Here is a 72089-nt window from a genome sequence, read left to right on the forward strand (position 1 = left end):
CAAGGTAACTGACTCCTCATGCGACTGCCAGTGGCCTGAAAACACTTCCAAAGCCTCCATGCACATCTAGGATGGTTGGTTTTGCTCAGTTGTCCAAAGCAGGCTGCAGGCTGCTCATATGAAACACTAAAGGCCAACAAACAGCCAAGAGAGCAATGTGTGCTCTGTGATCCCTCCTCTGCACCGAGACCCAGCCCCTCCCAAGAAACACAACAGAGGTGCAGGCAGTAAGACAACACGGCTAAGCTCCGTGGATTTGCTTACTCCATATCTGCAAAACCTATGCAGTCACACCTTCACCTTTTCTAAATGAGTCACACTTACTTCTGCCTTTTGACTTAAAAAAATATAGAAGCTCTATTTCATTTAGAAGTGAGTACATTTCTCAAATATTTGAGGTTTTTCACATCAGGATATTTATCTCTGAGCCATGGACCATTGTTTACACAGCTCTCTCAAAGTAAGCTGAGGACAGAAGCCCTTGCTATGGTGATGGGCTAAAACAGAACTGCATCTTGGATTCCCACCTTTCAAAACAGGGATGCCTGGACAAGGGAACCCACCCATCTTGTCACAATTTGAGACTCAACTGGGCATAGGGTGCCTGCAACACTTGAAATCTTTCATTCTGCCCTCCAGATGCTGCAGAAAAATCACATGACAGACTCTCACTTTTTCTTCTCTACCTGAATTTATTCATGACCCTTGGTGACTCTGCTAATATTGACCTTTAGCTTATGCTGTATTTTACTGCTCTGGTCTCCATAGTTTACTGCTCTGACATATTATTTCAGCAGAAGTCATACCTTCTCTTAGCCTCTATTTACCCAGCCTAAACAAAACAAATCTTTTAAGTGTTTTTTGATATGATAAGGCATCCATTTTGCAGATAATGTCAATCGCTCTTCTGTACACTGATTCTCTGAATAAACTGGTTGTAAAAACTGACAGTCTGTCATGCAAAGTGCTGACCATGGCTGTCATGAGGGCCAACTATGAGCAATTAACTATTTCCTTTACTCTGTAGTAAGTACCTGCATGTCCCTGGCTGCAAAACCCATATACCACTCTCACAGTCCTCATTTACATGGTACTGATATCCTCACACCTTTTTTAAAGATCAGCTGCTCCTCATTTCTTCTTTCCCTATTTACTATCCTTTTTCCCTGTCCTCTTCTCCTTTCTTTTCTGAATATCATGTAAGCTACAGACTTCAGATAAACAAGCAACTGAGCAATAGACTTACAAATATGTGTTTACAAATGTGTATTACAAAGGGTTTTATGTCCTCAAAGAACAGAGGTTGCTCCATTCTCAAGCAAAAGAAGACCTACACAAAGTATAAAGACATTTGTTTATCACATTCTCCCTGCTGGCTTTCTTGGTCAAAAGGTTATTTCTAAATCTGTCACTGATCTGTCCATTGGTTTTGATTAAACATCTGCCTTGTCTCATTCTGCTTCCTTATTTGTGAAATGGAGTTAAAAATAATTTAATAAACAGATTGATAGAAGTGTATTAACAAAATCAAGACTTTTTTTAATCTCTCAGAGTGGTCAGCTTTTGCTAGGATAGAGTGGTTGTCTTTATACTTTACATCATTGCACAAATCCACTTCCACCATTTCAAAGGGGCAGTACAAACACACTAATTTTGTTCACTTTCCGAATCGGTACGTTTTATGATCTAAAATACTCCTTGTAATATCTTGCTATGATTCCAGATTTGCAACTTAAAATATGCCCAGCTCCTGGCAACAAAAATCCCAAATTCACCAGTCATGCTGGTGGTATTTATCACTGGAGTCTGAGTCGCACAAGTCAAAATGCAAGTTATTTATAGGACAATCTTAAGATTTTGGGATGGGAATTATATGTCTAAAATCCTTCTCCCCTCCTTGAAAAGCTCTGTGAACATACAAGAGGAAAGAAAAAGAATTCTATGTGAGAACATAAGCACCATCTCCCTTGTTTCGAACAGTTTATGGAAACAAACTAGATAAAATATCAGGAAAATTGTATTTTAAAAGGGGTAAAAAACCCAAAATCCACTCCCCACCCCTGAAAAAAAAAAAAATCTCATATAGATCTTATATAACATGTACTAAAGAAACCCATACAGTTTCTTTCCAGAGGCTTACTCTGGATCTAAATTTAATCTTTCCATCTTCATTAGCAATAATGAAGCAGCTCAATTTCTCAATGTCATCAATAAGCACAAGCTCAAGTCTCATTTCTAAGCCAGACATATCAGGAGATTAATGCTGGCTGTTTAACAAGCTGTACTTCATCCACTTACAAATGCTGAATCAAATTGCTTTTAAAAATGCCTGCCATGGAACACAGAATAATAGGAAAAAAAGGAAGCCTTAATCACCCACTACTCCTTTCCCAAAGCACAAAAGTCTGATGTTAGCCTGACTTCCCTGTGAGAGCAGCTCACTGTTTTACCTCTTGGAGTAACAGCCCACTCACATTTTGTTGCTGCCAAGTCCTTGGGCTTTATCTCACTTTGTGCACTTGTAATGAGGTCTCATTTGAGCTGCCCCTGCAGTACCACCCACCTTAGCCATTCCAGTTTGGGCTGTATTCCCAACACTTAATCCCCTGGAATTTATAACCTATGACAGTTTTTCAGGCACAGACACTTTGTATCATTACTAATTCTAACCCTGACACAGAGTAGATGTTAAACCCTAGAAAACTGTGCCTTCCAGTGGGAATATTCCCTCGCAACTCCCTGTGCTGTGTGTGATTACTCCATCTTATTCCATTGGAAAGAAATACAGGAGAACGTCACACATCCTCAGGATAACCCACACCATGTGCAATTACACACAAAATTACCTCGTGAAATTTAAAGAAAATACAGCATAGTCTCTGACAATTTCTCAGATTATAAATGTTGAGTTCCTAGAAATAAAAAATACGTAAACAGGAGAACATGAAGTTAGTGGTCACAGTTTTGTGGATAGTCTACATTCACTCACTCTTCTAGGAGCTCTTGAATTATTAGAAAGACTAAAGCAAATTAATAAAAATTTAACTTCATAGGCTCGAATTCTGAGTATTCATAATTTTTTATTTTCCACATCTTGTCATTCCTGAATACATGTCCTTAAAGGGAATACCTTAAGACATCTCTGCTTGCTTTTCATGATCTTTGGAGGCAAACAGAGCATGATGAATGGGATGATCATTTAAAGAAGGCATAAAGGAGATCAGGAAAAGGCAGTTCCTAGGAAGAAAACTAAGCAGCACACCTCAGCTGGGCCTCTCCCTGTGCTCTCAGCAACTTCCATAGATTTTGTTACTCGAGGGAGATTGATTTTTTACATCTCACTGCTCAGCAGCTCAGGGCCAGCAAGTTCATAGTAATTGTTGTTCTTCCTGAGGCCTTAAAAGAGAGTCTGGGCTGTGACTCCACTCTGGGGAGCATCACAGGCCACACCAGCCTGCTGTATCCACATGGCATTCCCTGAGCCAGGCCCTTGGCTGACCCCTGTGCCACCGTCTGCTGATCCTCAGCCTCAGTGCTCCACTCATCAACAGGGATGGGAGGGTTGGGTTTTCTTTGGGGTTTCTATTTGGTTTCATTTGGGGTTTTTTTTATTCATATAAACTTGAAAAGTTTATTGGACTGAAGGATCCTACCTACCTTCCAAGTCCCCTGGGGATAAAAATTTCCCTCTGTCTGCATGAGCATGTAATACATTCATTACTACATGATGTCAATAAATCATTTAATCCCAAGGCAGGAAAAATTCATAGAACGATAAAGAAGTGGATTAAAATTGTTCAGAACCAAAATCTCTAACTAAATGTCCTGGGTTGCAGTGTAGGATGTACACAAAGTATTTATTCTATCAACCATCTTCATGAACTGTTGAAACCATGTGGGCTAGTGTTTTCCCAAGCCCCCTGCCTCTTCTGCTAATGGCCTTTGGGGTGTCTTCTGCTAATGACCTTTGGGGTGTCTTCTGCTAATGGCCCATTAACGCCTGGCCCATGACTCACAGGTAACTCCCTCCAGGGGTTATCTGTGTTAATGGGCCATCAAGGACCCATTTCACACCTCTCATGCTATTGTGAGATGCTCTGCCCAGGGGGAGGAGCCAAGCATTCTCACCTGGATATAAGCTGGGATGTGGGACAGTGCAGTGGGCACTTACCCACTGGATTCCCAGAGGACCAGAGCTACCAGACCTTTCTACAGGATCACTGCTTCAGGAAGAGCACCTCACCTGGACTGCTTCCACCATCCTGCTCAGGTTGTATTCTGACTCTGTCAGTGATCCTTTGTGTTATTGTATTTATTTTATTTTACTTTTACCTTTTTGCCTTTCTTCTTATTAAATTATATCTCTGACTTGGAGCCTCTCATTCATTTTGCTTTCAAACCACAACACTAAATAAACCTTGTTTTCCCATTTCTTGAAGGAAGAAAATATATTTCTATCAGCTTGGTCAGGAACAGGAATAATGGATGTATCACTTAGATAAACAGAGCATCTAAGAATGTTAAATATTTTAAATAGGTTGCTTAGTACAAATACTGTTGTTTTATGAGAATTAACCTTGGCACTGGAAAAAAAGATAGCAAGTGCTTGTTTAAAGAACACTATAGGGTAAATAAAACCACAAGTACACAAAATCCATGTTTCAGATGGGGAGCTTTAGTCCCATTTCCTGCATATTTTAAACTTGTGATAATATAAATATTAGAAAAAGAGGGTCATCATAACCATATTAAGGAGGATGTGAATCCAACAGTGTAGCTCTGAAGAGAAAGACAAATGCAATTTTTTGCAACCCAGTTGAAAAAAGGCAGCAGAAATTCTGCTGCATGGGAAGAATCTATTCTCCCACCTTAGGTTGCTATAAAGGAGCAGGAAAAAAACAGCTGTATTAGGTATTCTAATGTATTCTGTTGCTCTTTTTTACACAGAAAGCCAATGATTAAATTTCAGAAAGGGTTTGTTCTGTTCAGAGAGTACATGAGGAAAAGTTCTGCATTTGCTATGTGTATCTTGAGGAAAACTTAGAAAAAAACTGAAAGTCTTCCATTTTTTTGCTACATTTTCTCCTTATAACATCTTTGTTGGGTTCTATTACACCCTTGATTACACCATGCAGAATAGGAAAACTAAGCCCAAATCTCATCCAAACAAATTCTATTTTAAATTATTATTTCTAAGGAATCAAGAGGTAAAAAAGACAGAATATTAAGTAGGAGAGTTACTCAGGTTTTTGCAATAGAAGTATAGGGAAAAAATAGAATGTTACAAAAACTTGTATGAAAAGGATCTTTTGAAAATGGGACTTCATGCAATTTGGATGCTTTTATTTATATTCTGCACTCTCACATAGCATCTCCTCTCCACATTTACCCTGATGGATGAAAAAGAAAATATACTCTAAGAATCCATATCCATCAAATACTATGGGATATGCAGTCCAGTCAGAAAGGCCAGCCTAGTAATGAGAATAGAAGTAGTAATAAAGTTGGCTCTCAAGAAAAACTGCAAAATTATTTTGAAACAAAGTGCTTCAGACTCCTAATAAAAACTGAAAATATTTCAGTTCAGGCCCTTTAAACATTTCAATGGAATATCTAAATTTTCTATTAAAAGATGTATTTAAAATAATTACAAATCATCTAGTTATGTAAATAAAATGTTTCAATAGCTCTACTTATTCTAGTTATTCAATAACTATTCATGAAAATAATCACATTACATTTTTTCATTTGTCACAGTGGAAGCCATGCACACCAGTTGAAGATAAAAACTCCCAGATTAAGTGTTCATCTATATCAAGCCAGAATAAAGCAGAGCTTGTGTCTGGTACTGAATCTTCTTTGGAGTTTATGGGACATGTGCTTGCTGGATGGATTCACATGGCCTGCAGAAAACCCATCTTCTGTTCTCTCTTAAGCTCCTGAAGGAATTTGAAAACAACTGGACTCATGATCTCACACAAAGTACTTGGCATATGATCATCTTTCACGTAGCACTGTTGGAGCATTCCAATACTTTCAAAATAATGTATCTGTCTTAATTAACCTGAATATATTTACTCTTTTCCATATGAAATCTTGTGCAAAGTGGCACAGGATCCTTTCTCACTTTTAAATATTACATTGAATATGTCTCATGCACATATACTACTGGCTTGTGAAAGTCTTGCATTTCTATTTTGGAACAACTATTCCTCATGCATTCACTAGTTTCAACTCCAGGCTGTGTCAAGTGGCAATGCAGAATCCCAGCTGCAAAATCATTGTCCTACTTTTACTTGTCTTAGCTCAATGTTACAACTTTCTCCCACATCTCAAACTTGTCCAAGCCTTCTCACACCCAACCTCCTCTTTAACTCCCACCACACTTTCAAAATCTCACATTGCATTTCCCACTTGTCTTCCACATGAGCTCACTCACTCAAAGGAGCATTTCTCATTTAAGAAATAACTTTGAAAATGCAGTCCTGTTTTACTAAAAATTGTTCTGCTATTATTAAATATCTGCTTGTATTTTTGTGGGGGTATTTTTTATTTATGTATATTCATGAAGACTTTAGCAAGTCATGTATTTGCCTTTAGGTACTTGGGTTTTCAAAATACTAACTCAGATGACAATTTTACACGATGTTAAGGGTTTTCCTGTTTAGCCTTATTTCTTTTCCCTTATGATGCCCAAAAGATAGGCTGGAAATAAATCCCCACAGACGGATGTCCATAGAGCAAGTATTTGTTTATTTTTGGTGAGGGGGTTATCTCCACCTAACTCACCCACCCTTGTCAAGTGCTGTGGATTATTTTTACAGTAAGCATTGCTCAGTGTCACTGTGTCACTACATCATCTTCACAGACGCCCTGGAACTAAGTTATATTGTATGATCTCATGGTTATAAATAGTTCTTTTGCACTGTGCTTGCTCCTCCCCAATTCAGGGGTCATTGGGGGTCTTTGATGAAGGCTTCCAAGGTCTTCTTCACATCTGAACTTTTCTACCTTGTCTTTGGAGCACGGTACAGTTACAGTGTTCCTTGGTCTGTCTGGTCTTAACCAGCCTAAATTCTTCGTTTTGTGGCTAATTGGCTTTACAATTGGCTAATTGGCTTTACAATACTAATGAGAAATTTGCCAATTTCTCATTAGTACTGTACTCATCTATCTCTAAAGCTACCCACCTGGTGAGCTTTTTCTTGTCTGTTCAGCATTAAGCAACTAGTTAACCATATATGAGCCATTACATTGTATAAAAAGTTATGGTTCAGTTTATACAGGTATCAGGTTATATTGGTACATAAAAAGTCATGCCTTAGGTTGTATTGATATAACTCATGCTATAAAAGTACCTTGTAACTTTGATCACTTGGATGGCATAGTAAGACACTACTTATTCTTAAGTTTTTTGAGAACACCAAGATGAAAGGCACTCAGTGAGCCAGGACACTCTTTCAGAAACACCCAAGCAGTGTTTGAGTGCTTCCGTGGGGAGATGGATTGCTGCAGTAGCTGAGGGGATGACCCGGAATTCAAGAACAAGAGGAAATAAAACCTAAGGCCACCACACACCTTACTAATGCCGCTGTTTGGGGGAGCTGAGGGCACTGGGGCCGTTTTTCATACCATTTTCCCCACATTTTCTGCACTTGCTGGTTGTGACCTTGCCAGCCCCAGCGGCTGCGGGGATAACAGAAGGGGTCAGGTTGTAAGGGACCCCAGTGGGGCAGCTGTCCCTGCCCAGACGTGGTGATCCAGGAGCACAGGAGCAGCTCCGTGCCCCGGCGGCTCCGGCACACCAGGGGCACACCATCGGCACGGCCCGGGCACAGCCCGGCCCCGAGGCTCCCCACACGCGGCGCCGCCGCCGCCGCCTCACGCAGGACCCGACCCCCCCGCCCGGACGCCACTACGCGTGATGTCACACGGCCTCAGCCAATGGCGACCTCTGTTTAGCTGGGGACGAGGAGGGTCGTTGCGTATTTCACGAGGAGGGCCAGGTGTCTGTGCTGACGTCACGCTGCCGCAGCCAATAGCAGCCTCTGCTTGCGGGTGTTTATTGCATATTCATTTATGCACATTCATAGCCGCGCCCTGTCGGTGCAGCAGTGGCCGCGGGGGCGGGCCCGGCGCTCCCTGGCAGGAAGGCGCGGCCCGTGCTCTGCGGAGCCCCGCCGGCAGCGGGAGGCGGAGCCGGCCCGCCCCTATTTATGCTGAGCCTCGCCGGGAGCGGCGCCGTGAGTGTGGGGCGGAAGCGCCCGCCGCCTTTTTCCTCCCGCCCGGCTGCAGGCGACGAGGATGAGCCAGAGAGACACCCTGGTGCATCTCTTTGCCGGCGGGTAGGTGAAGCCCCGAGAGCTGCTCCTGCGCTTATCCCGTTCTCTGCCCTGGGCTGCGGGTCCGGCCTGGCTCCTGTGCCCGCCGCGGGCTGGCCTGGGCGGGGGCGGCGCGGCCTGGCCCGGCTGCCTGGGGACACGGCTGTGGGGGCTGCTCCGTGCCCGGGGGCCGCGGGGGGGAGAGGAGAGGCCGCCGCGCTCCGCTCCCGCCCCGTGCCCTGAGGCCCTTCGGGGCCGCCGCGCTCGGCAGGGCCCGGGCCCGGGAGTCGCGCTGTGCCGCGGGTGGGACGGGGCCCTCGGGAGGCGGCGTGGCGGCTTCTCGGAAAGCCAGGCCCCTCTATCTGCTCTGTCTATCTGCTCGCCGTTCCGGGGTTGTCCCTTATCTGGCGGAGAAGCATTCGGGGCCCGCTGTACGCAGAGCCTGCCGGAATCGCCTGTCGGGTTCCCGGGCCGGGAATGCCCCGCTCGTGTCCGAGGCCGCTGTATCCCTGCGGTGCCTTTTAACGCTCCAGCGTGTGCCGCTCTTCCCCGTGGGGCTGCGGCACCGTCGTGCAGCTCTCCGGACACAAGGGCACAAGAAATGGGAGGGAAGAATCTACTCAGAAATAAAGATGTAGCCTTAGTTATGTTCGAGGTAACTTTTTGCCTTCACAGCTATTAATGAAGTTTCAAAATGTACGGGCTGTATTTCTGAGGCCTTTGGTTGCTCCCCCAGCCTAAAAGGGAAGGCTGGGGGTCCTGATGGGCTTGGTTGTAATAGTTATTTGGGTAGTGAGTGTGAGTGTTCAGAAGTGAGAGGACATACCTTGCATCCCATGAGAGCTTGAAGGTGTGATTTCCCTTTGCTCCTCACTGACAATAATGAGCTTGCTGCTTCTGGACTGAGGTGTGTGAGGTGGGAGAATCAGAGCAAGTCTGAGTGACTGGGATACCTGTCAGTACTTTCTCTGCTTAAGGCACACTCTGAAGTATTGTACACCTGATCTAGTGCCCTTGGGAGGGGCTTTTTCATCCCCTTGATTTCTTGCACCCTGTTTAAGAGGAGAGTGGTTGTGCAGCAGGAGGGCCAGGATGGAGTAGTGAGTACTGTTTTTTTCAGACTTTGCATCCTTGTAAGCATTCAGAAAAGCAATAAAAGGAGCTCAAGAAACATCAGGAGCTGCTGCAGAGAATCCAGTAGAGGGCTACAAATATGGTGAGGGGTTTGGAGCACCTGTGTTATGAGAACAGACTGGGGGAGCTGGGGCTGTTCTCAGGTACAGTCTGGAGAAAAGACTGAGAGGGGAATCTCATTAATGCATATGAATATCTCAAAGAAGTGTCAGGAGGATGGTGCCAGACTTTCTTCAGTGGTGCCCAGAGACAAGACAATGAGCTGAGACCATAAACTAAAACACAAGTTTCACCTCAACATGAGGAAGAACTTCATCATATTGAGGGTGGCAGAGCAGTGGAACAGGCTGCCCAGGGAGGTTCTGGGGGTTTCCCTCTCTGGAGACCTGGACATGTTTCTGGAGACACAGACATTTATTTCCACCTGGATGTGTTTCTCCATGGTGACCATACCTTGGCAGGCACATTAGACAACTGATCTCCAGAGGTCCCTTCCAGCCCTAAGGATTCTGTGAGTGTTGCCTGAACATAGCCCTTCAGCTTGACAGCTCTGCACAGGGAAGATTACTGAGCAGAATTATGTGTTATGTCAGAAACAGGTTTATAAACATGAAACTTGAGGCCAGATGAAGATTGCTCAGCTCAGCTTGGTCATTCCTATTTATTACAGAGCAGTGTGATCGATGGGGAGGTGCTGGCCAGCTGGGTCAGGGGTTATGCTGCGAGGAAAAGGCTGCGTGGGAGGCACATGTTTCCTGTAACCTCAGTGCAGCCTGGCTGACACTCTGTGTTTGGTCACACTTGGCAGTAGGAGAATTTTTTGGGGTCATCTCATGACTTTGCCAGCACGGTGCACTACAGATCACCTGAGTGATCTTTAGTCTTCAGTGAAACTTAGAGGAAGGAAGCTTTGGAGCTTTGTTTGCCTTTAAGTTGCACCAGAGCCCCTGTGGAAACAACATGGTTATCTCTATCTGCTGGTGCTTTTTTTTTTTTTTTTTCCCAGATGTTCAAGTTCATTTTTCAGTTCCTGCCTTCTGTAATGAAGCTTTGACAGATGACATTGCTGATTTGGTAACATAAATGAGGCTATCCTGGGATTTCTCTGTAGCTGCCTAGGCTATATGAGTTTTTTTTTATATATCTTCTCTTTTTCCCCCACTAGTCAAATGACAGCTGTTGTCACTGTAGACATTATGTTGGTAGTATAAACTCAGGTGCTTTTATTCTAAACCAAGGATGCAGTTGAACATTCTTCATTCTTAAATTAAAAAGTCATGTGGTTGAAATGTGGGATGTAGAGTAACATTTTTAGCTCAAGTAGTAAGTTATGGTTGCTTTTTTAGTTGTTAGACTCTTTTTGAAATGTAGTAGAAAGCCTTAATGTTTTGCTTTATAGAAAAGATTAACATGTTTTGGATGTACTGGCTTGCAAGCACACGGTGAATATTCAGGTGTTGGCTACAAAAATAGTGTTCAGCTTTCGTGATTTATTCTCCATTTCCAGAAAGTGTATGACAGTAATGGTGTATCATGTAAACTTCCACTGAGAGCAGTGAACTTGCATGAGTGTTGCTCCCTCAGCAAAAGGAGGGATTTGGGTTAGGAGGTGGACAGCTGCTTTTCTGAGTTCACTGTTGGATAGTCTCAGGTTTTCTTCTTTTCTTCACTCTTGGTGTTTCTTGCAGAAATTTGGCTCTTTTCTAATTTAATGTGTGGGGAAATACAGGGAGGAGCTTCTTTATTTATCTTGATTGTAGAACTGTCTCAAGTTGGTCCGTAATTGTAATCACTCTGACAGAGGTTCTTAGCAAATCCCTACAGTGGCTAAAACAGTTCAGGTGCAGAAAATGTACTTAATGTAAGTGAATTCTCAGCAAGATCAGATGCTGTTGAGATGTATGAAGTAAAGGTAAGAGACCCTTGGGCTTTTCTGATTTCAGGAGATTGTTAATAATGCATAGCAGGGGCTGTGGTGATGGGGACTCTTTTACACCCTTTCAGGAAACAGCCACTTGAGCCGTAACTGAGTTGCCAAGCACTCAGCTCCTCTCTGCCCTAAAATACGTTCATGGCATAACCCTAGACAAATTTCAGAACAAGTGAGAAGGAGGTTAGTGCCTTTCTCTCCAAACAAGGCTATTTTTATATTCAGATACACTTCTGTGTGAAATAAGACAGTGTTTGTTTAAAGCTTGTGGTTTGCTCCATGGAGTTACTAAATTGCATGAAAATTGCTGTCAGTACTTGAGAAACTGTGCCACTGGTATTTTTCTCATATTTCTTTCTAAATGCTTTGAGCTGTTTTTACTTAATAGAAATGTTACTGTAAATATTGATTTACTCTGGCTCCTAATAGAAGCTACACTGTTCATGTTGGTGTTTGTTTTGGATAATGGAACCCAGTGATGCTTGATCCCCGGGTGGTGTTTTTCTTGTTTTCACTTGTAAGTTTCTATGTGGCAGCACATCGGAGGATTTTTTTTTATACTGTTCATTAGACATGGCAAGTTTGATTAGTATTTGTAGTTCATGGATGTGAGCTTACTTACTCTTTCCAGATTTCAGCAAAGAGACATAATTGGTGAGTAAAGTGATTGAGGGTTTGTGGCTGCTGGTACTCAAACAGTATAACACCAGGAAAACCCTGAACATTATGAGGGTTAATGAATGCTGTTTCTGAAAGCTGTACTTGCTAAAGCCCATCTGTACTGGCTAAAGACTGATACTGTACATGTAATAGCCAAAGCTGCAAGTTTGTTGATGTGAAAGTTACTCTGGTTGTAAAACATCTCCATGAAACTGCTGGATAGACTTGGGACCTGAATTTGCAGTGACTGATGAAGAGATAAAAAGATGTTCTGTTTGCAAGTGGTTTGGATACCTTTTTTCTTTGACAGAATTTTGAGCTCAGTTTACTTGCTGTTTCTTTTGACAGCCACTGTTTGCATGAAACGTTCACTTTCATACAGGAAAGATAAGTAGCTGGTAAAATATATGAATTAGTGTAGACCCAAGATAACAGGGTCAGGGTTTATCTTTAAGTCTTTGAGGCTGTGGTTACAAATACCATCAAAGGTGAATCTGAAACTAGCACTAGGCACCCATGGCTTTTATTTTCATAGAATTTGTCATTATCTCAAGGAATTAAAAAAATGTGCACTGACAGTTTTAGTTTGAAGTCAGCCTTTGGAATATCAGTCTGCTTTAGAGCATTTCTAGACAGTGCAGTGTCTGAATTTGAGACCCTCATCCATGCTGGAGCAGTCCCTTTTGCTGCTTGTAGGGCTGAAAAGTACCAGTAGAAGATGGTTGGCTGCTCTGGACAAGGGCAGTGACTCCTTAGCAGTTACCTTAAACTTGCAATAATAAGAAAAAACTTTGTCCAGACATGTCTGGAAGGGGAACCTGGGATTTGGATGCCAAACAGGTTTAGGTGTTTGAAGCATGTGCATATTTTTTTTCCTTGGAGTGTCACATAAATAACGCAGGTGTGTCTGAAGAAAATGGTTGACACCTGTTGAACAGTTGGCAGAATTTAAACCCCAATAGTTCCGGGTTTGTTTCTGTTAGACCAGTGAGATGATAGTCTTCTAAGTCACCAGTTGGGATCAAATTAAACGTGTTCTGGGTAGTTGGGGCTTCTTTTGTGGTTTATTGTGTTTTTTTTTTTTTTTTCCAATGGATACTTTCTGGAGTAGAAATGTTCTCCTTAGTTTAGAACATTGCTGTCTTCCTAGAATTGTTCAGTCCAAGAGATGTCAAGTAGACAACTGTTCTTAGTTTTGTTTTTCTTTTAGGTTTATCATGATCCTGCAGATGATAACTACATTTTGTGATGTCCATGTATCTTGTTTCACTGAATGTGACAGCTCTTAAATTGTTTAAGAAGTCTCAAGTTGAACTTCTAATTCTCTAGCTTGACTGTATTAATAGTAGTGGGATTTTAGTTTTCCTTTTTTAACCAGTTTGTTTATTATTGTGGATTTACCTACTCATCTCTGCTTTTCTGCCGTTCAAATTACTTAGGGCCTACAGGTGGATTTTCATACCCTTTTGTGTGTTCATACCCAAGGTGTTTCTGCTGAAAGTCAGCTTTGCAAGCTTTTTTTATACTCATGTGGTAAAGCTGAAGAAGGCTTGTAGTAAACATTGATCAGAGGCAAATATCATATTTAGGATTGATAAGAGGAGCAAGTGGTTTTCTGGATAGCATTCACTGGAAACTGCAGTGAGCATTCAGACACAGGAGTGCCTCAGGCCTTGCCAATCTTCAGTTCCCGTTTACACTGTGTCAGCAGGAGTGTGTTTGTTCACCTACTTACTCTAACACGTGAAATTCATCTAATCCTGGAGAAAACGTTACACATTAGTAAATGTTCCTACAAGTCACAATTGTTGGGGCCTGGTGCATGCATGACTGGAGAAACTCAAGCCCAGAGTGGTTTTAGGTAGTAGAAATTTCTGAAGTAGTTTACAAAATCCCACCTGCATTATTGAGAAGAAATCTCATATTTTTCAAACTGTTAAAAAATAATGTTTTCCTGAACTGTTCCTTGTTCCCAATTTGTGTTAAAGCGCAAATTAAAGGTATTCCCCTTAATTTGAATGAGTGAAGGGGGAGCAGGAGAGGTGGCAGCAATGTCCTGGCAACTTATAGAGCACTTGTTGTAGGCTGGAGCTGGTGGCTGGCTGTTAATGACCTGCCAGGCCTCCAGCACAAAAACATTGCTGTCTCTGATGGTACTGATGGTATTCCCAGGAGTGTGTCAAATATGCAAGGCTGGAAATACATTTCTAAGTAAAATACCCTGTCATTGATGCTGTAACAGAACAGCTGCTATTCTGCTTAGAAGTTGCTTATTTGTACAGAGTGCATATTTTTGGATTGTTTCTCTTCTTTGTTTACCCACAAGCTCTGTTTTGTCAAGCCTGGAGGTGTTTATCTTAAAGGTCAAGTGAAGTAGACAAGTCAGGGTAGTTACTGGATTATGCCTTTGTTTAGTAGTTTAATTCAAACTCAGTGGATCTTGTGACCATTGAGAAAGTTCTGGCTCCTCAACATATCAGGGTGTTTCTTTCACTCCTTCAGTTTCAGATGTTGTCTCTATTATATGAGGCTTTTTGAGGGCTGGGAAAGTGAAGTGTTACTTTGACAGAAGTAGAAATTGGGGATTTTGCCAAGACTCACATTACAGAACCACACAGCACTGTAAAACTTCTCAGCTTTCATCATCTGTGAGAAGGAATTTGAGATATTGAAGATCGGGGGCAGAGAAGAAGCTTAATTCAAACTATCAGTAGGTAGTGGAAAACATTGAAAATATTCTGGGGTTCAGTGGAGACATCCTAAATTGTTTAAGAAAAGCCTAACCAAAGAAACACAACAGCAAGAAACCACCAAGGGTGTTGATGATTTGAAATTACTTGAATGGCAGAATGTGGTGCAGGAAAAGGCTCCTAAAGGGAGGCAGGTGAATCTGCTGCTCCTTTAGGATGCATGTGAACATGGTGCTGGTGTCACTGAGCCGTGCCTGCTGTAGACAGAGCGCCAAGCCCAGAGTAGCTGTGTCTCAGCCCCTGAGTGAAGGGTGTCTGCCCCATCCACCCTGAATATCTGCTGGAGCTGCTGCACTCAGGCATTCCTCGTGCCTTGGGTGTGGTGCAGGGGAGCGTGCAGGGCAGGAGCTCCAGGTCAGCGTTAATCTTCAACTTTGGAAAAATTTTCTGCTCTAATGTAGCATGGAATGGGGGCAATTGAGGACTCCAAACTCCAAGCCCTGTTCAAGAATGCAGGTCAAGTTTTTTTGTCCACATTTATTCCCTACTTCCATAGCGCTTATCTCGTTAATATAAATAATATCTTCTGCTTTCTCTTGTGATTACTGTTGCTTGAAAACAAGTTCTTGTGTAACCTGTCCAAAATCAAATGCAGAAAAATTTTCAAGAGACTGAGCTCAAGGAGAACAAAAAGAAGAGTTGCAGGAAAGGAAGTAAACTCTAAAGCCAACTTCCTTCATTGCCTGCACAGGCATGTTACCACGGGCTGGGGTCTGTTTTGAACTGCAGGAAACACAGACAACTTTCCTTCTGTCTGTCTCAGAGCTTTAGAGCTTCAGTAGCTTCATGACAGATTGTTTTGGGAGCTGACGTACCTGTGCTTCTCACATGCTGTTCATGTCTTGAACCTTTATATTACAGGCTCTTACCATTTTCAGCCCTGGCTAAAATAAATATTAGCACATCTACTCTCTTTCTGCAACTCGTAATTTTAAAATAAGTCTATTTGTAACTGTTAGAAGCAAGTGAATTGCTCATTCAGAGCAGGCTGCTCTAATGTCTGTCAGGCTGTAACTGCATGTGTGCAGCACACACTGAAAGACTGTCTTTCACCATCCTGTTATAACACTTTATCCCAGACTGGCAAAGAAACTCGATATCTTTCCTCATTTAAACCTTGAAAGAGAATAGACTTCAGTCTAATATTGGAGCTAGGGACAGGCAGGATGCCTTTAGGCTTAGTAATAGGAAACCTCTAGGTCACAGGGTTTAAATGGAGTGTTAAGTGAACATCAAACTTCTACTTCATAGAAACAGAAGAGGTTTGTAGGATGTAGTGCTGTATTTTTTGTATTCTCTGTGGTAGAAGAGAATCATCAGACTACCCTCCTCTGAAAATTTATAGGATCTTGAGTTGTAGCTATTACTCCTAATTTGGACTGAACTCTTTCAGGAAAAAGGACTATCTCCTTTTCATTTTGGAAAACATTTTAAAAATACTTGAACAGGCTTATTAAAGGGTTTGGGGGTGTTTGAGCTTCTTTTGTTAGGAAAAAAATAGTTGATAACTGTCTTGTCAGAATCAGGCACTTTTTCTAGTTACATATATGTTATATATATTTATTAGGGGAAGCAATTATGGGCCCTTTGACTTTACTACAAATGCATTTATGTGTTAGTGTATTTCAAACTGAGCTTTAGTTAGCATTAATACCTGAACTGAAATCTAGGTTTGCTTCTTTGGGTTGGATTTTTTGTTTATTTGTTTGTTTTTTAAAGGAGATAGTGTCCTGGCCATAGTTTTAAGAAGGATGTTTAACAATGTTAGCAATACTGATCTCTGAAAAGGTTCAAGAGACTTTCTTGGAACTCAGAATTTATGGACTTGCAATTTTTCCCTCCAAGGCTGTAGTTGCACAGCCAGGAATGTAGATCTTAACTGAGTTCTGAAGAAGGCCAAGAAGGCTCTGAGCAGAGCTGTGCAGGGCAGTGTGTTCCTGGCTCACTGTGGTTGAGCAGAACAGCAGGAGCTGCTGCCAGCACAAGCTGTGTGTGGCTTGCCTTGGTTAGTTCTCAGAATGAGAGACTGGAGCAAACCCAGCCAGTCTTCACCTGGTCAGCCACATGAGCTCTTCTGGCTTTGCAGGTTCTGCTCTACAGAACCCGGTCTGCCTTGCTGAAGTGGGCAGAGCTTGGGAAGCACTTGGACAATTGCTGCTCTCCTGGTACAATGACCAAAATACACTCAGGCTTTTGAACATGTTATTTAATTGCAACACCACAGATTTTATCAGTTTTTACATGTAGTCCTGTGTGCATAGTGCATAAATCTTTTCTGCCCTTAAGGATTTTTGGCACCTTTTTTGTGGTCAGGAGTGCACTAAACATTAAAGAAAAAAGGTAAAATTTACTAAAGAAGTTAAACATTTAAACTATTGAGCTACTTTCCAGAACTGATTTGAACAGCATGAACTATGCACCTTCACTGCATTTTGTCTGTTTAAATTTTCACCTCAAGTTGTGAGGTTTGCAGACTCAGTTTGCTTGCCTTCAAGGGCAAATAGCTGTCATTGTCACACATGTTCCCATTGGTTCTTCACTTTTTGCAGCAGGACTGTGTTGACTGTAATGTCAATTCTATGTGAATGTGTCCTTCAGTTTGTTTGCAGTGAAAAACATGATCCTGTTTATCTCTGCAGATGTGGAGGTACTGTTGGTGCAATTCTGACATGTCCCCTGGAAGTTGTAAAAACACGCCTGCAGTCCTCCTCTGTGACTCTCTACATCTCTGAAGTTCATCTCAACACTGTGAGTGGTGCTACTGTCAACCGAGTAACCAGAGTTTCTCCTGGACCTCTCCATTGTCTGAAGTGAGTGTACCTGGGTTCATTCTGGGGAGGGAGGAGGTCAAAATCTGTATAAAAGATTCTTATGTCTCTCATGACTCTACCAGGAGATGACTTTCCATATTTTGCCTTTTAACTGTGTTTCTAATTTTTTTAACATCCTTCATGCTTGAGCTTCTGTGTTGAAGTAGCCAGAGCATGTATACCTTGTACAACTCACAGCTCCAAACTGCACCCCCAAACTTCACTGGCAACAGTGTGACACTTAAGTGCCAGAGTCCTATTTTCATCCTGAAAAAGTGTTAATATAAGACTTTAACTGTTTTGTGTCCAAATCATAGAACTTACTGAGTATGGAGGCAATTAAAATTAATTCAGCTTCTTAGTCTCTTTCAACTTTCATCACCCTTAGTTTTTTGCCTTTGAACATCTTCTGTGACTAGTAACATTCTTTTAGAGCTAGTAAGAAATAGCTGAGGTCAGCTTTTGCAGTGATCTGTGCTGTTTGTGTAGTGAATGGGGACTGCCTTTCCTTTCCCTGTTTGCAGTGCTTGTGTAGTTGAGGAGGCAGCAGGAAAGTTGTAAGGCTGCAGTTAAACTGCTTGTATGGCCCCCAGGAAGGGTTCATTCACCCTGGGGCACACAAGCCAGACAGTTAAGGGGAGCAGAGGCACCTTCAGTATTTGGGGATGAGAGGAGATTTCCTGCAGGAAAGACCTGCTACTGCTTATTCCATTAAAAAGTTGGTTCAATAACTTCTGTCTTATATTCTCAATTAATTAGTAAGAAGTAGTTTGCAAAGAGCCCCTTCTGGCAGATGAAGTATAGGATTTGAACTTAATCTGGTTAGAGGATAGGATTTGCATAAATGGAAATTGTACCCAAATAGCTCCTTGAATGGAAGATCATTCTTAGGAAAGTTTGGGTTCAGAGCCTTTTCATGAGTCTGATGGGTGAACACATTTGGAACAGGTATGTAGAAAGGAAAGGCTTGGATTGTGACCAGCAGAGATCTGCTTGACTTAGTGTCTTCTCTTGATGAAGTAGAGTGCTTCAGCTTCTTTCCAAATGTTTGGTTATGAATTTATTTTCTATTTAGAAATTGAAATGAATAGCAGGTTGAATAGATGTGATTTTGTTATGCTTCTCTGCTAGAAGCCTGCTATGCCTTAAATGCATCCCTGAAACTGAAAATAACTTGGGATTCTCAGGAGGCATATTCAGATTGAGGTAGAGGTAGCCCGTGATGAACTTTATTGGTAGGGCTTGTTTGTTTTGTTAGTTTGTCTTTAACAATTGCCCTCTTGCACATGTTCTTTATCTGTAATACAAGAATGTGTCTCTTCTGCTTTTGTGCTTTGCTTAGATGTGTTTTCTTTCAGGCCATTATGAAAGGGCTGAGATGCAAAGCCTGGGTTTCAAGTTTTTTAAATAAAGTAAATATTAAAAAATCCCAAATGACATGGCAATGTACTGTGATAATAAAAACAGATAGGTGCAGGACATAATTACTCTTGGTTAAGGTACTAGGGCTGTTTAGTGGGGAAATAAAACTGGATTCCTTTGTCACTGTCATGCCGTTACTGTCACTAGATATTTTTTGACTCATACTTTGGTTGTGTCATAGCAAATTCAGTGCAGTGCTCAAGGCTCACATTTCTCAGTCTAAAAGCAGAGTGATTCAGGCAAATTATGTCAGAATTTCAGTGAACTGACTGCTGCAGAATCACTTCTGCATCTTAAGCATCAGTGGAGGTGATTTCAAAGGCATCTCTGTCAGGAAACAAACTCAGAAAAACAGGTGGCTCTATTCTGACAACAAAAGCAAATTCTTTTTTTCTTAAATATGTGTTGCATGTCATATTACATTTTCTCATCATTCATCTCACACAATTTAAACCTGAGGTCTTGCAAATGGAAATCTCACCAGCTTCCCAATCCAGGCTCTCCATGTGGCATAAGAAGGTCAGTTGAGACTGTATGGAGCACTTGTCCTGCTCTTCCAGCTATGAATTTGCCCTTAACTGCTTTCAATAGACAAGTGCAGGCCCTGGGATCTACTCTTTAATGCAAAAAGTTTGTCTTATTTTCAGTGCAGCCTCTGGCACTCCTCCAGCTGGTGTCTGTGAATGCAAAAGAGCATCAGTAACTCCCTCCATTATAATCCTGTCTGTTGCAACCACACTTTAACTCTTTGCTGCTCCATTGAATTCTGGGCCTGTAGATCCAAAAGAAGCAAATAGACCTGGTACACTTCATTCCTAAGTTTTGAAGACACTGAGATTCCTGCTGCTTTGAATACATGTATAGCTATATGTGCATATTTACATGTGTAACACATCATGTGATGGGGATGATTTTTAAGTAGTGGTTTAGGTGGAAACAGATCATGTTAATTAGCTTCAGCATTGCAAGGCATAAAAATGCTTTCAGGATGACAGACAGGCCCAAATAATTTGTATTTCTAAGGTGTCTTTGAGTATGTGTTCGGTATTCCAGTTACTGCTGTGGAATGATGCTGCCCACATAGTGAAATGATGGCTGATTGTTTGGACACAGAGCTGGGATGTTGCTGGACACATATGTCAGTGTTCCTAAACAGCAGTAGTGAGTGCAGAACCACTGGTTTATTTTTGCTTAGTGAAAGCAAAGGTAAACTTTGTTTGATTTAGCAGCAGAGCAATGGGGAACCAGCTACTGGAAGTCAGAATAGTCTTGGAATTCCCTTCAGTGCTGTAGATTGCTTTCACTTGTTTGTTCTGATAGTAAATTCCAAACAAAATGGCCATTTGTACAAGGGTAGTTTGCTTTATTGAATAATTGACTTGTCATTAGCCTGCATGGCTCTTGAAGAAGAAATATACAAAACTATATGTGTGCATTGGCCAGTGTTTCTAAATCAGTAAGCACAGGGTTCTGTTTTGTAGCATCTGGGAATGTAGTTAATTCTTAACTTAAAATCTGATTCTAAAGTAATTGCTAGAGCAATTTCCAGTAATGAGATGCAGGTAGTCCTTGTTTCTGCTCCCATGTCCTACCATAGTTTTTAAAATACCAATGTGATTAGCATCTAGATTGTGGCTGGACTGATTTCACTGGAGCTGAATAATAATGCCTAGTCTTTTACTGTGCCAGGGTACTTTGTTGCATAATGGTCTTCAGCTCTTCTTAAAATCCACAACTACGTGGGATCCATATTGCAAAACGAAAGGACTAATAATGCCTTGTTTGAAGTCTCAGCTCTCACTGCTTGTATCCGTGCTTGCCTGTAAATTCCACAAATGCAAAAAGTTACACCCTGCTACCACCCAAGGAGGCTTTCCTGTGTTATAGTAGGCATGGTACAGGAGATGTGAGGACTCTGCTGTAGCTGTGACTTTGTGAGGGTTACATTCCTGTCTCAGTTACTATCAGTGAATTACCTTGCATGGATAGGTAAGGATTGCCTTCTCTGGAATGAGTCAAATGCCAAAAAACCACTGGCTCCACAGCCCAGCAGCAGTGCTTGGTTAGGAGCACACAGGCAGCAGCTCGGAACTGACAGGAGGAAATCCCTGCCAGCCTCTAGGGAGGGTCACTTCTCACATTAAAGTTTTCAACTTTCTTTTGCTATAGTCAAAATAATCACCATGTCTTAAAGAATAAAACTGAGAATGGACTTCTGGTTGAATACTGAGTGGATTTCAGTATTTTATGGGTATGAGAAAGGCAGGACAAATAGGAAAGCAACCTCACAGACACAAACTTCTGCCGTGAAACTTAGTGTCCTGTTGGGAGTCTTGTGGAGTCACACTGGGGTAGCAAATGCCAAGCCATGCTGAGGTCTCTATTTTTGAGAGGAGGAGATAATAAATTGCCAAAGGTGTGCCTGGCTGGGTGTCAATCAATGTTTTTCAGAATGGCTCTGAGACAGCAATGACTGAGTGAAAAGCTGGACTTCTGAAGTCTCTGTTCTCTCCTTTTTTGCCCTTTGCTCCTGGCCTTACCACTCAAAATTAAGTTCACAAACATTGGGAGCTGATGGGTGGTGAAAGGAATGTAACATAGAAAAAGTATTTTTGTCTCCTGAACAATCTACAACCTACACATATGAGAACATTTCCATGCTTAGTATTTTTTCCCTGATTCAGGGACACTTTCTTTAACTTCCTAACAGACAATTCTGTACATGTATATGTTCCTGTATAAAAGTTAGATTTGTATTGAGCTCTCAAGTCTTACTTCTGCATTTAGTTTATGGTTTTCGTGGTACATTGAGCAATAATGTAATTTTTTATGCTGATTCTAGGAAATTGTGGTCAGCACTGTATTATTTGTCAGTTACTATGAAAGCTTTTCACATGACATAGTTTTGGTGGTTAGTGCATTCCTTAATTTTGCTCTGAGTGTTACAGTATTGTCTTCTTGTTTTCTAGGATGATCTTACAAAATGAAGGCCCTCGTTCTCTGTTCAGAGGGCTGGGTCCGAATTTAGTTGGTGTTGCTCCTTCCAGGTAAGTACAAACATGCCCAATAAATGAAATACATTAAAGGCTTTAATGTTTATTTGAAACAAGTCTTGCATCTGCAGTTGTAAATACTTAATTAGGAGTAAGTAGCCTTTGTTAGCCTGAGGAATTGAGCCATTTATGTACTTCAGAGCTCCAGCTGTCTTAGCATTTCCTATCCTATGGTGCTATTGTAACAGTATTTACTGTTGCTTGCTATCTCTTATGCAGAGTTTTGTCCACTTAAAAAGAAAAATTCTTAAGGAATTGCACATATAAACTGCAAGGTTGGGTCTTGGAAGATACAAAGGTAGACTTACTTTCAGTTAATCCATCATCTTCAGGAAGCAATTATGTGATTCTAGCCTCAAAACACTGTGTCTTCCTTCCTCAGTTCTGGTGAAGCACAACTGGTGCTCCCTTGCAGGAGAAGCCTGTTCTGGAACCTCAAAAAGGGTGAGACACTGGGTAGGATGAGAGACTTACCAGCTGTCCCAGAGCAAACAGATCCCTCAGTGGAATGGGCTCCAAAGGGTACTGGGGCAGTGCAGGGCTGAGGATGTGAATCTGATCTAGTTGGCAGTGGTGTTGTTGCTGTCTGGTGCTCTGCATCAGCACAAATACTCCTCATACAAATACAGCTCCTCAGCTGGTGCTGGCAGGCAGAGACAGGAGCACAGAGTGCCAGAGTCTGAACTTATCCTTACGTAGAACTGTTAGCTGAAGTTCAGTCCAAAAATAGGAGAATACATGGCAAGAGTATTGAAACAAAGCTGTGTAAAAGTAATATATTCCTTAGGCCTGGATAAGGCTACTTGAAGTTGTTTCCTGGCTCATATTTTTTTCTTCTCTGTTTAAGAGAAGAGCCTTTATGCAGAGGGAATATATACTACAAAGGTTTTATTCTTTCCTTGACTTAGTGCCCTCCTTTTGTTTGTTTATTTTTTGTTTGAAGAGAAAACATTCCTGTCTCCTGCACACTCAGTTGGAGAGTATCTTAACTTTTCTGTTTTGAGGTATTTGTATGTTTCTGAAAAATATTATACACTGAACTTTGGATTTGATGAGGTAATAATGTTCCTTAGATCCTCTCCATAAATAAGAAAAAAACTTAAGGCATTAGATTATCTTTATCTTAGCAAATTTTTTAACGATTTAGGGATATCAGAGGTGTGTTCTGATTACTAACCTCTTTGGAAGAGCTGAAGTAAACCCAATAGCATTTTTGTTTGTGACACTTATGGGGTATCAGCACTTCCTAGTCTGGAGAGCCTGTACTTTTGTACAGTGGACCAGTCTGTTCTATCAAATCTTCAATATTGATATCACTTTAATAGCAGTTTTTACCTAGGAATGGGATCCATTGCATATGTGACTGTCCTCCATGAAGAATATCCTCAGTTGAAAAGAAAAATCTTTTCAGTTAATTTTATGTTAAATCTTCTGTTTCTCTTTGGTTCTTCCCCTAGGTGAAATACTTAGCTTGCTGCCTCCCATCCACCACACCAAAAATGTCCACTTGATGTAGTGTGTAAACCTTATTTATTAGCACATCTTCATTTCCCTCTGGCTGATTCTGTCTTCAACCAGTACTTCATTTCAATTAAGCATTAGCTAAGTGGATTTAACATCAGCTCTTTGTTTAAATAAGCTGCAGAAAAACATATTTCATAACACATCCCGTGTACTTAACTGAGTTCAGGTTCCATTTTAGAAATTACACCCATAAAGCAAGCACTTTATCTTCTTTGTAATAAAGAAAAACATGTTTGCACAGCTAATGAGGTTAATGTTCTGCTTGGGAAAAGTGGCACCTTCATTTTTTTCTCTTGCAGAGGGGTGCCTGTAGGTTTAAAACAATTGAGTTACAACCTGAAATGTGATGTTTATATGTGCTTAAAATAAGTTTTTTAGCTTTAATCAGTGAAAACAACCATTTTTCATAATATGTTGAATTGGGATGCTGACTTTGTCCAGCTTTGTTTAGATGCCAGCTCACAGACTTGTGTGGTTTACAACATTTTCCATGGTGTAGTCAGAGATAAAAATCAGTGTCTATTATAAATACAGAGCTCTGGAAACAAAATGTGAATCACAGCTGTTCTAGCATTTAAAGTATAAATATTTATAATGTCGACTTACCAACATTTAAATCTTAAATGCTGTAGTGATAACAATGTTGTTTGGTTTTTTTGAGAAGCTACAAACTTGCTAGTTCTCTTCAAATTGTCCTGCTGCTGAAATGAGTTTAGGTTCATTTAGAAGTTTGTTCTGTTGCTAATGTTCAAGAATACTCAAAGTTTCTTCAGTGTTTTTCTTCCCTGGCTGAACTTCCTAGTGTCATAAAAATCACTGCCATATTTCAAACTGTCTCCTTCCCCTCTAACTGGTAATTGGAGCCATTGTGTGGAAAAAATTTCAAGTGTCAGGTTTAGATATTTCATTTCTACTCTGAGAATAGTCCCACTGCTTTGCAAGAGTTAATCCTTGAGTAGCTCTTTACTGAGAAAGGAAGTTTTAGCCCAAGATAATCTTCAGTCAGTGAAGTTAATGGCACTGCTTGTTGAGGATTTTGAAATGTAAAACATAATGTAACTTTGATTTTGTTCTAATTTTAGAGCAATATATTTTGCTGCTTACTCAAACTGCAAGGAAAAGTTGAACAATATTTTCAATCCAGATTCTACCCAGGTACACATGATTTCAGCTGGTGTGGCAGGTAAGGATCTGTAACTTTTTAGCTTCATCCTACAGTCATATCTGCAAATGAGAGGTGACAATAAATATGAAAAAAAAAACCCCAACAAAACAGAACATACTTAGTAATTGAATGATGTCTTTTTAGCAATTATCTGCCTTGGCCTCTCATTAAACAGGCTCTCTGGAGAACATATGCATGAAATTGCACTAAGTGATAAACAGCCTGTGCGACCAGCTTTCTCTAGAAAACCTGCATGCCTTCTTTTTCAGTTGTGAATTTGTGAAATGAAACATGTAACCTTTCAAAATAGTAACTTGTTGCTCTGTAAGTGATAAACAGCGTTTGTACTGACTTCTAGTTTAATTCTTCCTAATCAGTTTTTTACTACCACTTTCTGCTACAGCTTTGTATGTTTGACTTTTGTTTTTCAGAAATGTGCCTGCAGTTATTTGTGTAAATTATATGTAACACACCCCTCCTTTTTTCATATACCAGTCTATGAAAAGTTTGCTCTACCACTAAAGAGTCAGAGAAGAGCAGATTTTTCATAGTTTTTATGTATTTTCATCTCTGTAGAAATAATTCTTATTTTATATCTGCAATGTAACTTTGGTGTATTTTAGTAGCTACAAATATTGGTTGCTTGATTTATATATTCTGTGCTTTGGGATCATTAACAAGGGGGAGTTAAAGGCAACTGAGCTGAGTTATGGTCATGGACTTGTGCTGGGAAAATCAAAACTTGGGTTGGCAACACTTTATATATTGTTGCCTGTGCTTTTCCTGGACAAAAAAAAAAGTTTAGTTTTTTTTGAGTCCGTGGGCACTTCAGAGATGAATTCTGACAATTTAATTGTTGAAGTTTAAATCCTGTCAAATTTTGCAACCAGTCTGCAGAATGTGAGTACCAGCGATGTGGAATGGACTGATAAAGGCGTAATGTCAGAATAAGGAATAGGATTAGTTTTCTATTTAATGCTCACTAATAATCTGATACATAAAGATTTTATATAACATAAAATATAAGTGACATTAGCTTTATACATAAATGACACTAACGTTCATCTCTGACACATGAAATGCTGTGACAGTTTTTAATCTTTAAGGTGTAAGAAGAGCTCTTTTATTTTGCCCAGGTCAGACAAGGACGATGCAGTGTTTGGTTTTTTCATCATCTAGAAGTGAGTGGTTTTGTTTGTAGGTGAACAGCAGAGGGAAATGGGATGGGAGGGGATTTAATGAAGAGTTCATCTTAATCAGTTAATTGCATCAAGGAAGATGAGGAGTCTTCAGGTCCTTGTCAAGGGAATAAATCATGCCCTTATTTTGGGGGCAGGGGAAGTGTGGGCAATACAAACAAGTCTGTCCTCAATTGAAGATTAACTTGTGCATGTCGTGTAGTGCTGCAGACAAGTGAAGATTGAATGTTTCTCATCTTTGGAAGTTCCTGTCCTCATTCAGTAAAGCACATTTATGGAGATGTGTGGTAGTGCCTTTTCCTGAGTGTTTGCAGCCTCAGGCTGTAGTTTGTTGTGGAGCTCTGTAGCCACTTCCCTTCCAGAAGGTTGGTGTTGTGCCTTTGTCCATACAGCTGCAGGAGACTGGGGAAATGGATTTGACCCTTAATTGCTGTTTGCCTTTTTTGACTTTTGCATACGAGTTTTAACATTGAGCAGCTCTTGGGGCTGTTAACCTTCTCATACTTCCCAGGTTCTGCAGTTGTATTTCTAAACCTCAGTCAGTGAACCAGAATGCTCAGTGCAGGCTCACACCATAGGTCTTGGCACTGTCCAGTACAGAAATTCTCAAGTTCTTTGACAAACAGCATTTCAGTTCTCTGTTCTGGTATTATTCTGATATATGAAAAGGACTCTGGATTTAAAATTAACAGTGCTTTCTTGGGAATGTGCTAACCTTGTTTTTGTAATTCTAATATATTTCAGAAAATGCACTTAAACCAGCTATTAACAGTTTTACCTGCAAGGTTTGTATTGCTGTATGATGCAAATCACCTTAAAGAAACGGCAAAATAACAGGGACAAGATCAAATGTGAGCTTGTATTTGGTTGACAGGTTAATACAGAAGATCATTGCAATATTTACTTTGTAACCTAAGATTTCAAAACTGGCAAGGTGGATAAATCTTTCCAAATTAGCAAAAAATGATCAGTATTGGTGTTTTTCTTTTTCAGCTGCCATTGGTTTCAGTAAGGAATTGAGTAATTCACTCTTAAATAAGGGTTGTTGTTTTGTTGGTGGTTTTTTGGTGGGTTGATGTTTTTTTGGATATGACCTTTCCTTTTTGTAAAGTCTAATACCTAATTACCATGAAGTGGGATTGCACTTATAAAGCTTTTCCTGTAGGTTGCAAAACACAGTAATGATGCAAAAATACATTAAAAAAACCAAATGTAACATTGTTTTATGAAAATAGTGAACTTCAGTCAACTTTAAATTCTGTTTATTTGTATAGTGCTAATACATGTCTCAGGCTAGACTGTCACTGTTAAATAAGGATTGTTTTATGCACATGGTGTCTTTGGGAGTGAAAAGCTGAGGTATAGTATTTTAAGCAATTTTTTTGTTGGTTGGTTTTAGGCCTGATTCTTCATTCTCAAAATATATATTTATGGTTTTAAGGTTCTTCTATTAAGTTTGTTTTATCCCAAGGAGAGTGAAGTATCTCACATATTAGTAACTGATGCCTTATGCAAACAGAAATGAATGCTGTCTTCTTGCTGTGCTAGTTTCCAGCATATAAAGCACATCCCCTTCATACCTAAAATATCTGTGTTGATGTGAAGAACTACTCAGCAATCCTTTTTGCTTACTCCTCAGCATATCATGGTTCTCTTTTTGCAAACTAGGGCAGGGAATATATCTGAGCTTGCTACAACACTGAGTGTTTGCTTGTGTGAAGAGATTGATTTCTGGATATTTCCTAGCTAGGCTAAGTTCTCAGAATCACTATAAACTCTGCCTTCTCATTGCACTCAGCCTCTCTCACCACAGAGAAGAAAAGCTGTAGAGAACTGAATGAGATACTTGATTCTTGTATGGCTTTCTTGTTTGCTTTTTTAATGATTCACAGCCTCAATCAGACAACATGGTTGCAAATCTGCTGCAAAACTACTTTGCCTTGTATGCTGTTGCTGTTTTTTCTAGAACTTTACTAGCAAGCCAACCCAAATGGACATTTTTTTAATTACTATTTATTTATTTAAAAACAATTGGCACCACTTCATTACTTAGACATTCATTACTTTGTAAGTTTTTAGTGCTATGTACACAGCTAATTCATACCAAATAAAATGCATATTTAGTTCACTGGTCTTGGAGAGTTGGATTTCATAAGGCATCTTTTCTGTCCCAAGACTAGGCTAGCTTTAGTGAATAATACTTTCAAGGGAGTGGGGAAGGAGGAGGGTTCACTTGTAAATTTGCTATATAGGTAAGTATTTGGAGGTGTAAAATTAAACTGCTGCAAATGATCAGAAATTTCAGTACTCAGTGCATTTTACACATCTATTTTAATATCTGTGGCCTGTTTTGATTATTTTTCTTTCTTTTTTTTTCCTAAACTTTTACCTGCAAACAGTTAGATTTCCCAATAACTGACAAATCCTTCCGCTGGGATTTGATTTGTACACTTGTGTCTGATGAGGTCACTGCTTGTTGTTATGATACAGAAAAGCCTGTGTCTATTTTAGGCATTTACTGTACATTTCTCCCGTGAAAAGAGTGAGATCGTGTCATCTCATGCTCCCCCTCCGCAGGTCACTTCCTGCAGCAATATGGACTAACTTAAACCTCGTGAGTACTGAACTGAGCGTCTCTTGCAGCCTCTAGTGTAAGAACCACACATGGGTTTGTCATATCTATTGAATAAACAACCTAAGGGGAAGACACTTCTAACTTGAACTCAGATGATGTGCATTGTGCAAAGACATCACTTTTCCTTAGCTCTGTATAGAGTGATTTATTTTTTTTTTTCTATGCCCTTCAGGGAAAGGTAGGAAATACCTTTCACTGAGAGCTGCTACAGTACTTAGCTCTGGCTAACTGAAGGCCCCTTCTGGGTTAAACAAGGCATTTTGGGGGATTTTTTTTCCCAGTGTTCCAGAGCTGCCTTTAAAATGCTGCAGCTGATATTCTCTGTTGTCACATTTATTTCAAAGACCTCTTTTCTTTTTCTTTTTTAATATGTGTATATAATCCTTTCTGTCTCTTTCTGTTTACTCTTTTTGTTTGTTTTTATTTTACTACTTTTAAATTTTAATTCATCATTCCATGTTCACATGTGTCTGTATCAATTACATTGGCCTATAGATTAAAAAGCACCAACCCTATCCTTTGAAATATGATGCATAATAGGAATACCTGGGATCTTACCTGTCAGTAGCTGGGATAGCTGAAAAAGTAGATTGAGATAATTCTGTCTGAAACTGGGGATACAATAAAATAAAACTGCTGGAGTTTGTAGTATTGCCAAATTTATCTCTACTTGTCACTAATCTAGGATCTTTCTTGAGGGTGCAACACATTGATAGGCGTTGTGCAGTATTAGAAATATCTTTGAGGCTTTTAAAAAGAAAAAAAGAAACAATTGATGGAGCTTCATGGCAGTTGTTGAAAACCCCCAAAGTTTATTTTACCAAATATTTTTGCTACATATTTTCTGTATTTAAAAATCTAAGTTTATCTTCTCAAGGATCCCAAATGGTATCTTTTATGTTTTGGAGGGCTTTCCTTGGTGTCAGCAACTCTCAATTCTTAATTTATTTTTCTTCTTTGCTAACTGCACTTGCTACATTAGCTGTAAGAATTGACCTGCTGTCATCTCATCTTGAAACCTGAATTATTGAAGGCCCTTTCATTTGAAAACTTCAGTTTGAAGTGTCAACTTAGGCCTGTGACAGTCATGAGGAAAAGTATTGGCCATGTTGCTGAGTGTCTGATCCTGCTGTTGGAGGTGCTGCGTTTAAATAATGCGTAGAGCAACCCCAGGAATGCAGTTATGAGTTATGAGAAGGGGCTGCATCCAGTGCCAACCACTTTCCACTGGAAATTTCCAATATACTCTTCACAGCCAGCCTAGAAGTATCAGGCTGCTGCAGAGTGGAAACAAGCACTGCTGTCACTCAGCCTGTGCACTGCCTGTTCCAGATTCAGAATTTGCAGACACTTTTATTTTGAGTCGAATATGAAGGAGAAAGACTGAGTGTTACAGTCTGAGTTACAAAATTTTAAAAAAGTGCAACTTAAATAGGAGTGCAAAAGGCTCTCTTCACTTGTAATTAACAACTAGGAGAGACTTAAGAACTAATTTTGGTTTTTAGCAAAGTCTTTCCTAGAAGATATGTTGGTAGAGAAAGTGAGTGATTTTTCCCTACCTTATTTCAAAGACTTGGTTCAGTTCTGTGCATTTCCTAGTGCACTTCATGCCACAAAGATTCTGATCAGAAGTCAAACCAATTTAAAACTTTATTAGTGCCAGTGTAAAGAAATAAAAATATGCAAGAATGAAGTTTCCTTTCAGTGTAGTTGAACTCAGGCTCAAACGCTATTGGAATCAGTGGAGTTTCTGTGACATTAAGTGACAGGTTAGACAGGCTGTGGCTACTTGAGCTACAGAGCCTGTTTTGCACATGTGGTTTTAAAAACATCCCATGCCTTGTTATGGCAGAGTAATTCCCCAGTGCTTTGAGCTTTTACATCATTGTTTACCTGCATGAAATAGCAATACAAAACTCTTGGCTTGTTAGGATTTCACTCCATCATATGGTGGTTATATAAGTACTGAGATGTAGGAAAAATTAGTAGTGAATCAGAAAATCAGAAAAAAAAAGAAAGCCAACTCCAAACCTTTATTATCTGTCACAGTTGCTTAGTTAAGAAGTTTGAGTCAGTTTAAAAATTTGTTTAATCAGAAAATTGAACAGAAGCCTCCAATCTGTTTTTATTCTTTTGGTGTAGAAAATCAGCTCAATCTTACTCACTGCCAAATCTGATAATTTGTTTTTAGAACTTGACCCGAAAACCATAATGACTTGTTTAAGCTTTGGAGGTGGGCACAGACCTTAGAACAGTTAAGATCCCCTGGCATTTCTGAGTATTGCAGACCTTTGTGTGCAATGTAAATGTAGACTGTGATTGAACAGGAGTAGCATGTATGCAACCAGTTCTGCTAAATCAGTTTCTGTGAGCTGTTAGTGATCTGATAAATGAGCTTATCAATAGCCTGTTGCTGGATAAGTCCTGTGCCCCAGCCATGCACTGAACAAGGTAACCCTGTCCTTCCCCACACACCCCGTCCATCCCCTTGCAGGAGGGCAGTGTGTCTTTGTAGTTTTATACCAGCCATGTGTGTCACTTAGAGAGCAAGTGTCTAAATTTATCATCTCTTGCCTGGCCATGTTCCAGCTTTTCCCTTTTCCTGTTCTCTCCTGCAGACATGACACCTCATTGATGGTGCATGTGTGGTATTACAGCTTGAGATGATTTTTTAATTTTTTTTTTTCAGAGCTACCTTTCACTCTGCTTTCTCTCTCTTTCACCACAGTTGTACAGAAGTAAGAGTGATTCTTACTTCTTTTTTTTCTTTTTTCCTTTTTTCTTTTTTTGTTTCTTTTTTTCTTTTTTTTCTTCTGTTTTCTTTAGTGGACTGAAAAATCAAAGCTTTAACCCTCAGCCCTTATGCAAGCCTGAGTAGTGGCTGTCTGTCTGAATAGTTAGAAGTCATAGTATTTACTTTAACAATTTAAACACTCATATGCTTATAAAAGTATTCCAAGGCCAGCCAACAATCTCTGCTTTGAATACTAAATAAAAGATTAGCACTCAAATATAACTGCTCTTTATAGTTCAGTATTAAAAGGTCTTTTAATTTACATTAATAAATGCATTTTAACTGCACCAAAAGTAGCATTTATTCAGTCTGCATGCTTTTAAACTCGGATTGTATTTCAGGTAACAAAGTGAAGTAAGGCAATGTTTTAAAGCATCTCAAATTGCTATTGCTGTCTCTGCAATGCATTCTTACTGGCTTTTCTGCCCAATTGGCTGATACTTGTCTAGTTGGCATTGCTGTTCTGTGGTGTCAAAACAGGGTTGGTATTAGATAGGCAGAAAACTGTACTTAATTTGGCTTATTTTATATGGGGCATCTCTTCCTGAGAATCAAACTTACTCAATATTATTGTAAAATTAAAATTCTAAGTGTTTATTGGCTGTATGGATTCACAAAATGTCAGAAAAATGGGGACTTCAGAATAATCAGTATAGTCCGAGTTTTTTGCATCCACTGTACCTTACTGTGTGAATTTGGAACTTAGATGCAGCTGTTCTTGTGATATTATCACATCTAATTTTGTTATTTTTACGTTTTTTAGGCTTTACTGCAATCACAACAACTAATCCCATTTGGTTGGTGAAGACACGATTGCAGCTTGATGCAAGGTAAAGTGACAATGGGAAACCTCACTGCTGTGATACTTGTATTCAGGATTGTACTCAAGTGTTGTGAGTCTCCACTCCAAAACAGAATGAATTCTTAAACATTCAGCATTTCAGATCTGGAAAGTTGATGCTGGTCTCTACAAATTATACTGTCACTTCTCTTTTTTAGTCCATTCTGAGACATGCTTGAGGCACTGTAGTAGACTGACCAGCAGATTTGGAATTAATTACAAGACTAATTAGTTTTATTAAAATCATGCTCTAGCAACCATATGCTTACATTTTCATTCAGTAATACTTTCTCTTTAACTCTTGAGCTAAACATTCCTGAAATATGGATTCAGTATTATAGCAAATGTTTAGAAAAAGGCATTATACGTTCTCAGGGGTTTTTTTGTCATGGCTGTTTTTTTTTTTTTTTTCCATACATTGAGTTCTAGCCTATAAAAAGGGAAGGACCTCTTTCATGATAGAAACAGTGATTGTCCTAACGTGGGGTAGTCAGTAGATTGTTTGGAATTACTACAGAATTGACTACAGAAATAGTTTATTATGAAACTTCTAATGAAAGTAGAATTTTATGCAGATAGGAAGACAGACCTCTTTATTCCCATCTATTTAAACCTATAGGGAGAGACTGGTATGATGCCATATGATGTGTCCATATGAGTTATCTGCTGTTTTATTCTGTGACTTGCTCACTCAGACCTCTGCTGGCAGAATCCGTGTTCCTGCACTTGCAGCTGTAATGAGGCACATCTCATGCAGGTTGTCATGGGTTTGCATAGTTGTGTACAGTATTCTAACTACTTCAGTATGCACAACTCAATTCAGTGAGCAAGCTCAAAATGGGAATAAAACTTCATTTGCCAAATACTGCTTGAAACAGGTATGTCTAATGAGCATTTTCCATTACATCAGCAGAGGCTTAGTTCAGTCAAATAACAGCTGCCAGTGTTGGACTGGTTGCTGTGCCAGTTGTTTGCTGAGAGCTGTAATGTTGAGGACTGCTGTTTCAACTCTTAGCCACTGAATGCTGTGCTCTTTATTGAGGCAACAGATAGGGTAAATCCATTATGCAAAAGGAAATGGTCACTTTTCTCATGAGTTGCTGTCATGGATAGCCCATTTGGGAGTCTGTTTCCCAGCAGTTTAGTCCTTTATTGCACCAGAGCTGGGGAGGCCTAAAGCTGCTCAACATTTCTGTGGTACTTTTTCTTTAGTCACTGTGTGAAGTTTTGCTTGGACTCCATGTAATGCTTTACCTGTGTTTAGTGCTGAAGGCCTTTGAGACTGTCAAGTGACTTGGAGCCCCTCACCATCAGTGTTGGGTATTTCTTGTCTTCTCATCACTACAAGCCTCTTAATTATTTTCCAGTCTCGCTGGTTGCACCAGTTGATATTTGGACTTGTTTTCCCCTTTTCAGGAATCGTGGAGAAAAGCGAATGAGCGCTTTTGAGTGTGTCCGCAAAGTTTATCGCCTGGATGGCTTTAAAGGCTTTTACCGGGGAATGTCCGCGTCCTACGCTGGCATATCTGAGACTGTTATTCACTTTGTCATTTATGAGAGTATTAAAAAAAGATTACTGGAGTATAAGACTGCTTCTACCATGGACAATGAGGATGAATCAGCAAAAGAAGCATCGGACTTTGTTCGCATGATGATGGCTGCTGCCACTTCCAAAACGTGTGCAACATCAATAGCATATCCCCATGGTAAGTGGGACGTGTGCAGCTGAGGCCCTGAGTCAGCTCCATCAAAGGGAGTCTTCTCAGTGAGATTTGTAGCCCACTTTGGTTTACTTGCTCAAGAAATATTTTTCTGTCTAAATACCAGCTCTAGCAGGTAAACCTGAGTATAGTATTCAGAAATGGAAGTGCTTGATAGTGGATATCCAGCATGACCTTTTCTTGGGCAATGTTTATTTTGCCAAGGGATTTGCCAGGGTATGGCCCAAGGTACTCAAAGAGGTACTTTCAGTTGGAACCTTTCCATGTACTCAGCAGTTTTCCATAATGTGCCAGCAAGTTCTTGTCCCCCCTTCTAGGAAAACAGGCTATCCAGTTTGTGTGTCAGTTGCACTCGATCTTCCTGCAAAGTAGTTGTGTGTACATTGTTTATTAATAAATTGAGTACTGAGCTAAGGTTAACTTCTGAGCTAAAATGTAAGCCTGAGCAACAGTCCTCTTCTGGATTGTAGCTAAGCAAATCACTTTGCCTTTTTTAGTCAAATATTGAATACTTTCTCTCTTCTTACACATACTTGTTTGCAACTCTGTTCTTTCTGCTCCTTTCTTTAAAGGGGAGTTGTGAGATTGAGAACTTGGGTAGAGGTATTTTTGTGTAAAAATCCTTGATCGGGTGCTGGGAAAAATAATGAAAAGTGGCGAATGTAACCACTCAATTTTTCTTTTTTTTCCACTGGTTTTCTTTGTACAGAGGTTGTACGAACAAGACTAAGAGAAGAGGGAACAAAATACAGATCTTTCTTCCAGACACTCTCTTTGCTTGTGCGAGAGGAAGGGTATGGCTCCCTTTACCGAGGTTTAACCACACACCTGATCAGACAGATTCCAAACACGGCTATCATGATGTCCACCTATGAAGTTGTAGTCTACTTACTTGATGGATAGCAGTGTGACAAGGTGGAAGAAGGTGGAAGATGGAAAGACTGGAGTGGACCACTGAATGTCAATGCCAATGTGGTGGGAAAAAGGAATGTTGGATCAGGAACGAGCAGCTGTGGACAAAACAGAAGGTTGATTGTGGGCAACTCTGAATAATTTTGCTGCCTTTATTGTGTGGTCTCATGTCAGTGTGACAAATGGGAACTGCCCCTTAGGGAATGCCTTCATACATCTCTTAATTCAGAATCATTTTCTTTTCATCTGTTAATCTAGACAAAGCCATTGAGTCATCTTCAGAGACCCAATGGGTGAGGGAGGGGACATGAAATATGTCCCTGGGCAGTCCTATTACCTTCTCTTAGTGATTGCTCTCAACTATATCATTTTTGTTCTGTTGTACTGCATAGTAACCTGTTGGAGGAATGGGCAAGACAGTACTTTTATAGCTTTCTATACCTGAAACTTCCACTTAGTTGCTCTGAAGATTTATAGAGACTGAGGTAGTGGTAAGTGTGTAAAGTTTCCATGTTGCTACCTCAAGACAAAATATGGTGCAGGGACCTAGAACAGTTATTTTTTCGCTACAAAAGGTGATACCTGTTGTAGCGTTTCGATTGTTCTTTTTTTTTCCTTGACTTTTGAGCAGTGTTGTAGGTTAGTGAGAGGGTCTGATTCTTAAACTCTTCAGGTTATCAGTCTGTTAATGTTGGTGTATGTGGACTTCTGGTCCTGCTGCATCATCCTTTCTCTTTTCTGGAACTTTTCTTAAGTGAAAGAGGCCTATGAAACATTGTCTTGTATCATCAGTTTTCCTTGCCAACCTGTTCAGGTCACTCACACAGCTAAGGAAGTAGTTGCTGAATGCTACTTTATAGCTTTTTAAGGATTTGAAATGTGATGAGAAATCTCAGCTAGTCCAGCCTCCCATTTGTGAAGTCAGGATTCACTCAGTTTCATGCTGCAAAAGCACAAACTGTATTACCCTTCAGTATCTGGCAAATCCTGCCTTGGATTACCAGTATTTATATGGGAATACTGAGGGAGAACACGTATCACCATGATGGCTAGGGTGACCAGAAAGCTGAAACCAGTTGAAGTTGTGATAGATCTTGTCAGTGCAGACAGGCTCTGTGATGAAGGATGAAGAAATTGTAAATTATATTTTCTTGAAAGCATTCCCCCTGATAATTGCTGTATCACTTCTGTCAGCTTGAGCTCAGTAGATGAGCTATAACCTTGTCCTCCACATTTTCTGATTATTCAGGAATTGGTATTGTTCTGTAAGCCAACTGCAAAATAATGCCTTGCATTCAGCAGTGAGGCTTAGCTGGTTTATTCTGTCATAAATTACAGAATTTTCCAAAGTCATACAACTGGAGTGTCAAGCAGTTTAATGTTACAGGAATTTTTACAGCTTTCCAGATAGATACCTTCTCAGTCTGCATCCATTATCCTTATGAGGAAGATGATCACTTATAAATTGGGGTCAATAGCTTTCTCCTATAAATGCTGCTACACTGGCATGGACAGAACTGTGCTCTCAGCTCTTCCAGTGTGGTACTTCAGTACACTTGAACTGTGCATCATGTGCAATGGCTTTATTTTAAGAATGACTTCTTATGCACTTTGCGGCCTTCTTAGGGCTTAGGACTTTTCTTCCTCTTACTGATTATCTGGAATCAAACCGTGTTTGAAACATGGAGTTTGGTTTTAAACAAAGCAGGTGGTTTGATTTCTGTGTAAGCTGTTCAGGAGTTCATGCTGTAATCCATAGCATCTCTGTGGCAGTGGTTCTGTAGGCTCCATGTAAAACCTCAAAGCTTGCAGAACAATCAGTCTGGGTTTTTCTCATTTGCTTTCCTTTATTTTGACCCATGTCATGTTCTCCATGCAGTGTCAAAGTGTTTGAGTATTTCATGTAATTCTCTGTATTAATTTGCTCAGCTGCTAAAGGCCATCCACAGTAAGTACATCGACCTTGCAGTGCTGTATTGACTCCCTGCTTGGAAAATGTTCCCTTTTTAAAGACATAGCATGGTCTGAGTGACCATGGTGAACTTGATTGTCTCAAAGTGAAAGGAGTGCTTAAATGTGTTTTAAAGTGGGCTTTTTCTAGTGATCTCTCTAGGAAAAGACTGGAGTATTTATGGCTGACCTAAGACTTGATGTGATGCTTTTGTTCAGATAAATAAATGCTGGAATAGTGACTTACTGTAACTTTTGTGATGTAGAAAGTGGGTCACTCTTCATGTTGTCTAGATTACTCAGTCATAGCCAAAACCTACATTGGCAAAGGCCATACTCAGCTTTGGAGTTCATGAATACAGTGAACACTTGGAGTAGCCTAGAATTCACGAGAATTTCTGTTTGGATACATTGTCCCTTGGTTCTGTGTTTGTCTCCCATTCCTGGGTATTCCCTGTGTACTCTGTGTGTGCCTTCTCTGGGTAAGAGCAGAGCCCCTGGAGTTGATAAGAAGGACAGTTTAACAAGTACAGTTGAATATGGGAGATAACAGCTAAAAGCAGACAATCAGCTTATTACTCCACTTCTTTAAAGGGTGTTCCAGCTTTGTTTTAAACTTCAGGGGTCATAACCAAACATAACCCCCAAATTTCTTGGGATTTTTCATTATTTTAAAACTACAAGTACCCACAAAATTACCTCTGATATATTTCCCAAAGATCTTTAAATTATTTATATAGTTTTCTTGATATTTATTACAAAAACTCAAGAGGAATAACAAGATGCTTCATTCAATAAAGTCTTCAACTACAGAGCTGAAAACAGTGCATTTAAACTTGGTCGTCGTGGTTTGCATTTGGATGTCATGTATTGATGTCCCACTTGTGTGTGCTAGAGGAAAGGATGTGTGAAGAGCTCCAAGGGATGAATTCCTCATTCCCTGGCTGTGCTCAGAGCCGGGGCCGGTAGGCGGCGCGCCCCCCGCGGGAGTCACGGCAGGAACAGCCGTGGAAAAGTCGGGAATGCCGGCCCCGATCTCCCCGGCCCTGCAGTGCTGTGTGCGAACGGGCAGTGAGTGCTGCACGGCGACATCCGCTGGGGCCGGCCCGCTTCTGCTCCGCCCGCTTGGAAGTGGGCTCACAGGAGGGAGCTATGGAATTTTTTGGTGGCTGTAGTTGTAACTGAGACGTCGCCTGTCCACTTACCCATTAACGCTGCCCCTATCTTTGTTTACATAACGCACTCCGCATCTTCCCTTGCTGACTGAGGTGTTAATGACAGCGGGTCGTTGGTTTGTCAATGACAGTTTCTGCTAGTCTGTTTTTCTTACACATCTGCAACATTCCTCAGACTGCAGCGTTGTAAAAGAATGCTTCCAGAGACAAGAGTGGAGAGCCTTTATAAATGTTGCTTCCTGTTTAAACTGTTCAGATTTGGAAAACAAGCTGAATGCTGAAGTGTGCCTAGGTAAATGTACTACTTTTTTCAACTTTGTCTGTTAAAACTGAATTATGTAAGTTTTTTCAGTTCTGCTATTTAAGAGTCTGCTTACCCTGCATATGTGAACATAACTATGCCCTCAGAGTCATAGCTAAACACTCACAGATGACAGATTGAGAATACTTCAGTACTTGTGAGGTTTGCTATTATTCTTGCATACATGTAGTTGGCTGTAAACTGTGCATTTACTCTGTATTTATATAGTTAACTTTTTGTTTGGATTGCTTTAAACTTCAAAGCAAATTAAAATTATGTGCTTCTATTCAAATGTTGCCTGCTGTGCTAAAGTGTACATTGTTTTTAACCTTTTAATTTTTCTATTATTGATACATACCAGTGCCTGCACAGTTGTGATTAAAAATGAAAAATTCATTAACCCAGTGAATCATTTTATCTTGTGCCAATTTATGGTAGCTGAAAATAAGGTGGGTGTGTGTGTATTGTACCTTTAGTATGCCCTTTTTGGGGGGATTAATGGATGACTTAAACTAGCAGTATGTGTTGTTGCAGTTGGATTTGAACACAGTTATCTCTGCAGAACCAAGTGATCCTGTCTGTCAACTGAGATTCAGGAGCTGGTGGCCACAGAGCTCAGGTCCATTTGAAGTCCCACCTAGCACAAGCCACTGCTGACAAAACTGAAGGGCCATAATTCCTTAAAATGCTCAGAGTTAATTGCATGTGAGGTTATAACCAAGTCCTTGAACCTGACACATTGTTAGATATTGATACTGTTTTTCTTAGGATAGTTGGTGTTTGATCTGAAGCCTGTCCTGAGCTTCCTCACAAATCATTCTGCAAATGCATACATGGGGTTGGTTTGGTGACTGCTGTTGTTCCCCCTGTGTTCTGGAACTGAGTCTTTACAGCCTCTAATACAGAGGCAGGTTCAGTGTCTCTGATTTGATTCTTCCAGCTATTTAAAACTACTTCAACATTCACATTAAATCAGCACATCTGTGATAGTTTTATTCTTTTAGTAGATGTTACTGTCAGTTGCCCTACCTTGCCACACTTTCTAGCTCCCAGGCCAGCCAGGCTGAGGTAATCAGTCCTCCGGAACCAGTACAGGCAACCAGTGTGCTTATTCCTGACACATCTGAAATTATGCCTCTAACTGGCATAGCTGTAATTGTCTGTAATTGATCTGTCTCTTTTACCCTGCCAAGGAGGCACTTTGGCAGGGCAGAGCTCAGGGTAAGTCTGTGGGGATGTTTTGGAGTTCATGCTGCTTTACAACCCCTTCTGCTAGAGGGGGGATGTTGAGCTTGCCATGGTCAAAAAGGTAGTGTGTGAAATGAAGGTGTATTTAAAGTGCTAATTGGTTATGACTTGGCATCAATGCAGCAGTGCAGTCTGACGGAGATGCAGCCTGAAAGCACGTGAGGCTTGACAATGTCTTTCTCAAAGGAAAGCCCTTAAATTTGATAATGCACTTAAACTAAAATAAAATGTACTTCCAAAGACAGTCACTCCCCTCATATTGCATGTGCTGCTCAGCCACTGTGCTCTGTGCTGGCTCAGAACATCCTTATCTTCCTGCACAGCTTCTGTAAAAGGCAGGAAAAACCAGAACTGGAATCCAGTTTTCATGAGCAAATTGGTGCAAACAAAATGGTGTCTTGAACTGTGAAAGGCAAATTGGAGCACAGGATCATCTGTTTGTGTAGATGGAATATTTCAAGGGATGCTCCTAAGGCTGGTCTCACTACTGCAGATACCTCAGTGATGAGGTTGTGTGAAGTTGAAACTTCTGAGACAAGCTCAAGATGGTGAAATGCTGATAATTCCAGGTAAGCCTCTACAAAGACAATGTTTCCTCCATTATCTATGGCTGTTTGAAAATTGGTAGCTTTTCCTAATCCTGCTCTGTAGCACACACTGGGAATGGGACTGAGGATGTGCATGTTGGAATTGTCTGGATTATAACCAAAATGCAAGCCTGTCTGTTTTGAGACTTGGTCATTCTTCCAAACTTCCGAAATACAACGTGCTAGTGAGGCTGCACGTACTTTTAATATAGGAGTGTCATTTTGTAATTAGAGACTAGATAATATAGAACCAGTATTTAAAAGGGAAAACAATTAAATAGGAAAACTACAGACTCGTGTCTGTAGTAGAGTTCTAGAGTATATCCCTCTTTTGCAAAGTATGTTATTGACATAAAGGTAACTGGGCAGTAGGCAAGAGTTGCTGGTGTTAAAATAGATGATCACAAATAATCATCAGCTTGTGTTTCACATGAAGTAAATGCAGGAGAGCCAATCTGTATGGGGATTTTGTGGAACTATGGGATGTGGAGCCACAAAGGAAGTCTTTTGTTTATTTCTGCGTGGGTAAGATCTTGGCTAAAAGAGCAAGTGTTTTGTAATGGGCCCTGTTGGATTGCTGGTGAATACAGCAAGTTCTTGGTGGCCTCTGAAGAAGACTTTGACAAAAACTGGTCTTGGTATTGTCGAAATCATTTGATATGGTCAAATTTAATTTTTCACTCTCTGGATATCTTCAAGCAGTTCATCACTCTAACTGGACAATATAAGTGACTACATTGCTGATCTGAACATGTCCTGGTCCAGTGCTACATGATGCTTTTCTGGCAGCATTATATTTCTGTCAGTGTCTGAGGATGGACAGGATGACACTGTCATATGCTGAGATGTTAGGAGAGAATATATGGCTTTCATAGGGAATGTTCTGGGCTGGTTCATCCTGGTCTGTTCCTCTTTGCATGTAGCAAGGGAGACTTTCTGCATTAAGCAAGGATTGGGGTACTGACTGGGGGAAGTGTGTGGGCATTGTAAAGTTTTCAAGGGAACTTGGTGAGAAGCTGTTCTTGCCAAGTTACAGGCTGAGAAAATATAAAAGTCTGGAAGTTGGACACATCTGAGTTAGAGCAATAGAAAGCAGTATCCTTGCCATAACAAGAAGAAACAGGTAAAAATAGAGTGGAAGAAGTGAGTAGGTAATGTGATTTGGTTTGATTTCATTAATGTTTTTGTGATTTCGGGTTAGATGTGTAACAATATTTTTAAATGGAAAAGGTGTCCCTTTTGTCAGCAGTTCTCACCCAAGGGAAAAAAGCTCTCCAAGTACAACTTTCCAGCATTTTTATCCCAGTTCAGCAGTGCTAGATTTCTTCTGTTGAGAAGGTAATATGGATACTTTTCAGGGCTATGTCAGACTGTGCTGTTTCTTGCTCCTCAAAATCTCCACAAGAATGGAGCAGAAATGTTTCTGTGAGCTGAGGTCACTTCCCTCTAAAGAGAGAAGGCCAGTTCTCCTAGGACTGTTCAATATTCTCTCAGGATAGATTTTGGCTAAAAAGGCACCAGCAGCAAGAGCCTTTTGGGTATGAAAGCTGAAGGGAGAGCACACCTCCTGAGAGAAAGTGCTCCCCAGTTTCTGTATTTTTCCTTTGGATAGGAAAAAGAAGTGAATGCTGAAGAAATAACTTTGTTCTTTCTAAGAAAGTCCAGTAATTGTAAATCTGTTCCCAGAAATGGGACATTCTTCAAGGAATTCTGTGAGAAGTCTCAGTGGATTTCCCAAGGTATTCTCTTTCAGTCTATCCAGGAGCGGGGTCAGCTTGGGGAAAGTGTTTCCTTGCTCATTCCCTGGAAACAGTTGAAGACAGATCCTGCTGTTAAGGCTTTCACTGTCCACAAATGCTGCTTCCTGCAGAAAATTCTTAATGACGTGCAAATAACTTTTTTTTCCTCTGGCTGCTAAAGGCAGGCAAGCAGAACTTGTTTCTAAGCTGGTAAGTTTTCATGATAGTTCTCAGTTACTTTTATTGTCATTTCTGAAGGTATTTGTTTCTCTTTTGTCTCTTCTAGAGTGCATTTAGCAGCAAAACTTGAGTTCTGTTATCCTGCACTGCCACTGTAAATGTTTCTGGCCTTTGCAGTGACTTGCAAGTTGATTTGGGGAGCTCCAGCTGGATTCATGCTGGTTATGCTTAGAGACTTGGAAATTTGCTTTGAATTACTTGAAACAAGAATGATCTATTACCATTGACACATTTTCCAGAGAGACCACTTGAGGGAAAATACTGAAAAATGACAACCATTCAGCTCTGCTTGTAGGGTGGTCCAATATTATTCCCTAATTCATTCAGGCAACAGGCAAAGATGTAAAGTGCTTTCTTTGCAATACTTAAAAAAAAACCACGACAAAACACAATACCAGTATAAAAAATATTGACCTTTCCCCATTAGGGAGAAGAATATCTGCCCTAGTCCCTAACAGTTATAAACCGAGGAGACCATTGCCAAAAATTTATAGCTGGGATGTAAATGGAATATTGCCTCTTGAGCAGGAGCAGCTTAGATCTGTTAAAACCACATACACGTTTGGACACACAGGGCTGAACTAGTTAGAACCAGCATTCCCCAGAGCTCAGGGGAGCCAGAACTAAACTTTCTTCCCAGCACCTTCTTTCCCAGGGTAAAAGATTGTTTCCTTATGGCAGGGCAGGGACGCTGAAGTGGTGGTCAGGTATGATGGGATATTTCTGTGGACAGCATTCTTGTAATTCACAAGATCTGAGCTTTTCACTGGGGTTGTCACTTGTCTCACCCTTGTCACCCTCCACAGAAAGGTGATCAGAATTAATTTGGGAGGGATGGGATTTTTAGAGATGACAGATAATGGAAAGGTGCTGAAAGGTGAGTAGAAGCATGAGAATTCTGACTTGCCAGAAAAGACAAAACTGACAAAACTGTATTACCATCCCCCTTCTTCCCAAATAGCTCAAAAAAGATAAATCTTTGTGAAACCTTGAGCTTTATTCATTCCTAGCTGTGGAAAAAACTGTTACTCAAATGGAGAGTTGGCAACATGTGGTGGCAGTATCTGCCATGCTTTCCTATTCCTGAAGAAGAAATAAGAAACAGCATCTGGAGAAAGCAGGGAGTTTCAGTTGCTTCTTCTTTAAGTCCCTGGGATGAAAAAGGCTCTGAACTGCATTCAGTGTTGCACAGTATATACATCTTACTCAATTATATCCCACCTTTCCAGTCTGCATGTTCTGAAAAAGGACTAGAGGAGCTTTCCCAGCACTTGGTTTCTCCTCAGCCTCCTGTCCACATGCAGCTGTGAGGGGAGATGGAACAAAGCTGCAGCAATTCCCCGGCCTCTTGGTGTACTCGGTGTTCCCCCTCTTTGCTTGAGCCAGACATAAGAGAGGGATAAAGGGTGACTTCAAACTGTTAACAAGGAACAAAAACTCCTCCTAATGTGACTCTGCACCTCTTTACTAGATGTGTGTGTGTGTTTTTCTTTCAGTTGTAGATTTCGATCTACAGATCTAGATTTTGATGGAGAAAAAGGGATTATCTAAGTGCAGCAGTTTTTCCACAAGAAAACTGAAGTGGCATTACAAAAAAGACTTATAACAGAAACATCCACAACCATCCTGAGCTGACAGACTAAACAGCGTTCTTGGGACTGAGCAAGAAGCCTGGCAGTCTCTGCTAAAGGCAGGGTAAGAGTGGAATATCAGCAAAGTCACCCTGAAAAATAATAGGAGGGCTGTATAGAGGAGAAGAATAAAATGGCTTAGGTTGGAAGGGGCCTTAAATTCATCTTGTTCCAGCCTCCCCTGCCAGGTCACCTCCACTAGACACTGTTTTTCATTCTCACCCTGGCTAATTCACCCTCTTACATGAAATAAAGGCAAAGACAAAAGGAAAAGAATTGAGGTATAAGTCAGCTGAGCTTTGCATAAGGAAAAATGAATTATCAGTTCACTGCAGAGAACAATTTAGCAGCAGTGTTCTCAAAATGGTTGATTATGTATAAGCAGGTTTAGAGGTGTTTCTACAGGAAGGACTGATGAGGTGACCATAATATGAGATTATTTAAAATCTCAGCTATAATATTCCATGGAATTTCCTTGAGAGAATTTGGATTATGATGAATTTTACTACTGTAACATTGAGGAGTGTTAATCATGAACAACCTGGTCTAGTAGGAGGTGGCCCTGCCCATGACAGAGGGGTTTGGAATGAGATGATCCTTGAGGTCTCTTCCAATCCAAACCCTTCTGTGGTTCTATGAGCAGGATCTGCTTGTGCAAGCTACAGGTGTGCAGCTTTGGGATGTCAGCTGCCTTCTCAGCAGGCCCCAATTAATACAGACTGTTTTAGGTTACTATTAATGCATGCAAGTTAATTTTCTGCAAACCAAGTAAGAAAAATGATGCAGCCAAACATTCTTGATTTAGCTTTCTCTTGCTTTAATTTTTGAAGATTTAGGAGTATTAGTGGGAAGAAAAGCATTTCCACCTGTAGTATCTGGTTTAAGAGAGCTGTAATTTAGCCTGTTAATTTGAAGCGATACCAAGTGGTTCCCTGTGAAAAAACAGCGTAGGTCAGGAGACCCAGAGGGACTAGTGAAAAGATGCCTATTTTTGGAAAATGTCATTCTGAACTTTAGACTCTGAAACTGGGGGCTTGTTCTTGACCTTGGCATTTCTGGTCTCTGGACTGAAGGCGATAAAAAGTATTGAAACCAGAGCTATAGAAGAGTACCCATTTTCACTTATGGAAACTGATAGTTTTGCAAGTATATGAAAATCTGATCCAGTGTACAGTGTGCTTTTTCTACCAGCCAACCTTCCTATTCACAGTGTAAATGACTGCACTTCTCTCTGAGGGCAAAATGGTGAATTTATTCAGGCCCAAATATGTCTTTTCATGATGCAGCTTTACCCCTTTCTACCAAAAGCAGCTTTTTTTTTTCATACAGTAACATGGTGTTCCCACTGTTTTTCTAGTCATAAGAATTTCACTGCAGAAACAGTGGTGTGGTGTTTTGGGAATTGCATACCAGCTAAAGCAATTCCAGTCATTGTTCTCAGCTGTATTTCCACCCCTCCATGGACCCCCCACTTCAGCTTTTCCAGGTTAGTGGGAAGTCAGTAAAAATTAACGAAGGTAAAATTACATCAATGCCTAAAAGATTAATTTATCCTGATTATTTCCTTGTTTACAGGGAATCAAATATCTCCTAACATGAACAGAAAGTCTCTAACATGGTGAAAAGTTTGATACCACTTAAGAAAGCACTTTGAAGGTTAAAGATAATGTTAATATCTTACAGCCAGAATTGTGTGCAGCACAGTCGGGTCACCAACAGTAAACCATGAATGGGTCATAGCACTTAGAGAACAGGAGTGCCACATAAATTCACATTCATAAATAACATCTGGAGTCTCATAGGACAGGAAAGGAAGTATATTAGAGCCTTTTCATATTTTCCCTCAGTATGTGAAACATTATGAGAATTACTTCTTTTTTAAGGTGACTAAGTGTAACATTTTGTTGAACTTATTATGATTGAGGTTCATTCTTTGTAATTGTATTTGTAATGTATTTGTAATTTCTGCTTATTTCAACCTAACTGTCAATCAGAAAATCTTGACCCACACTGCTTAAGATGTATTTGGCACCTAGCAGCAAGTTGTAGGATTAACAAATCAAGTGAACTATCTCCTGTACTTCCTACAAAGTCCATTTGCAGAGCTCTGTCTGCAATGTCACTGCCCTCCAGAGATGAGGGCATAAAACACTAGAAAGAGGTGTTGTTTTATATGACTAGTCAATATAAAAACATGATTCAGAGTGAGAATTCTAACAAAAAACAAGACCCAGGTCTTGAATAGCCTGGATAAAACTTGAATATATCAGTGTATAGAGATGTTAGTGCTTTTCTCCACACATTTATACCACGTGTTTTCTTCACACGTGATAAACGTTTGGAAGTGGATATATGACTTGAAAGAGAGACTCTTTAGTAGGTCACACTTCTAGTAAAGTTTCATTGATGATATTTTCTGTACAGGTTGATATTAAGGATAATTTTTCTGGTTGATAAACCTGTTAAATTTTATTAAGTAAGTTGTTTATGACATGGAAGTGTCTAATTCTTTGTTGTGCTGTCTGTGGAACTGTTGTTTAGGTAGATCATAATGCACCTCCCAAGGTTTTATAAAATTTGCAGAAATGGGACCTTAATGTGCAGATTTAGTATTACTACTGAGAAACAGTGTGATTTGCAGATGGCTTAAAAGTGGCCTGGGAATGATGGCAGAGGACTACACAGTAGGAACTTGGAGACCATTGGAAAGATAAGTCATTTTTTCCAGTTCAGAATTATCCTTGCCCAGCTCCCCAGAAGGGCCTTGCCACTGAGCCAGCCTGGTATAAACCTGTATTGTTACTGTTCTGTGGAAGGCTTGAACAGCAACCAAAGCACCTCCAGGCACATAAATTATTGCCCTCTCACTTAGCAATGCAGGACCAAACAGGGATTATTGTGTGGTTAAATCCAGCTCCTTGTGGGAGCTTGTGGCCTATACCATTCATAACTCTACCAGGTTCATCTTTAAACTAATTAGGTTACTTGTTCCACTGGGAGGTTGCCTCAAAACCTGGCTTTCTTGTGTTGAAACTGCTCTAATTTACTGTCCTAGCAAGAGTCCATGGAAATTGATACCACCAGTGACAGTAAGTGCCAACAGCCCTCTAAAGAGTCACTTGTCATAGGTGCTTTGTATTGGGGAGAGTTTCCTTGATTTCCCTTTTTCTGCTGGCTTACTTTTGCTTTTGAGTAGCAACTTGCACATGGAGAAGTGGCCTGGGTTGCCTCGTTCTTGGATTTGCGTAGTAAAAATGCTGTCTTATTTTTATTTTAAAACAGTTCATCATATTTGTACAAACAAGCTGAATAATCAGCCAGCTATTGTGTCTTACAGTTAGCAAATAGCACAGCTGGCCCAGCTTCTGTGCACCCCAGCAATTAGTTCAGGCTGACTCTCTTGGATTGTTTTTGCTGTATCTTGGCTCTCAATTGCTGGTTTGCAGCACTGACTCATGCATTTTGTACAAAGTTTTTCTATGGCTCTATAGACACTAAATTTCCTTTCGGTTATACATGAAATTATGACACCATTGAAATGCAACCTCGTAATATTTTTACTTGCATCCTTCTGTGGGCCTGATTCTGCCCTCCTACCCTGCCTAAATAAATCCTTTTCATTTGATGCCATCATGCCAGCCTACTACTGCTCTTACTACAGAGTAAGGCTATCCTGAAAAAAACATTGCAGTGGTTTTTAGTTCTCCTTCACTGCTGCACACCTACAATTGCTCTTGTAACTTTGGGGAACTGTTGTCCTGATGTTACTGCACCATGTGTGTCTGACCTTCAAGCCTACAGAGTCCTTCAGTGGAGGGGTTGTTTAAAGTCATGGGAGAGTCAACACTTCCATTCCTGGCTCTGCAGCTGTGCACAGCCACCAGTAAATCACGTTCCCCTCTCAGTGGGAATTAGCCACGCACTGACAGGCTGTGGATATAAATAACAACGTGTGTGGAACTTAAGGTGCATTCAATTGATCAGTCTGATAATAAAATAACTCACTGGCAGCTGGTCTTTATTACAGATTTCATCGCTGTTACAGAAAAAGCTGAGTTGTTATTCTCCCTTTTTTTTTCCTTTTTTTTTTCCTTTTTCTTTTTTTTTTCTTTTCCTGAGAAACTTTTCCATTTCCCATTATTTCCTGCTGGGAGCTATATAATTCATAAACCAGGTGACTGCACTGTACTGACTGAGGCTAATGCCAATAAAAGGAGTCTTGGGGGGGTGGGGGGTGGGGAAAGCTCTTCCTGTGAGGGAGAAATGTGTTCCTGTATGGAGTTAAATCACTGATTCTTATTAAGAAGAAAAATATCTGTCTTCTTTTGCACTACTCTCGATGCCAAAGAGAAATAGATTTACAGGTATTTTAGTGAACCACAAAAAGCTGTCTCTTACCTTTCACTTTGACAGAAATAGCTTTCTGCTAATTTCAGAAAGGCCTTCTCTGGTCTGGACACTGTACTTAGAGTGGTTTCCTGGATTCCTCTAGATGAGAGTTTGTTTCATTCAAAAGGGATTATACATCTTGGGCTTAGAGAGCCTTTAAATTAGAGCTGCCTAAGTGTAACTTAATTTATGCCAGCATTCTCTGTCCCTCAGGCAGTTATCTTGTGCCCTGTTATCTTGTGTAAGGTGCTTTCACCCAACCAACTGCAAGTCCTAACACAAATCTTGCATAAGTGAAGCCATTAAATTGACAAGACCAAATGGGGAAAAATAGGTACACAGCAGTCAATTAATTAAATGAGCCAAATCATAGTTAATTTTCCTTTTTATTATTAGAATTTTGTTTTGATTGTTTGGGGAATTGGGAAGTCCTGTGAAGCCGAGGTAAATCCTTTGATGTTTAACAGTTTATGAATATTTTCGTCATGACATCTAATTCCTATACTCATGCTTTGAGATTATTTTCTACATGAAGTGAAGTTAGTTTATCACTGAAACCATACAAAATCCAAATAAGTAGCAGTTCTGTGACTGTAGTGCTGGACTGCTTTCAGTAAGGATTTTTCTTTGTCATTAATCAGTTGAGATTTTGCAAATGAAAACCTTTTGCATTTTTGCCCCTATTCTGAGACAAAGACAGAGGGATATTTTGATGTAACCAGGAACTGGTTCAGGGTCTGTAATAAGTGAGCACATTACATTGGAATAATCTTTGTTTTCTCAACACAGAACATTTCAGAACAGGACTGGCTTTTGTCTGAGGCAATGCACTGTCATCAGCTCTCTGCAAATTTCCCTGCTATGCTCCTCTAGGTCAGACACTTTTAAGGACAACTCCTATGCAGGAAGATTAGCAGGGATTTGGCTGAGGAGTCTGAAAGTGAGAAGTAACCAAAAATATTTGAAAGGCATCATGTCTGGTATGGACACAGGACAACTCTGTGGGATGGGCTTGCAGGGAGGGAGAAGGGAAGCAGCTGAATGGATGAATATTCAGACTATTTTTAGGCTTCCTTCCAAATCTTGGTTGGAAGGCTGCCTTGCTTCCTTAATCTTAGTGAAGCTTAATCAGATCAGCTGTATTACTTGTAAGGATTTTTATTAATAGAACTGCTGGAGAGACCTTTGGTTTCTTGTTGCAAACTGTAAAGAACTATCACCACAATGCAAAATGAAAAGCAGGCTTTTTAAAATCACCGCACAAAACCTTAGTGGTCCTGAAATGAAAATATAAGTAGACTCAGAGAACAAGTATAAAAAAGTATAAATTTTGTTGCATCAAACATGCTGTTCTGAAGGGGAGCTATGACTTCAGCTTTGAATATTTTTTTGTCATAGGGGTCACTATTGTGACCTTCACAGGAGTGAAGGGGAAGGAGCTGTAGATTGAAGGGCAGAGAGCCTTCTTTTCCTTGGATGAGTATCTGAAGCTCTCCAGTTTTCAGACTGGGAGGTTGTGTTTGACCATTCTGCATGCAGATCTGACTGCCTTGCAAGGAATGTTCCTGGAGCTGCCCATTCCCCTGGTCTGGAAGCAGCAGTGCATAAATAAAAGTATATTTGTGCATGCTTCTTCCTGGGCCAGGTTGAGGAGGGTTTTTTTCTGGCATGGTCCATCTGCTCACCATTCCCTGTTGGAGGCAGTTTCCTCTTGGACATGGTGCCATGCACATCTCAATGACACTGCTAACACAAATCCATTGGAGTAATTGGAACTGTTTTTATTTCACTGATCATTTTGTCTGGAAAGTATTAGAATATGCTTATATGTGATATAAGTACTGCAGTAAAAGCCAGAGATGGGACAAGCAGCTGGGGAGGGGATTGGAGTGACTGTATGTCCATGGTCTGAGCACCTGGACACACCTGCAGGTGGGTATTTCTTAAAGCTGTGCTTTAAATGTTAAATTTTCTCTTTCCTACATAAATAGTAGTTAAATACTTGGTTCCCATTGAAAGTCATCCTGAAGGTCAGGACTTGGGTGTTTAACTCCCATTTGTATCTTTTGAAAGCCTTCACTTTTTATTTTGCCAGTATGCAGCAGCATTCCAGCAGGCCCAGCTAATTTTGAGATACTCAACATAAGGAAAAAAAATATAATGTGAAAATGCTGTTAAATTTTACAAACCTGCTTTGCAATGCAAAACTCATTCACAGCAAAGAAGTTGAATCAAAGGCTCACCACTGCCAAGTGATTATTTAATGTTCTCCAGCTAATGTTGTTATGCTGCCAAAAATGTGTTTCCATCTTTTTCTTTTCTTAGAGGAGGATAAGCTCATAATTTATTTTTCTGCTTGAGTTGTTTGATTTGGACTAAATTTTCTTTTGTGAAACTACATGTCTGCTCCCTCTGCTCACCAGCAAACTTAGAAAAAATAGTACATCATCCCTTTGTTGCTGAAGCTAGAAGCAAATACATTTAATTGGGTTTTATCACACTTTTCAAACAAAATATATTAAAAATCTTTATACAAGAATCCAGAGACCAAAATGAATGTGTGATTACTTCTTTCTATAAGGCTTTGAATATAATGGTACAAAACAAGGTGGCAGTTGGTTGCTTGTCAAAGACTTGAGAGATTTGCCTTCAGTTTGCTGGTGTTGTAAACCATTAAAGGTGCTGTAAGATTGCTGACAAGTAGCTTAAAAAACGTTTTTCTTCGTACACACAGGAGAACAAACCCTGGAATTCAGGTGCAGTTCAGAGGTGCTCAGGGTAAAGCAGGGAATTTAATACCTGAACACAGATGCCCCTCGGTATCACCTGCCAGCAACTGGTGGCTTTGCTGCACACAAACAAACCAACTAAACAAACACTGGCATTCTGTCCCTGTAAGTCAGGGGCTGTTGATGTGAGGGTAGGTAGGATCCCCTGGCTTTGATCCTAATGTAAATTCACACCATATATGTGTCCCCTTAGTTGCAGTATCCAAAGAGAAGCATTTTCTAGTACAAGTTTATTTTTTAGACACAGCTTGTAGCTGTTCCATCTGGAGCTAAGGTTTCATCAGCTCTTGCAAACAATCTTGCAAATATTTCAGTCTGGTTCAGAGACTGGGAAAGAAAGAAAGAAAACCCAGGATGTTATTGCTGTGGGTTAGTAAATAGTGCTGTCCTTCTGTTTCTGTGCCACACTGAGCTTCCCTCAAAAGGAACAGTTGGATTACATTCCATAGAGACCCAGTTTCCTGACAGCCCTCACTCCCACCCACTTACTGGTGGTGTTGGGCTCTCAGTGGGATCTGTGACTGCCAGATACTCCATGAGGCACCAGCCAGCTGCTCTGTGCAAGAATTCCAGAAACCCTTGCAGACCAGATTCCCAGCTTTAACTATCACTGCAAACAGGATCTGTCCTCTCAGTCTTGCCCCAGGTTCTGAGCAGCCCTGTGTTAAGCTTGTCAGCTTCCTGGAGATCACAGGAGAGGAGAACACACCTATAAGGTGAGATGTGGTTTACAGGCTTCCTGTGCAGTATTTCAGTGGCACCAGGGCACAGCAGAGCAATGGGTGGAAACAAGGGCAAAACACTGGGAAAAACAGGAGAATTTTCATCCAAACAGGTAGTGATGCCTTACATATCCGTAGTGCAGAGACAGCTGGCAATGGTCAACTGGAAGTAATATTGCACTTTAGCTAAAATAAACCTGAATTTATTGAAATAGAGCTGTTCCTATGAATCGGAAGGATTTGTATTTGTTTTGAGAAGTAAAGCCAGCAGGAGATCCCATTGGGCTAAGAGTCAACGTCTGAGATCTTCAAACTGAGCTCTTGTGACAAGGCATTTCTAAAAATGTGTAAATAATCAGTCTGTCAGATTTTTGGCAGAGCTTTTGCTTATATCTCCATTGTGAACCTGACAGTTTTAGTGCATGGAACTGCTCAGTCAAAGAAGTAATTGAGGAATCAAGCTATTGTAGCCAACAGATATCTCAAATCTATCGTAGCTGGATTCTTTTTAGCTAAATTCAGCATAAAACACTCTATGGAAGTAAATGTTTTTAATGCCAGGGGAAATGGAACTAAGAAAATGTAGGTTGAAGTCTTGGTGGCAGTGGTTGAAGAATCTGAAACAGAACCTGGCAAAGCTGTATTAGAAGCTTGGATTTATCAGATCTATTTCAGCAAATGCATGTGTGAGAAATTAGTCTAAATTCTTGAATTTCATCAGAGAAGAAACGAGACAACATAATGCTGAATTTCCATAGGCAGGAAGATGTCTCTGGATCTCACACGTGGTAGTGATCCAGTGACAGCTGAAAGCATGGCAGGGAATAGCAGATTATTATCTAAATCCCAGTCCTGATAAAGGCAAGAGTAGGAGTGGTTGGGTTTGGGGGGGTGTTTTGGTTGGGTAAACTGTATTTTTTGATTTATTGCAGTTTTCTGGCTTCTGAATACTCAATGTGTTTGACCTCACACTGTGTAGAATTGGTAAATCAAGTTCCTGAGTGTCCTTGGCCTCCAATGTGGATACTCTGTTTGAGTTTGTTGTAATACAAAAGGGAGGAAGATGTTACAGACATTCAGATGGCAAGTTAAGTTTTACGGAAAACATTTTCTCTATATCATGGGCAGCCCTAAGGCCATACACAGCACCTGCCTCAAAACTCAGGCCTCAGAACTCTGGTGTTCTGACAGTGATTGAGATGGTCTCTGCCTGAGCCTTTGAGTTCTGGCTCTTTAGGGGCATCACAAATGAAATCACAGCACCCAGGAGAGGCCTTGTGTTGAGTAGCCTGAGTACAATCCTAAATCAGAAAAACCTCCTGGCAGCATGGCACAGAGCTGGAGTCTTCATCTCTTGTTCTCCAAGTCTCCATATCTGTTCATCTTCTCAGCTGGGACAACACAGGCTTTTTAATAAAGAAAAACCACAGAAAATATTCCAAGTGGCACAAATGTTGCTCTGCTTTCAGAGATTGCTGAGGTTCCATGTGCCTATTTGCCATCTTTAACCACAGCCCTGCAGGCATTTAAGGATGGCTGTGTAGCTGGGAGGGATTGAGTAGTGCCTGCATCCAGACATCCAGGCTTCCTTCCCCTGGGTTCCTGGCATCAAGGGATGCAGTGCAAGTTCTAATCTTGATGAAGCTCATGGGAGTTGAGGTGACTTGCAGGACTGAGGAACTGGGATCCTGAGCTCAGTAAAACTGCATTCAGTCACTTGTTGTCAGTGTGGATGTGTGATATCCTCAGGAAAAACACTGAAAGTGAGAAGAGAGTACAGCAATCCAAAGGATATGCAAAGGAAAGGACATATTGTCCTTGGATGTTTCCAGGTCACTTGCCAGGGTTTGACTGCCAACTTCTTTCTCCTCAACTTTATGAAAACCTTTCCATTGCAGTGGTCATGTCCATATCTGACAATCTGAGTAAAGTGGTCTCTCTACGGTGGATATTTGACAGTTTATGCCCCAGGCAGGGAGTGCCTATTTAACCACTCTTCAGAAGGCTGAAGGAAGTCTTAAAAGAGTTTTTAGCAGAGCTGCAGTAAAATCATTCAGAGCTGTCTTATTTGCTGACCTGGAGCTCTCCTACTGCAGCTGAGATACTGCTCTTCCTCTAGGAAGAAGCAGTGTTATTCCAGCTTGCAGAATCTGTGTCCCTGAGCTGGTGCTCTTTGGTGGGTGGTGACTAATAGAACGATATCCTGAGAAGTGCCACCATATGGCTCAGGGTGCTGAGAAACATCTGGGGGGTAGTAACTGCTCATAAGTAGCTCTGAGTGTAACAAATGTTTCCATGAGGGTGAGTGGGATTCACCCAACTGTGCCCCTGATGAGCTGCTGTGAACCTGCACTGTGAGCTGTGATTTAAATTGACAGAAGCATCTAAATTTGTAATGAAGAATTTTTATCTTCCATCCATTTTACTACATAGCTGTGTTCCATATGCCTGCCTCCTAACTGCGCTTGTGGGACATAGAAATCTTTTGTTTCCTTCCAGCTGAGAATCAACTAGGGGGTGAAAATACTGAGTTACTTTTTATTCAATTCTTGCCTTTGTTTGGTAGCTCAGAAACAAATTTGTGGAGTTTGTTGCTGGGCTTACTTTTCATTTACAAAGGCACTCAGGATAGGTGTAGCTAGTATTTAAATGCATTAAGACATGCTTTAAAAAGAAGTTCAGAAATCATTGCAGAGATGACTAAAGATTTTATTTTGTAAACTCTATGCTTTATTTTAAAATGCTGCCAAGTATTGATTATGGTCTTTAAAAAAATCCAAAGGACAGAGAACCTAAGTCAGGGACAGGATATTAATAGACACATTATCAGGTAAAAATAACAAATAATGTTTTGGAAGAGAGGGCATTTTCCTATTAGTTCACCAAATGCCCTATAAGCAATACATTAAACTCATCTCTTCCACTCTCTTGGCTTTCTGGTTTGCCAGGTCTCCTTAGTGCAGCCTTGGAAGAGAATGAAAGGCAGAAATAGCAGCAGGATTTGTACCAAATCCCTTTGTGCCTTTGACACCTTTTGTTTCTAATTCCTGCTGTAGTATTTGACAGAGATAAATCTGCCTGCAGGTAACATAACAGCCTGTGCTGTACTTCAAGGTAAATGTATCCTCTGTCTGGGCATTAGTGAGCAGAGGAGGGCTGAGTTGTGCCACTGCAAGCAGCTTCCAGTTTCATTATACAGCTTGTATTGGAGGAAGTTGTCCTGCTGGGACCTCCCAGTGAATCTGCTCCACTGCAGATCCTTACATGCAGGAATGTTTAATGGGATTTCCAGCTGTCCTTTGATGTGTACTAGCAGGTAGATCCTACAGGGAGACACAGTATCATAGACACAAAGGAAACCGTGTTCCTTCCAAAGGGCATTTTGTTCTCTGGTCTAATTGGCCCTGCCTTTGGGCAGCCTTGCTGTCTGGGAGGAGTTCCCTTGTGGCAAGCAGAGGTGGAAGATGTGGTACACTGGAAGCACTGAAGCATTGTCACTTGACAGATAACAGGTTTGAGGTTTTACTTAATGCAGTTGGAAGTATAATTCAAAACTGGCGTGAGCCAAGTTTAGGATGGTGGCATAGACTGAAGTGTCAAGGTCAAAAGCAGAATGGGTCTATTAAGGGTCTGTGAAAACTTCCAAATAGCTTTTTCCCTGCTGATAACACAAATGGTGCTACTTTATGTCTATTCTGTTTGATAATATTGCAGTGGATGGTGGTGAAAGAGGATTATGCTAAAACTGAGGGCATATGTTATCTAATTAACATTATATATATTATTCTACGGATTTACAGTTATTGCTAAGTTTGGCACTATTTTTCAATTTTCCTTTTAAGTTAAATTAACTGTAACTATCTTGCTCTTTAGAATCATGCACACTCATTTTCACTTACAAAGCTAAATGCACACATTTTAGCCAAGAAAAATACATTTGTACAGGCTGAAAACTTCTGAACTGAATGGCAGTTTTATCTTTGGAATGACTGTGCATCACACAGAGAGTATTTCTGCAGAGAAGATGTCAGAACATTTCATTTGTGTGGACTAGGGAAATGTATCTTGCATAATGTCTCTGCTTAGGTTTAAAGCTACACCTTAGAATTGGCTTTCAGGAAAGGACTGATACAAAGAATGCAACACAGACTTTCACAGATTTTCAAAGACTTTTAATCTATCTGTAATAGCACCTACCCATAATTTACACTTAACTTTACCTCTGGAATTAGCTGGTTTTTTATTGTTGTGGTTCAGTTTCACAGCATGGATACGTGACACAGTTCTGGCTGGATTGTGTTCAGAGTTCTGTGCTAGGACAAGTTAATGGTGTTGTGGTAAGTCCCACTTTACACTTAGATCTTTCTGCAAAAGCATTTTTAAGAATTTCAGTTTTATTGGATTATGCTCTTCCTTAAATTTAGGGCATGGTACCAGATCTACACAGATTTTTGGGGAGGCATTCACAAAATCCTACTGCAAGGGTAAAACAAAAAGGGTAGAATCTTCTAAGGTGCCGTCCAATCATTTGTATTCCTCTAGTGCAGAATAAGCCAGGGAATTCCCTATGACTTGCATCAGTTTTACTGGAGATATTGGCAACATGGGATTGGTGTTTGGGTTAGGGTTTGACTTTCCAAAACACAGAAACAATAAGCCCACACTTAGATGGGCTTGGGGAGCCAGCATGGAGGCTGCTGTAAGCTCAGTTCAGCTTCCTTGGGAAGGGTGGGTGCTGCTTCTGTTTCCAACTAAGGCTCATTCAAAGTTAGCTCCAGAAAAGGACTCACAACTCCTGCTACTTTTTGCAGAGTTCTTACACATTCCGTGTTCACTGGTGGAGAGGGAAGTGTCTGTGCAATCAGAGCATAAGGCTCACTTGAGCAGCTGGGTTAAAAGAACATTTATCTCCCCACAGTATCCTTATCTTTAGCTACATCCAGAGGCACTGGCTTCAGCAACACAAATAGAAAGCTGTATAAATGTACATTTCATGGGCCTGAATAATGTTATATCAGGGAACTGATCATAAAGTCACCAATATTCTTGTCTCTAAAGAGGCAGACAATCTTTAAATCTGACCAATAATTAGAATAAAGTATCTGTTAATAGTAATTAAATTGAGTGGTGTCTTGGATGCTTTTGTATCTTTTTCTCTCATATTAAGACATGAGCCAATGTTCCATCAAAAAATATCTTGCTGCACTGCTATGTTTTCAGAGGAGAAATTCAAACACATTTGTTTGCATGTTTTCATGCATTTGAAGAATATTCTAGAGTTAGGCTTGCTATTAAGGAAATCACACTGTGTAGAGATACAGTACCACAGCAATCCTTCTTCCAGAAATACATACTGGTAGTTCTTTGGAGTCTAGTTCACTAGTTGAACAAGTTTATCTCCACTGCATGAGGGAGAGACAAATTAGTTCTCTGATTTCCCTAATGATAGCACATTATGGATGGCTTAGTAGCTATCAGGGTTTCAAGCTGGAATCCTTAAAGCATCAGACAAGCTTTTCATACATATTTCTGTTTGTGTGTCACACCCCAGGGAGGTGACTGTGAATAGAGGTCAGCAGCACATAATGAACATGTGAACAGTGTTGTAAGAACTAGTTCATCATGGCTGTGTTTCTAAGAGGGATCCTGATTTCTCTTTTCTGATTCACTTAGGATTTATGTGTAAATTTTCGTCTTCTCACTGGATTTATGCTAAAACAAAGGTGAGAATGTATTCCCTCCTTATGGCCAGTGAGTTTAGAAGAACCAGTCACACTAGATGTGGACTCAGTGGTCTACTTTTATATAGAGATAATGGTGTGGGGGAAAGAAATGTCAAAACTTCGTTGGTGAAAGAGGCATTTCTAGCAATATATAATAAGATGGACTCAAACCAGGAAATAAATATTATTTTCTCTTTCTGCAACTGGTATAATTTGTGCCATGGTCAATGACTGAGGTCCCATTTGGTTGGTCACTGAAGGAATAGACAGGCTCCTGAAGATCTCAGATTTGCAACTTCTGTAACTGTCTTCCCACTTTCTCTTTAAATGGTTTCTAAAATCTGCCAAATTATGAGAAAGTTTCTCATAAGTGAAACACGTTTTAAATGGGAGAAATATTAGTGCCAACACTATTCCTTCTTTATGATATAAAGGAATATTTTAAATAGTGTAACAATATTTTTCAGCTCAAATACATCCTCATACTTTTATGGCCTGTAAAGAATCCTACTTGCACGTGAGAATCTTAAGTAGAGAAAAACTGAGTGTACAATAAGAGAAGTGATTGCTCCTTTGAGAATTCGAGTGTCAAGTCTTACTGAAGTGATGAAATCTGGGTACTGTTGTAGATATCTGAGGGGATATGCTTTGTTATCCAGTGTAACATAAACGAATTAGTCTGCACCTCAGAATTCCTGCATTTCATTTTCTGGAGTTCTGCTTTGCTCAAATGCTGTCGGGCAACTCCTGCTGTCAGATGACACCACAGAAAAGTGGAACAAACAGAAAATAATGTCATTACATAATGTCTCTGCTCTTTCCCTTGTCTTAGAAAGTGACTTTGCATCAAACTGAAGTGTTTATATCTCCTATTTCCCTTTAAGAAATAAATAGGTCAGTTTTCTGCAACAGGGTGGAAAGAGCCAGCCATGTCCATGGTACTGCCACAGGCATGTGATTACTTACAAAATATGATTATTAACCATGTAATCAGGTGTTTCTCTGCCATATTTTTCCTGGGGTGGTGCTGTTCAGCAGTCTGTTGAAAATGTGCCTGAGATAGCCTGAAGAAATGCACTGATAACAAGGACCCCTGCCTGGTGATTCAGTCCTTTCCAGTTTCCTGAAGGTCACCTCCAGCTGCCTCCTGTTCACGCTTCAGTTTCTCCTAGTTCCATTTCAGTGCTCTGTGCAATAACAGGTTGCAAGAATACAGTTTCTTAAATTGGCATCCTTAAAAAGCCCTGCTCTGAAAATCTAAACACTTTAATGATTATATAAATCCACTCTGCAGGCTTTTATATAATAATTTTGGTTTTCTTCTTGTTAACATTCAAGAACTAAAGCAGAGAATCCAAAAAACAAGCTAAATACTTCAGACAATTGTTTAATCTCTGGTCTGGTTGCTAGGTGGACACTATAGAGTAAAGCCTTTGATTATTTTTCACTGAAATCTTTAGAAAAACATGTGCCTTTGTCTTCTGTGAAGAATTTTGTTTAATGATGCATAGAAAATTCGTATCTTATAGAACATCAATAAAGACTTTGCACTGTTAATGCACACTGTGGGATTTACCCAGGATGGCATTTTCAACATTCTTAGCTCAGCAATCTCATACACTTTTGTGTTCTTTATGCATAGAAACCATGGTTAGAGAGACACAGATTTGAACATGGCCCTGTGCCACACACTTATTAAAATGTAAATGTCTGAAATCAGCCATTATCTTTGGGATTTATGTTATTTGTGAATATGACAGTAAATTTGGAGTTACTCTGAAGCAATAGTTATTCTGTGAGATACATATGGGAAACCTCACTAAAGAGTCTGCTGTTTGCTTACACTGGTATTGTCTTTGTAGCTTTTGCTGTCTTGGGGCTATGTATTTATCCCCTCTGCAAAATGCTTTCATGTCATCACTAAATATACCTCAGTGCTGTGGGGTTTTGGTTAAAGTTCTACAGCATTTCAGATGGCTCATACCAGAGTAAGGAAACTGTATTGGGGAAAGGAAAAAATCTAGGCAATTTATTTAGACTGTCTTTTCCAGAAGAAACTGAGCAGTCAATGAGCTTGTGGCTGGAACTGTCAAAACAAACTGGAACTGTCAAAACAGAAGAGTGACAAAGCTAAGAAGGTTGTAATGAGAGTTCTGGTTCATCTCTGGCATCCTTTTGACTCACCACCACACCTGATCTTTTGGGGAAAGATAACAGCAGGCATTTTGGAGACCCAGACTACACGGGCCATCTCTGTTGAAAGTTCAGAATAGGCACCCTGCATTTGTCTGCTTCAGGCCTCTTGATCAATCACAGTAGTATTTTTTATCTGACAGCTATTAATGTTTTGTACCTGATAAAACCAGAAAAGAGCAGTTTGGAGAATTTGCAGTGGATGCTTAGAGCCTTCATTTCAAGGTACCATACCTTCTTAAAATGCTTAAAGGGACCTAGAGCTCTTTATACGGCTTGTTTAAAACTAGCTCAGATTGTTCTGTGCTGCACTGTCTCCTGCATTATGAATATAATTGAGGCTGTGCACTGCTGTAGGTTGGCCATGCTTCCTGACCTCTGGGAATCTGCATTATGATTTCTTGTCCAGGTCATGTGCAAACATATTTTCTCTTTTTATGTTCTGCTTCTGTCTCTGAGCAGACACTGTAGCAAGGTGCCATTAAGGTAGGAAATGAGCTGCCTCTGGGAAGCACCCAGAGAATACTGTGAGCTGGGCTGGACCTCTTGCTCAGCTGGACAAACACCTCAGCTGGCAACTCCATGTTTTTTCTGCTGCTGTTTATTTTCTCCTTATAGGAGAAAGGTTTGAGAGAAAGACTCAACTTCACCCTGGGTTTGCATGCTTTTAAGGTAAAGGCATCTTTACTTCACTGAACAAGAGTGATGTTACTGACAGAAATACTTGAAAAATAGTACATATTAGGGAAGACTCTGATAAAATGACATCTTAGTGTTTATGTTGAAATCCTAAAGTCATTTATAGGAGGAAGGTGTCCAGAATTAATTGCTCATTACAGATTTGGAGACTTTGAAGCTCCAGTCTCCTCCTGTAGCACAAAACAAAAGCATTTCCCTGACAAAAAGCATCAGCAAAAGACAGGTCAGGTGAACAGCACAGAACAGTGAACAGCAGTTCTGGAAGGGAAACAGTAGGGAAAACGCCAGAAATATCAAAAATCAATTTGTCACCATGGAGCTCTTAAAGCTAATATCTATTGGGGTGAGGTGCTGACCTCACTAATTTTTATCAGGAGCATTTCCAATGGCATTAGCACAGTTTTGCCTGATGAAATAAGGATGAGTCCATGGGGGTGGGTTGCATTTAACTGATACTGCCTTTGTTTCTCAGGTTGCTCTGAGGCCTAGAAGGACCAAGACAGGAAAAGTGGTGAACTCAGAAGGGTGTGAATTCCTCAAGTGGATGCAGCTCAGCCAAGGTGCTGGAGCTCAAACTGCTTTGTATCAGTGCTACACAAATATCTCCTTATCAAACTCTCAATTTCCCTTTGAGGTTCTGTGATTCTTGAAGTCTTCACCAGGACTGAAATCAGCTAATCTCCACAGAGGCCTGAAAACCTGTCTTTACTGGGCTCTCTAAAAGTATTTTGTTATATAACTTATGCAAATTCAATGTAAAGGAAAACCTTGCATCTGTTTCTTGGAATAATTTTCACATATCAAGAATGAGAGTTTAAATTATCTTTTAAGTTATTGATCTAATAGATATTGCTTAATATATTTTATTGTAGTAATAAAGTCCTTCAATTTCCAAGTTAATATTTCTCAAGGAAAATCTGGCTAGTCCTAAGTAAAAAGTGAATTGCTGCCCACAGCTGATAGTTTAATAGTGGAAATGCTATTTAATTTCATTATTATTCAAATTTATGTTCAGTTTTTCTCAATTAGCATATAAATGCTATAAATCTCTTATACGGAAAAAGTCTTATTGTGGAATATTTGTAATGATTATAAATAGCTGGGTAAGGCAAAATCATGGAAAATACATAGCAGTGAACACAAATTAGGCTGAACAAGGTTATGGTACAATGAGAAATGTTTGTCTTCTACTTAATTTCTGTGGAAGAATTTTTGGATCCTTATGTAGGCATCAAAATCTTTCCTTCTTAAATCTATTCATGTAAAGGAGTAACCATTTTCTTTTATGTGGGGATGTGCTTTGGGGTTTTTTGGTTTGTTTTTTTTTATTTAGATGGTTTGCACACCTGTTCTGTAACAGAAGCCTTTTTTAAGGATAAGTTCAAGCTCCTCTTTTGCATCTTTAAAACTTGGTGCTAAAAGGATGCTATTCCTGTAGCCATCTATTATCCAGTGTAGGTGTAAATTAGTAATGCAGCTGAAGAAAATATCCTAAATCATTCTGTTCTCTTAATTGCATAAGGACATAGATTCCCCAACATGGATGTTTATAAATGAGCACCATTTTAGATCAATGAAAGGGGAAGTGACAAAGTCAATGATTAGTTAAGAAAAATCTGTTTTCATCCCCATTTTGTTTGTGTAGACTGAAGTGCCAACATGTTCAGTTACAGCAGTAGGAATAGGTAGTTTCTAGTATTTTTAGGTATAAATTACCACCTTAACCTTTTTTCTATTTTCAGTAGACAGTCAGAATAAGCAAAGGAGTATCAATTTAATTTCCTCCCACAAAAATACTCAGCCTAAGAAATGACCTATTGGTACCATGTGTAACTTCTGACAAGGAGGCATCAACACCTTTTGCAAAGTACAGTGCAGTGCTGTGATCTGAGAGTAAAACCATCCTAGGGCATGTCAGGAGTGGTACTGCAGCAACGGGAATTTGAGCCTTGAGTGATGAAAACTTGAAGGCTCAGGTAAGAGCCCTGCCCTTTTCTTCTGCAGGTGAAACAAATGATGATTTGCACCCAAAAGGAAAAGCTGTGACTTGTAGCATTCACTGTCCTGGCTGAGCCTGCTCAGTGCTTTCCTAACAGATGGTGGGAACCCCCCAAATTTCAGTAGGAGCCGCAGTCCGATGGGCAAATCCTCCCAGTAACAAGTAAAATACTTTCTCTGCCATCTCTTTGGGCTTGTGCATCAGCTGCCAGCCTTGCTCATATTGTTTTTCAAACTGACTCTCAGGCTCTTCTGAGAGTGACAACCTTCACCCTCCCTTCACCCTCCCTTTCCTCCAAGAGCTCATTGGTTTGTTTCTACACCCTTCCACTGCTGGAACTGAGAAAGTGGATATTGGTGCTGATTTCTTTAGGCTGATATGAAAGTTTGTGAGTTATTTCTCACATAGCATGTATGGCAATTGATATTTGAACAGCTCTGAATGTGACAGTATCTGCTTCACAACTGCCACTGCTCTGTCCGGTATTAAAGGAAGAATGAATATTTCATTAACAACTGAGAATTAAATGTTGTTCATTCACACTTGCATAAAAATGTTCTGGTTAACCATCAAGGGCATAGTGTTGCTGGGTCCCTGCCAGGCAATTGTATGAAAATGTCTGAATATTTTGAGCTGAGGTTTATTCTTCCTTGGATCCTTTCTTAATCAGCCAAACGAATCAAAATGACCATTCTACATGCTCAGCCTTCTTAAGCATCAGTCATCTCATTTTCTTGATTCTAACTATTCGGGGGGTTATAATTACAACTCTTATATGTCTGCATAAATTTTTAAGACTGGATAATTACCTAGGCAATCTAGTAGAGAAAATACATCTTTTTAACTTCTTTCTGAAACAAAGCCACTAAAAAAAACCCAAAAAACTTTGTGATTCCACTTTTCCAGCACAGTCATGTTTTGTTCTGGTCTCTCAACTGAGTTTGCAGCATTGTATCTTTGCATCACAGATACTTTGACAAGAACTGTAGTGGAACGTGCTTTAAGTAGATTTGTCTGGTTGAGAGTTCAAGCAAAGCCAGCAGGCACCATGCTAATGTAGGAACTTAATGGACACTTCCCAGTGTTCCCAATGGAACTTATGACATTTCCCTGCTTGGTGTGCCAGGGCTGCCCTGTGAAACTGATGGTGTTTGTATCAGAAAAGGGGAAGCAAATGCTGTGCTTGATCTGGCTCTTGCAGAGTGTGGGAATCGTTAGGGATGTGTGAGCTCAGGTGAGCTGCTGCTCTCAGAGGTGTGAAACTTCTGTCACTCCCAAAGCACTGACACTGTTCAGCCAAAATCAGAGCCCATTCAGACATTCCTTGTACTTTTTAACCACCTGAATTTGGAAGGACAGCTAATTAAAGATGTACAAAACTTTATTTCTAACTGTTGTAATTGCAACAGTGACACAAGTTTTCAGGTGAAACCTACAATGGAAATGATGAAAACATGCATTTCAAATGACAGCTCAAGATAAAAAGCAGGAGAGATCTTGCCTAGGCAAATTAACCTACCTACCCAGCTACTGTGTGCTGGAAAAATTATTTTTAGTTGCCTGTGACACGTTTGATAATTACTTTTTTCTGTAATCAAAGGCTGTATTTAATGAAACAGAGATGAAACGGGAAGTTCAGCATGAAGGGAGAGATGTGTGTAATCATCTTTATCTGCTCAGGTTAATGCTGTGGGAATGCACTGCCTCAGAATCTATAGTTACATTGCTGAAAGAGGACCAGAAATAATTACCTGTGCTGAGTGCTTGCTACCATCCACTATAATAAATGTTAAAGTCACTTGTGAAGGATTTGGTCCCAATGGGTGCTTAGCGGCTGCAGAACTGGAAAAATGGCATGGAAGTGTGGCTACCTGCTTTGCCAGCTAGCTTCTCCTTTTCCACACAGGCACATCTAACACTGACATACCATGGAGTTTCCTGAGCTGAGCCAGCTGCTGTGGGGTGCCCCTGTTGGGCAGCTCAGCCTGGGTTCCCCCAGAACCTGCAGGGTGAGGTTTGCAAGAGGAGAATTGTTGGGAACTCCAGCACTGGGGAGGGCAGGTTCTGCACTAACACCATGCTGAAAGGTGGCACAGCAGCCAAGGGTCATGCAGAGCATCTTAGGTTTGGTTGCTTGCAAAAGGAAAGATCATCTGGGAGGGGAAAAAAACCCCACAAAATCCAAAAAAAGGATAAAATCCAGTAATTCACACAGAACTATAAAATTAATGGAACCTCACTTAAAAATCAGCATGAATTTTATATCATTCCATATGTCTTGTCCATTTAGGCTTTTATAAAAATTAAATTAACAAGTAAATTTCAAGTAAAATACTGAAAAACACTTTGACTGGAGGGTTTTGGAAATAAATGACAGATTTAATGTGTAGTTTGTCAGCAACTGGGAATAGAATTTCTCCAGCCCCGTTTTGCTGAGGGCATTTTCTCTTTTTGTTGGTCTCTTTCTGATCATCTCTACTGCCTGAGAATGGAAAAAAAATCTATATTTTTTATTAGCTGCACTGAAGAAATTGAGTGACAGGGACTGACAGTGACAGTCAACTGACTGCTGACTTAGAAAAGCAGTTATAGCTGGGTTATGGTTATTTTCTCTTGCCATTATGAGATCAGGAAAAGTTGAAGTCAGCACCTTGCTGGGGACAGTCATGAATACAGATAATCTACAGTAAAAATGAAATCCAGTATTTCATTCACCCTTGGAGCAGCAGCCCAGTTTCTATGCTCACTTCCTCATTAAGAAACTTCCCCTCAAAGAACCATCATTAAATTATGTTTCTCTGCTTCTCAGGATGACGCGCACTTCCTAACTTAGCACTTACACAGTAGGAGAGAAATAATTAATTTTGAGCTTTTCAGTTCTCTCCATTGACTTGCAAGAACAAAAAATATTGGAATGATTCTTTTCAGGTCTGAAAAGAGGGTGAGATACGTACTTATTCATCAATATACTTGGACAGCATGTCCCCCACCATGAACATCTATGGTGTTTTCCTAAAGTTTATCACAAACCTTAGCAAAGTTTTAATATGTTTAGTTTAGTGGGTTTCACCTGAAAAGTAAATGTAGTTACTTAAACTGTATTTTCAAATATCTGAAGTGAAGAGTTTGGGAAGACAGTGGAGTCCAGTATATTCCCTACAATGTGTTAAAATTCAGTGCTTTCACAGAAGGTATTAGCTAGAATTATTAAAAGGTTACAGTTATGTTTCAAGGCTTTACAAGTCAAGCATCAGCCAGATGAAAATTTATAATTGGAATCCTATTTTCTAAAATTAAACATCATTTGAGCCTAACAGCTCCTTGTGCAGCATCACATGGGTACCCTCAGTTGCACACAGCTGCCTGTGCTGGCCCAAGCTGATGAAACCTCAAAGCTTAACTGCTGGAGGATGGTAGTGAAGACATAATTAACTGTTAAACACTCTATTTTTAATGTTCTTAGAATGGCCTGAGTTGGAAGGGACCTCAGATCATCTTGCTCCAACCACCCTGCCCTGAGCAGGGCCACCTTTTACTGGACCAGGTTGCTCCAAGCCCCATCCAACCTGAATTTAAATTTCCAGGGATGGGACATCCACAATGTCTCTAGACAACCTGTGCCAGTGTCTCAGTGTCTCAGTGAAGAATTTTTCTTATTATCTAATCTCAATCCGTCATTCACAAGCTGTTTAAAATCTGTATTATTATCTTACTTATTTTAGCTTAATTTTAACTTCATGCTCCTTGTCTGAATGATTCTCTTCACTGGGGGGAAATGTAAGTTAGTTCATTCTGTTACTCTCTGAAGAATCAACTGGGAAAACTTCACCAGAGGCATCAGGTATTTTATTAACTATGCATTTGAGGAAATTAATTTTCTCAACCTTGTTTCCTGAGAACAGGCAATTGTGCTGCAGAGATCCTTTTGCTGTTACTGCTCCATAATCCAAACATTGCTCTGATGTGCTCTTCCCAGACTACAGATTTGTCACTGGACTATTATGTTATGCTCCACTGTTTTTTCTAATTATAGTATATATCCCTCTTCCCATAGCTTCCATCCCATCCAAAGAATACATTTTAATAATTTGATGGAACATTATTTTATAGCTTTTTCATAAATTCTTATTGCCAGTATTATTTCATGACACAAAGTCAGTTCAAAGTTACATGTTTCAGCTTTGATTAGTGGTTCTGCTTTTCTTAGTTCTCCAGGAGACAGCTGGGCTGGCTTTTGCTTTGAAAGCTGGGCTTACTATTATGGTATATGGAAATCAAGAGTATAATAAATTTGAGTGTGACAAGCTAAATTTCTGCTTATTCCATTAACACTGGGCGATTGTGTTGGAGTTTGGTTGCTGTTTGTTCATGCTAATAAGCCACTTTTTCTTCAGCAGTTGGAGCCTACCTAATACCAATTACAGATTTTCCCCTGTGTCACACTGGTTTGAAATCCACGTTGTCATATTTACTCTTCACTATTTATATCTGAGATTTGAGGAAATAAAAAGTATACCTCAAGAAAGGAGAGAAAGAAGAAAATATACCTGTTGAGCTAAGAGGGCTAAATTGTTTCTCATGTGAATTGAAGAATTGCAAAGTGGTACTTAGTCATCTAATTGCTCCCCATCAGTTTTAATGTGCATTTTATTCCAGCTAAACATGAACCACTTGGTGTGAAAAGCAATTAAGAAGTGAAATCATAGACCCAAAACCCTCAGGGTCAGGCAATTTTATTATAACCCATTGATGATTCCCACACAGACTTTACTTTCCATTCAGGTAATCTAGTTTATGAGCTATTTGAAAACTCATCTTCAGTTTATACCTGATTGTTCCACCTCTGAACAATATTACTTTGCTATTTTCAGATTTGGCTTCATTTATGATTATGTTATGCAATGACATCAAGATAATTAAACCACTCTCCATGACAGGATGTGTTACAAATTTCCTAGTGAAGCACCAACATGAGCCCATTGTGTTACACTGTGAAGGAGAACTCCAACCCTGCTCTCATTTAAAAAAAAAAAAAATTAAAAAAAGAAAAGCCTGCAGGAAGGCAATGTATTATCAGAGGGACCAAATTAGATATCTTGCATTCTCCTAATTTCACAGAAGTTTGGAGTGGGGGAACTCAGTAATTCTGCCTCCATCAACAGCCCCAAAGTGCTCTCAGACATCAGACGTGTAAAGAGAAAATCCCCACAGCACAAAAGCCACTGAAGGATTTAATTAAGTTTGCCAAACCTGTCTGGGGTGCAGTGTCCTGGCACCTGTAGATGGCTTTCCTGAGCATGCACAGGCTTGCAGCTTGTGCTGGACTGGTGCGGTCAAACCCAACAGGGCTCTGCTGGCATCCACTGCCTCCTCCCCATCCGGGGTGTGGCTGAAGGACGGTCACATCTCCGCAGAAACCTCTCCCAAGGCAAACTTAACAAATTTAACAGCGTCCAAGCTGCACATAAGCTGTGCTTTTGTTGAGCCCTCCCACTCCCTTCTCCCCTGTCCACACAGCTTCACTCCTGACAGAGCTCTGAACACACAGAAGGACACAGAAGGAGCCAAACCATTTTCCATACACAGCTAAGACACAGAAGTTTCTTATGTCACAGATGAAGAAACAGATTTGGCCTCAGGCAAGATGCCCTGGGCATTATGTCCTATAATGAGATAATGAACAGAACATTTTCATCTCCTCCTCTCTGGAGGTGAATTTACAGATGGCTTATTCCTGCCTCTATTTCCAGTAATTTATTCTTGCACCCGAATCAGCAAATTAAAAAAATGAGTTCTCTTCCTTGCTGACATTTGCATATTCATTAAACATTCCATTGAACTCTTTCATAACGTTTTTAATGATGCTCACTGACAGCCCAGGATGTACCTATCTCATGGCAATCTGAACTGGCAAAGCTGTACCTCAGACTGGAAAGGCACCAGCATCCCTCCCCATTGCTGCATTTTGGCAGTGTCAGAGAGGGGCTGAACTTCCAACAGGCACTTTACCATTGCCGAGTGCCTCCCCTTCAGCTCCAAATTCCTTTTAAATATTTCCATATTCAGCAGCACCAAAATTATCTTCATGAGCATACATGCATAATAAGAATGCTTATAGGTCCTGGTATGTCATATTCTGATTTATATTCACGGGTTTGGCAGTAAGGTTTGTTTTATATTCAATTCTAAGACTTCATTAATATTAAATCAGAACAAAATGTACTCAAATAATAGGAAGAATATAAACCAATGGACTGGTTTTTTAAATTCTGACTTGAATCCCTTTGGTGAAGTCAACATTTTCTAGAAAATAGCTTTATTGAATACATTGGATTATATTATACAGTCCTGATTTTTAAGGACATCTGTAATAGCTGGAAGATTAATCCATTAAAATGACAAAATAAATTACACTGGTAATTTATTGGTTTGGCAAACTGTGTAAAAGACTGCCTTTTCTTGGGTGCAATGTAGAAACACATTGATTGTGTGAGCACTGCAAGGTGAGATATGTAATCATGAGGTAGTTGCTAAATCAAAGAAAAATAGCACAGTAATAGAACTTCATTTGTTCACTCAAATGCTTATTGATTAATGTTTATTTTCTCAGTTTGGTTCAATACACATTTTGTGCAAAAGCCAACTGCTGGTGACAAGAGAGCATATATGATTTGGCAGTGAATTAGTTTGGCACCAGAGAGCAAGTATGGCACTAAACAGCATTCAGAAAACGATTTTAGATATGATACAGAATAAGCTTGGAGCTATATGGCTGAATATTAAAACAGTATTCCTTCAAATTCACTAGGGGTTCAATTTTTCTCTACGTTCCTAAGTCCCTGAAGGTTCTACAACTCTGATCCTATCTTCTAGAAGTTTCAAAGGTTATACTTCAATGAAAAAATAGTACAATAGAAATATTTGCAAACCTTAACAAAAAGCAGTTCCACTTGTTTGGCTCTTAAGAGCAGTAATGAAATAGATTGCAGGGGAATGAATGTGTAGACTAAATGTATGTTTAAGTCATAGTTAGCACATGGAATAGATTTATTATGCAAAATCAGTAAGAAACAATGGCATGATTTGTGAGGCTCATTAGTACCTTTAAGCTTGTTGCTAACAAAATTTTGCTCAGGTTCCAGAAAAACTCTTTATTGTATCTTTAATGTGGCAATGGAATATTATGTTAAACTTATAATTGTATTTCTTTTTATTACATACAGAAACTACAGAGACATGAGCATTTTCTAGAATTGGGAAATTAAAAAGGTTATTACTCTCTAACTGAAGGAAATTATTACTGTCATTGCAAGGCTATTATTTCTATTCATTTTCAGTGCAACAAATTGGTTTTGCAAGATTCTGTTCCTCTTCCCTCCCACCCCCCCATCTGTCTCATCTCTACTGATCTTAGGTTAATGAAGAGCCACATGGATTTTGTCTATGCAGAAAATATACAGATCTCATTTTAGGTTCAAAAATAAATTTTCTTACAAAGAATATCAATGATGTTACTAATCACAGAGTGCCTTTATAAGTTTATGTGCTAACTACATTTTTGATGATTACTCTTACGCTAGTTTATTCATTTATGCCTAATTAGTGTTTGGATAACAGACAAAATGATGGATACATTTATTCCTTCAGATTATTCATTCACAACATTTGAAGGCTTCTGTTTCTTAAAGCAAGTATACATGATTGTTTGATACAGTTTTGTTATTTGATTTTTTTTCCAAGGGACAGTGTCATAATTATTATTATTAAATAACAGGCTCATCCATAACAAGACTTACAGATGAGCCTCCTGTGTCTATCACTGTTCTGCAAGTCTGTGTTGGGGAACAAAGAATGTAAACTTGCTCTGATAAATGCATGGGCTCACTGCAAGTCAGAGCAAATATGGAAATGAATTGTCATCCTTGATAACACTGAGAGAGTTTGTGATTGCTGGATTCATTTCTGTTCTGTATTGTCCTTTCTAATGTCACCTGCTATTTTCCTCTCAGCAGGGAGATGCTCTTGGTTGTGCCTACAAATTAGGTCTTAGAATGAATCTCTAAGCTGGACAAAGCTCCACTAACAAAGCTGATTTCTGCTCAAAATATATCATCATGTCATTACTGACCACATACATTTTAAAGATGATTGACTTTAATACAGAACTGCAAACTTTAATTTTACATGTACTGGGTACCATTATGCACTAATTTGGATATGCAGTGCTTGGCTTTTATATTTATGGCATCCCCATGACATTTCTTAACATGAAATGATGAGCAAATTTTCTGTCTTAACCCCTCTATCGAGTGGCTTCTTAAGGAATTTTACTCCCTAACTTGGACTGTGCAAAACTCATCAAGAAGCAGAATATTTGATTCTTTTAAATGCTGAAAAGACAGCAGAAACAAAAAGGGCAATAGATCAGTATTATTTGCCTTTTTCTGTGGATACTTTGCCACTTACACAACTCACTGCCTTCTTGGCCTCTTCTAGCACAGCATCATTGGCATTTCAATCTAGAGAATGTTTTGAGTCATCATTACATGTTACTAAAATAGGGGGGTTTATTCCAAATATTGAATGGGTGAGGTTCAGGACAGGTGTATTCAGCCTTTGATCAGTGAAATTTTTAGGTTCTGATATTTCATGATTCATTGATAGAGAGTAACTTCTACCATTTGAAAAAACAGATATATTCCCACTTTCCAAACATCAAGTTCTCCATTCTCCCACTGTAGTCCTGGTATGAAACATCACACCATTTTTGAAGCTGAAAGGACAACATCATTTATGTGTGTAAAGGATACTTTGGGTAATTTTTGTAATGTTCTAATAAAAGTGATTGAATATAACTCATTCCTGCTTTCCAGGACAGTGCTGTTGGATTTATAATATGAAATGGGTTAGAAATTATTATGGTAGCACAAAAACCTCAAAAATTGTAAATCAACAGAGAAGTTCATATGTAAAATACGGAATTTCCATGGCAATACACAGCAGTTTTACTGTGCTGAATCTGAAATGCACACAACCCTTTTATATCCTCACACACCTCATTGTCCAGGAGAACTGAAATCAAAACTTCAACTGTCAGCACCAAATGTCACCACAGTGCTGGGGAGAAGTGGTTTTAACTGTGTATTTCCACGCTTCAGCTCACGAACACTGATTAATTTCACCAAACATTAACATGGAAAAGATGCCCGTCTCAGGTGTGACAGGGTGTGCAGGTGAAGCAGGGCTGTGATGAGTTTCCCTGTGCCAGCCCTCCCTTGCCTGGCTCGGCAGGAATGCTGGGGACAGGAGGATGTAGCCCCACGCTTCATGTTTGTGCTGCTGAAGCACACACAGCTCCTAGCAGGTGTAGATTCCTTGTGCTTGGGAAAATACAATATTTTTATACGGTTTACAACACAAGCTCTGGGTGTTTATCAAAAAATCAGGACTAATTTATGCAGGTTCTTCATAAGATGCATATCCTTCCCTTCAGTGTGCATCACATTTCCTGGGTGATAGCTGGTAACGTTTTATTACCTGGGGGTTTTTACAGCTGAGAGGGCGAGTTATGAAGCAGACAGATGTTCACAACTTGCATTTATAAGCTTAGAAACTTCCTACCAGATGCCAAGCCATTCCCTGATACCTATTCCAATACCTCTGACCCTTTTGTTTCCGTGTGTGCGATGACTGCCTTTCCACGGTGATCTACAGCAAACTATCCAGTAAAACTCTGCGATTCACAATCGAAAACCTTGCATACTTCCACAGATGTTTGTAGAAGTTTTAGGTGTCACGCTTTTTTCTGTAAGAAGGGATGCCTTCAGCAAGAA

The 72089-nt window shown here is 40.0% G+C and overlaps 1 protein-coding gene across 1 annotated transcript; it reads left to right on the top strand.

Annotated features, from left to right (window-relative positions):
* Positions 1 to 8213: 8213 nt before the first annotated feature.
* On the top strand, positions 8214 to 38695 carry SLC25A36 (solute carrier family 25 member 36). Its single transcript, XM_083868773.1, has 7 exons — positions 8214 to 8345; positions 17435 to 17605; positions 21997 to 22074; positions 24687 to 24787; positions 32161 to 32227; positions 33655 to 33944; positions 34669 to 38695. Exons 1-7 carry the CDS (start codon positions 8305 to 8307, stop codon positions 34860 to 34862), a joined length of 942 nt encoding a protein of 313 aa, XP_083724899.1. The 5' UTR covers positions 8214 to 8304; the 3' UTR covers positions 34863 to 38695.
* Positions 38696 to 72089: the final 33394 nt, after the last annotated feature.

This window comes from Zosterops lateralis (genome assembly GCF_965231275.1).
Source record: "Zosterops lateralis genome assembly, chromosome: 10".
Taxonomy (NCBI): Eukaryota; Metazoa; Chordata; class Aves; order Passeriformes; family Zosteropidae; genus Zosterops; species Zosterops lateralis.

Bases quoted from the DNA above. Each gene is read 5' to 3' on its own strand.
- SLC25A36 (XM_083868773.1), top strand. From the start codon at position 8,305: ATGAGCCAGAGAGACACCCTGGTGCATCTCTTTGCCGGCGG. The intron at 24,788-32,160 runs GTAAGGATCTGT...TACGTTTTTTAG, and splicing joins GATTTCAGCTGGTGTGGCAG to GCTTTACTGCAATCACAACA. The intron at 32,228-33,654 runs GTAAAGTGACAA...TCCCCTTTTCAG, and splicing joins CGATTGCAGCTTGATGCAAG to GAATCGTGGAGAAAAGCGAA.